The following is a 72,089-nucleotide window of genomic DNA, read 5'->3' on the forward strand; positions in this document are numbered from 1 at the left end:
GTCGTTCGAGGCTCGAATAGCGTGGACAAAAAGACGAAAGCAGTGACGATTGACATCGCCGTACCTTCTGTCACCTCACTGGCATGTCGCATTAAGAACTTCCACGCGAAAATGACCGTCTTCCCTGCGGAGCCGGGCGACGTGTTGCGAGTGCGTGGCGCGAGTTTTCTCCTGTACAGCAAGGCGCCCACCGTTGTCGCCACGTGCGCCAACGTCGCCGTGTTCAAGCGCAGCTCCCTCGCAGCAGGCAAGGACATCGAGGCCTTCTCGCCGGACTCCAACGTGAAATTAGATATACAGGATGAAGAAGAGATCGACGCTGTACTCAAACTCTCTACCTGGGATGAACTGCGCCATCGGGAACTCTGCAAGAAAGAAAAAACTGTCTACCACCCGAAACGGAGGATTGACCTTTGGGAGCCGCGACCGCCACACCGGCTGTCGTCCATAGCCGTGTTGCACACCGTGGACGTCTTTTGTGCCGTAGTTGCGGTTCACCGCGTTACCAATCCACGCAGTCATGTCTGTCTCACCGTCTGCGACGGTACAGTTCCCGCGTTCGTGAGCCCGTCGCAACCATCGACACCACCTGCAGGGTCCCAACTCATCCGTCGAGATGATGAGGCCTATATGCTTTTCGGGTCGAAGCTCGTGTCCGTGAGCGTACTAAGTCATACGTGGTCCCGCGTCGCTGCAGCGCTGCCTCTCGCTGCGCACGTTCGGCTCAACGGGCTGACCGTCCGCAGAGACAAGAGAGAGAACCGTTATTGGATCGTTCTCGACAGCAGGACCTCAAAGCAAGGACTCTATGAACTCTCAAGACCCTGCTCCGAGCTAACGCAGTGCATTGAAGGGCTCAAAGATGACAGTCGCCGGCGCATGGATGTGATCAAGCAAGCCAAAGCGTTCAGTGAGAACAAAGACAGAGCTGCACTCTTGGATAACGTGCTGAAAAAGCAGCAGGATCAGCTCTCTGACATATCTCATTTTGCATGCGAAAGCGAAGATGAACTGTTTTAATCGTGCCAAAGAAATGTCAGTACGATGGAAACGCTATCTAGTGGTTGATTGGCATTACATCATATTGTGACTCATCGTGATTGGCGTTATGCAAAGGCCTTGCTCACTTCTTGACTTTGCATGTTGTGTGGTGTGGCTGTGCCTCCTTAAATGGTGCCTGTTTATTTATGCGTGTGTGACTCGTAGTTTACATTTCATTTGCACAGGTTGGTTATGCACTGTTTAGTTGGAGATGCGGCTGTCGCTACAAAACGACGTCTGTGTCTTATGTGGCATCATTCTTAGTGGACGCTTTCTACAAACACGTTGCACTTTTAGTTGCAACACATTGCTATTTAAATGCCTACAAGCGTGTTGTGTTCTTTACTTGAGCATGTCACCAAAAGTGTCAAGCCGGAAAGAAACATCTTCGTAGCTTAAAAACAGCTTTATTTTATTGAAAAATTCCACACGGTAACATAATGGGTCTAACCACTGTAGACGCAGATGCAGTCGACGATCAGTAAATAGAGACATTGAATTGTTGACATGCAGCATCACTGGCACTAGTAGTTGTCGGGTCACCGACGCCAATGTTCTGTTGGTTATTGCAAACGATGCCATGTGGTCATCATGGTGTAGGGTTTAGTGTAGGGATGCTGCTACTTGCAAAGTGGGACAATGTATCAATGTGAAAGAGGGAGACTCTTTATTTAAAAAATTAGGCAGATCCCACGTGTTGTGGGAATTGGTTTCATGCAAAGCAGTCAGCGAGTACTTCTATGCTGTATTTTATGGCTTTAAGCCAAGCGTTACGAGGTGGATCGACGTGTTTTTGTAAGTGTAGTAGCTATGTACACATCGGGGGCTTACCAGGCACGTCGACAACACTGGCATTTAAAGGGTAACTTATGGTGCGACGTAACATCAGCCCTCACGTGAGAGTACATAGGTAAGTATTATCGATCTAAGTGCACCTTATGGTAAAATTATGTGAATATCATGCGTAACTTTCGTTAATGTATTCCTCCGGGATCGAGCAGTGCTTCAATATAGCTTGCTGAATCATAGGAATACAAATGTAATGTTTATTAGACTGCTGTAAGACCGGAGCCAACACTGGAACCACAGACGTTCATCTGATATGACGCCTGTGTCGGAGGAGTATATATGTAGTGGTTTTGCTTTCTTGTAAAAATAGATAGCCAGCACCGCACCCACAATTGACGTTGCATCGACATTACGCCTGCATAGGCTGTTTTTCCAAACCAGTTTATAGACCTGGCGTGGGTCTGTGGTAGAATACCTGACTGCCACGCAGAATGCTTGGGTTCGATTTCTGCTGGGATCCTAACTTTTATCCGTTCCATTCGTCTGGTCAACGCTGCCAATGTCGGTTTCTCTTAACACTCTCGGATTTGACGTATAAATGTCTGATGTCGCCGTTCCTGGGTAGATACAAACTGTCAATCACCTGCGACGCATGCCCGTACACCGCGGCCCGTGGTAAACGGGTATGTGCCACACGTGTCTGGAGGAAAGGGTTTGACGACGTACGCGACAGGATTTTCACGTTATTCATGTCATGACCCGACAGTCATATTCGTCAAATTCTCTTACCTTCCCATGCCAGTTTTGGTTTACACCAAGTTAAGGGGGCGATCATGAGAGCACCCAGACGTAGGCGGCTAGATAGATATATACGTAGATAGAAACGCTCAAAGTGCCGAAGGTTCGCTAAGAAATGCTTCGCATTTAAAACATGTGTGAACGAGGACAGTGTATGAACGTGAGAGAGACTCTATTGGAAAAACGTGTGGACATGGACAATATGTGAATGTGAACAATGTATGAACGTGGGAGAGACTCTATTGGAAAAAGGTGTGTGAACGTGGAATAATGTATGAACGGTGAAGGTATGCTTCAAACTTGGGAAAATGCTGAGGGAATGCCATAGCACGTTGTGTTCGGTGTGTGGAAACAGTTTTGTGAATCAGTGCATCTCCTTCAGCAACCTGCTACTAACGTTCAATAGAGTGCAAGTTTTTTCTTTCAAATGCGTAGAATGGGGAATGATAAGTAAGGCTTCCTGTCAAATGCATACACATTTTTATGCTGACTTGACGAAAAAACTGTCAGTCCATCTTTCACGTAAGACTATGATTGCTCTAAACAAATTAGTGAATAAAACAAAATAAGTTTTCTTGGTTGCTCTGAGTTTGAATCCAGACCCTTCACTCTGAAGGAAAGTGCTTTAATCACTGGGCTATGCACCCCTGCAAGCAGAATGTGGATATATATAAACCATAAGAGTCTACACAATGTGTGTTGCTAAACTGAAGGTATTATACAGTATTAGCTGCTACGAATACCTTTTACGAGCTAGTCACATAGCAAAAATACAAACCATTTTATTTTGTATAACTGTTATAGTACCCTTTTTTGTTTTACAAAGGTGTCAGTACAGAAGCTTACATCGTCATTCATGTACAGCTCACCCAAGTGTACGCATGTTTGATGGAATGTTAATTCTGACATGCTTCTTGGCTTCTTGGCTGGATTTTTTTTAACCCTTTGTTTAGCCTTCACAGAAGAAAACTGCATGGCATCTGTACTGTGTGTTCACAATTCATAGTTACATGGGTGTCTTAATGAATGCATAAAATTTTTTTTTTTGACGTAGGAAAGATGCCACTTAATTTTCTCATAATTGGTTTTGTCAAAAAAGCATGCATTCTAAGTTGGCCTGACACAGTAACTATATGTTTAACGAAGAAAGTCTGAACGTGAATCCAACAGTGCAAAACTTGAAGCTTGTCATTGAAATTCATAACTGGCTGCAGATGTGCAAAAAGTCAGCACTACTAATGTCCACAGAATGAAAGATTCCAGGCAGCTTCACCCGCTTAACTGAGACAATTTTCACACCCTCAGTAGACAAGCTGACATCCGTGAGTGATGCAACCGCATACTTTTCAATGATCGCAAAGAGAGTTCATAATGGCTTGATAAGCATGCTTGCTTCACGCTTGCCTTCTAGCTAAGTACAAGTGCGACATCAGTCATGGCTGTCTGCCAGGGGCATGATGACGGTCTTGCTCTTTTGCTACAGAGAACCCGACTATTGGACTGCTATTGGCGTAAGTGGGAACGTACATGCGCTGAAAAAAGTAGAGGGCTATGAATGTCCCATTGCAGCTCTTATAAATTCATTTAGTACCTTACTGAAGATGCCAATGATACGTAGCTTTTTTCTACAAACCATAGACTACAGGCATTTTAGTAAGCTGTCTTTTTGTCCAGCTTAATTTATTTGCATTTATGTAATAATTAACAAACTACACTTAAGGGGGTACTGGCACGAAAATTTTCAGTTGTCTTTTTGCGTCAAATGAAAGGCCAAGCCCTCAAGAGCCTAGAAAAGGTACTGGTAAGTACACCGTAAAGAAGTCATTAGTATGTTTTCAAAAGCTAATTTCGGTTCTTACTGTAGCCTGATGTTGCTACACGATGAGTTTCTCGTCGTGCTCGCGCAAGATGTCGTGACGTTTGCATGACAGCTCCGCTCCGCGACTCCATTGGCGACGCACAAGCGGCCATCTTGAATGTTTTGGTACCCGACGTCATCGCAACTAGCCATACTGGTGCGTGAAGTCACCAGAATTGACACTGCAGCATGATGCCACGATAGCGTCGACGTCAGCAGGTGTGCCATGTGCAAATTGAATTTAATGTCGAAATAAAATATCAATGTTTACCGAGCTTGCGCAGAGCTGCCTCTGCATACAGGAGATTTGTGTGGCAGAGTAAACTCGCCTTTGAAAATTGGTGTTGATACCCCTCTAAGGGACTGCAAATAATGTCTATACGTTCCTTGACATTGTTGTTGGTTGGTATCAGACAACAAAGCTAAGGACAAACATAGCGCCTGTATTTGTCGCTCCTTGCTTGTCCTTGTTTTTCGTGCTCTATATTTCGTTCAAGATGGTCTCATTAGGTTACGCTCCGAGAAGTTTTGCAAGCAGGTGCCAATATGCATGCAACTGCACAATGCGAGCATCTGAATTTGTCTTGGTGCATACTACAGAATGGCATCTTCTGTCCTCTCCCTGCAGTGGTTGATGCGTTTGTGCTATTTTACAGCCATGCCAAAAGATAATTTAAGCACAGAGGCTAGCTTGTATAAAAATACGTCAGAGTCATAGCACATAAGCTTGGGAGATGTGTGGCTGTCTGGCTTCTTTCGGTAGGCATGTGCAAGACTTCATCTTTGTCACCACTTACCTTTTCAGCCTCCAAACAGCTCCTTTAGTGACAAGTTCAGGTTTTTGTGCAGTAACACACCAAAATACACAACTTTTTTTAAAGGCAGTAGCCACAAAATACACAAACCTAAATTTACCAAATGTGTCAACAAATGGAGTTTCATGTAGGCATAGAACACTCTCGTACATTTACCCGAAATATTCTAGAGTACATAGCCACTGTTTTTATATGGACGGTAACTTGAAATAATATGTGGATTCAATACAAAATTTGCTCTGTTGTACAAGGACAGAAAGGTTCGTTTTGAAAATTTCTGTTGTGTTCCAGTATTTTCCTTGAGTATAGCAGACTTGTAACACAAAGCTTAAGCTTTAGCCGATCGTGAGACTATAGCCCAAATCCATTAATGCATCTTTGCTTTATGCTGCAATTCTTGAAGCTTGGAGAAAATACGTACATATCAGCGAAATTTCTGCTCCTAGTAGTAGCTGCAATACAGACACCAAGCTGGTGTCTCTTGAGAGCAAGTTATTCAATTATGCCCCAAATAAAAAAAGAATGGCGAACATCTGTACCTTAGCTAATCTTTTCTAATCATTGCAAGTTAGTGACATACTGGTTCTTTGCCCCTAATATGCAACAGCAAGACCAACGACACCACTTGCAATTGTGGAAAAAATGTGTCAGCACATCACAGTCTTATCAGAAAAAGCCACACACTCCATAAAAGTTGTGCAGTTGCATCCAATGTAGTGCACCGTTCATATTCACCTCTACAGCATTACCTTCTTCAGATGCAACCATCATGTGTGAGATACATTCAGATATTGAGGCTCTCTTTTTGCATTAGCTCTCCATTTGAGGTTATTGTAACAAGCCCAAAGATTTTATTCAAACAAATTTCGGATGTTCTAAGCTTACATTTGAAAGACAAAGTTGTAACACGGTAATTTGTAAGAATAATAGGAAATTAGGCATACTGCAATTATGTGAACTAGGCCTACTGCAGCGCTTATATATTATGGCAATATCTAAAGTTGGTTCATAGCTTGCATGAAATGCGATTGAATGTCATGATAGTGGAGTAACATACATAGCAAAATTATCTTCACTACAAGCAGATATCTGTTGCATGCTTATATCCATGAGGAATGTTTCAGATTCACTTCGTTATATCCGGTAATTCATTATATATCTATGTTGTTTGCATCAAGGCTTGACTAGAGTTGCATTCTTTATGGGGTTTTGCAGAATTGCTAATAACAAGCCAGTACAGTTGAGGGTAAAGCATTAAATTCTCCAGTTTGGAAATCCCAATAAATTCAGTTTAGAGAATTACATCAAGAGCGTTTATTGAAGGCCACTGTAAACCTTACCACTCAGTCTTCAGGTTTTTATAATAGGAAACTCAGTAAAGATAAACAAATCCCAATTAACTCCACTGTTCTAACAATAAAGAGATATTAATATTTCATATCAGCATCATATTCTTAGACTTTTTTTTATGCCCAAAGAAAGACATTTGGAAAGTACTTGTGATGTTAGATTGTGCAAAATTAGTTTTTTTGCAACACGGCGGAATCTGCGGGCTACTTAAAGGGGTACTGACACAAAATTTCGCGGCTGAGATAGCCTGCGGGGTCGATTCCCGTGAACGTGCGTATATCATCTGCAAAATATCAACAGCGAATATAGCTTGGAAGGTATTTTAAATGAATTTTGAAGTTTGCGTGAGCGATTGACACCCTCGCTCTATTGACACCCTCACCGGTGACCCTCGGTGACCCCCTACTTCCCTCACGTGACCACGCTGCAGCAAGTTATGATGACGTTGTCATAGCCGCTATCTTTTTTTGCCGCATTCGATCCAGCAGCCTACTTCTCAGCGGCTGCTCGCGAACCGCGTGGTACTGCGTCGCAGTTCTGTGTGCTGACGTGTCGAGCGCTGCACCAGGTGGTGAGAGTTGCACCCGGAGGCTTGTCGCTTTTGAAACCGAAACCGACACTGGTCGGTAATGAGGAGCCTGTAATTAATTATCTGTCACGCGCTGCACCAAACGATGTGCCGTATTATGACTAACAGACCCCCAGCAACATATTGCAACAAAAAAAACGAGAGGCCAAAATTTTTTTGTCAGTACAAAAAGAAAAGATTTCACAGGCTTTTAGTGTGAAGGAACACCCACACATTTGCGCAATGCCTGTATGTTTTGACTTGACGGTGAGCTGTCTTCCACTTTGTGGCGGCCTGCAAGACAGTGAGTACTGCAGAGACGATAACAGTTGCCTGTGCACTTGAACAGGTACAACTGTGTAAAGTTTCTAAGGTTCAATTCTGTGGAAACCTTCGTGTGTGGTGAGTGCGAGTAGAATTTTCAGAGTGATCAGTATTGACTTGCTGACAAGCTTTTGTTGGATGACCATTATTTACGTCCAAAGCTGGCTTTCTCTTGCATAAGCATCCCATTACAGTCTAGAATCTGCTAGAAGAAATTAAAATAAAACTCATTCAGTCTTGGTCATAAGTGGCTAGATGACAGCATTTTAGGTTTACTCTATTTGAAGAGGCAGTAGATGAAGTGGAGCATCCTTTCAAGGTCGCTGTGATAGATAATCAGTACACTTAGGTATTACGCCGACATTCAATCATAAAAACATTCTTTTTAATAGACATCTCAGCAATGTACAAAAGAAAACACCCGACAAGAATTGTTTTTACCTCAAGGTCTGGACAGCATGGCAGCCACCGCTGCCATAGGTGGAAACAATTGGCTCATTCATTTCTGCTACAGCACAGTGTAAACCCCTCGACACTGCTGCATTCCATCTTGAGATTGTAAGTGGCACTCGATGCAGACTTTCCATCAAACCGGCAGAAAACATCTTGAATACGACTACCTCTGTGAGCTGGAGTTCAGGCTAGAGGTACCCACACCTTATATAAGTCACTGTGCTTTTTCCACTGAATGTCTCCTTAAGGCATTCTAGGTTGCCTGTTTAATCCTTTGTATTCTTCATCGGATGATCAATGTTTGGTCCCGTGGCTGATGCTTTTATGGAAGTACATGCATGCCCAATGACAGCGTGAAGGACAAGGCAGGTTTTTTATCAGAGGTGCGTTACAGTTCAATGCCGCTAATACGATGCAGTTCTGACCTTACAATCCTGGCATGAATGTCACCTGCACAAGTTTGAGAAAAGGTGTTTTTTGCCCCCTCTTGCAATTAACACAGAGAATGTAACAACTACACGCACATGCACACTCATACATACACTCGGGGAAAACGCACAAGCTAATTTAGCAAGTCCACATAATGCAGCTTAGCAACGACGTGATGCGTGTGGGTAGTACTTAATATTTCACGTGAAAAACAGGGTGGTCATGGTGCATTCTGCAGGTTGTCGACAGCATCACACACAAACTCACTAATGCGTGCCTGTAATCGTAAACATCAACAGTTGAAAAATGCTCAATGCCACTGACAGTGCTTGACACTAGGAAAAGTGTTTTAAGAATATGTACATGAACAGTTTGTAAAACTTACTGTGTTCAAAATCCTGACATGTTAATGTTTGTTTAATGCACTCCAATACTGACCTGAGTTCAATCTTTCAATGGACTCATGTTATGCACCTCTAAGACTTGGAGCTCCTTTCCAACTTAATGTTCATTTAAAAGTACTGTTTAAAAGGACATTGATTTACAGAAACATACATCATTAGGGTGATGCTGAATGAACGTAATTGTTGAAGACTGGGCAAGTCGGTTATACACTGCGAACATAACACAGAACAGCTAAGAATGGAAAAGATGGCAGAGAAGCCTTGTTTACAAAGGTTGCTCATTAAGTACAGCAATAAAGCAGCATTCTTTAATAAACGAAATTAGCTTTCAAAGCTCCATTTAGAAGTGAAGAGCTAAAAAATGAGTAGGTGGGAGAAGCACAAAGGTGTGTTGCATTACATGCTTTTTGTCGCTACATATCCATGAACAAAACATAAAGCCCAAATGTTCACAAGACTTGTAAAGTAAGTGAAAAATGTTGCTCACTTACCAAGCTTTATAGCTCAACTAGTCAAGCGGAGGCGCGACATGAGGAAATATGGCTGAAGCCCCTTGATGCGCATTACATTTCATGATTGTGCTTTCTATGTATGCAACAGTACACGTCACTTTTTATAGTATTTTAAATCGTCCTGAGCCACTAGGAACTGCTAGCCCAGTAACTGTTGTTATCAATTATAAACATTGCATTTCAGGCTGGTTGTATCGCCATATGTGAAAGGAGACAGTAAAAAATTTCACTGGGGTGATTAAAATTCATTATCTGCATGAAAGCATCTCTGGATGGAAGCTCAAGAAATATAAGAAAGGCAGGTAGCAGAGCTAAAAGAGCTAAAACCGTTGCTTTGCAACACTGTCATTTGTAAATGTATAATAGTATATGTATATATAATATATATGTATATATTATTGCAAAACAACCATAATCGACAGAAATACCTTCAGCGACAAGCAAACGAGACTATATCTCCACGAACGAAGAAGACAGAGGAGACGGGGACACTAATAACGCTGTCGCTCTCTGCATGCAATATATACGTCAGGGCAGCACACAGGGCTCAAAGGAGGACAATTTTTGGGGAACTCCCCGTGAATGACCAGAAGCGCAAACAAACAAAAACACAAGTGGCTCTGTCTTTGCACCGAAGACATCGCAGGACATTAATGACCAGCAATGGCAGACAAACACAAAACAAATGTACACAAAAAAAAAGTGAAACGAAGCACAGCCACTGGAAGCATGTGCAGTCCCTTTCAACATCCGTCGAGAGGACGACGGCACTCGGGTCGTGGAAAACTGCTGCGGGCCTGAAGCGCTGCTGTCGAGCGTGCCGGCAATGAAGTGGGCACAAAAGCAGCGCCCCTTCACAATTCTGACTGTACACACCGTTGTTGCGTGACCGTGAGGGAAGACCGGCCACACTTTGCTGCTGCACCGGCTAGGGTTGAGAGGGAAGTTGTGAATGGGATGCAGCTTCAATGCACTTGCACCATCCGCTTGACTCGACGCTTGCAGTAGTACCACTCTTTGCGTCCACGTGACTCCCACTTACGCCGGAGCGCTATCGATCCAATGGCTTATATGTACAAGGTAAAGAGTCACTAAAGCGAATTTGCTCCGCAAATTGCACACGCACGCTGTACACAGAGGTGTCGTTGAAGAGGAACAGGCTTGCCACTATCATTAACGGACATGTGTGGATGAGGGAAAAAGGCACTCCATGATGTGCACGTCACCTGAGAAAGAAAAAATGAAAGAAAAGTGATCTTGTATTACATTGCTGGTTTGTGGTTCACACAAATACGTATACAGAAATAGAAGATTCGTTAGGACAGTGTATATGAGAAGAAAAAAAAAAACTGCAAGAACACATTAAAGGGGTACTGACACAAAATTTCGTGGCCAAGAGAGCCTGCGGGATCAATTCCCGTGAACATGCATATATCATCTGCAAAATATCAACAGCGAATATAGCTTGCAAGGTATTTTAAATGAATTTTGAAGTTTGCGTAAGTGATCGACACCCTCGCGCTACTGACACCCTCAAAGGTGACCCTTGGCGACCCCACCACTTCCCTCGCGTGACCACACTGCAACAAGTTATGAAGACGTCATAGCCGCCATTTTTATTGCCGCATTCGCTCCAGCAGCCTGCTTCTCGGCGGCTGCTCGTGAACCGCGCGGAAGTGCGTCACAGTTCTGTGTGCTGACGTGTCGAGCGCTGCACCCGCTAGGTGGCGATAGTTGCACCTGGAGGCTTGCCGTTTTTGAAACCGAAACTGACACTGGTCGATAATGAGGAGCTTGTAATTAATTATCTGTCGCACGCTGCAGCAAACAATGTGCTGTGTTATGACTAACAGGCCCCCAGCAACACATTGCAGCAAAAAAAGGCGCGGCCAAAATTTTTGTGTCAGTACCCCTTTATCCAGGTCGGGTATATTGCACGAGATGTGCAGCCTTCCCTGCAGTATTTGAAACGATAATGACTGTGGCAACTTACTGTTGCACTCCTTATCACCAGGCACCAGAGGCTAGAGCTCCATCTCCTCCATTGTGCGTGATAGCCGCACGTTCTCCTGCTTCCGTCGCTGGCTCCTGCGCACAGCGTCTGCTCGACGGTACGGTTCGTTTTTGAGACCTGCACAAGTAAATGTAGCTTGATAAGATGAGATGCTGGGCTGGTTGGAATACTGTACTAGTGCGCATATGTGTATGCAGGTTTATTAATTAGGGGAAAGCAAACTTTCACTGCAGCCCCTATCTTTCATTAGTGTCTGAAGCGTACATAACTAATAACATGCTCCACGCAAGCACATGGTGCCTGGAATTCATCACTGCAAAAAAATCTACTTAAAGGTTATTAGTCGTACAATGGTTTCCAGAGATAACATTATGAGGCAGCAAATGAACCAGCCCCACTGAATGGAATTAGAAAACACTCACCAAGAAGAATGTCTTCAAGAGCTCCATTGTAAACTTCGTCCTGTTTCAGCAAGCGCTTCTCATTCACCATCCGTGTTTTGTTCTTCAGCTCATTTATCACAGCATCCTAGTAGCAGACAGATAAAACAAAGAAAAAAGACACTGTTTTACCCCAGATCATCATCTTTATTCCTTGATGTGAACTTATGTAGACTCAGCCTTAAATTCTATCTAAGAAATCTAAAAGTCAGAATAGGTACAGTGAAAAAAAAATAATAAAGCACAAGAAAAGTCAATGTGTTAAAACTAATTTCAAGTAAGCTCAAAAACTTCGTTAATAGAGTGACCAATTCACACAAAAGCTCGGCTGCTTTTGGTGTTAAAATAAACATATTCAGCAACGTTTTCACACTACTGTAACACAGGTGCAAGACGGTCCAAGTGCTGTTATTTCTACACAAACTCACGTAAACATAGATAGTAAAAGCGTACATGTCAAGAAAAATGTTTCGGTCAATGTGTGGGCCTACTTTTAAGACTGCTACCTTGAATTGAGAAAAAGTGGGAAGGGGGACGAAGTAGTAAGGCACACCAACAAGCACAACAATCAATAAATGACAAGGATATTTGCTTACTTAGAAGCAACTAAGCATAAAAGTTTTATCATGAAATGTTGATAGCACAAGAACAAAAACAAAATGTGCTATGTGGTGACTCTGAAAAGCTACCTCTGCTCAGAAACTAGCATACTAGAAGCATGACACTTGTGCACCAAACATTATAGTACACTGCTCACAAGCATACATATAACTGCAAATAGTGTAATGAGGGTTATGTATAATAGTGTGCAGTCTTTTTTGATAATGTCCAAAAAAAAAGGACACTCAAGTTTACCAGTAGTTGGCTATCAACATAAAGGATGAGTTATATTTAGAGCTTCTCTTTTGGTGGAAAACTAACGTACTCTTCAGAATTTGAGTTGCATGCTAGCTGTCTTCTGTCTTGTAGCAATAAAACCACAATTGTGGCTTTTATTTCAAAAAATTGGTCAGCATGTGTTGAAGGGAAGGTGAAATAAACAGTGTGTGAACAGGATTCAAGCACCCCAGTCTCCTAACTTCACCTTAAATGATTATGATAAATATGATAAAATTGATATATATGGTAAAAATGATAAAATATAATAAATATGATAAAACGAATTATGATAAAAAGCCAATAAATTATGCCTACTGAACTGTTCACTACAGTTAGCAATAAAAATGGATCTTGTTACTACATAAGAGGAGTGATTAAGAAACTGCTCCTGGAATAAAACTTAAATACTGCAGTAGTGTATTGGATAAAGGATTAGAAGAAAAAAAAAAACAGAAAGAGAAGTAAGTGGTTGCTTTATGTAAATGCTATGTATATGCCTTCCTGTATATGCCTGTTTGTGTATCCTGGCATCTTTAGCTCATATTTAACAAGATGATATAACGTTAAACAGCTTTGTGGGAAATGAAAAACATAACACACACACACACGAAAAGTGCTGGCTCCCATAACTTACAATGTAAAATGTAAAATATGCTTTCTCAGTCTCTTGTAGGTAACAGGCATAAACACCACTTCCAGCAGCTGCATTGACCCAAGTATCAAGAACATGTTGCATGCACAAGTCTTTTGTAAATTGGGAACACCTTGCAGTGTAGCTAGATGCTGAATTCTACATCTACTACAGTGACATGGAAGAACGTTAAGAAACTTTGCACGAAGTGGTTAATATTGCCAGATTATAGTTCATGCAACTTGGACAGCCTTGCACAGACTCCTTGTGTGAAGGACAAAATAAACAAAACCCAATCGGTGAGAAAAAAATGAATTTGTTAGTGGAATATGTTACACATTAGGTGGTGCATTAAAACAGACAAGCAAGACGAGGTTCCATGCAAAATCTCACACAACCTACATGTCAAAAGTAGTACCACCACCCCATCTATTGAAATTCATCATGCAGATAATTTTGCAAGTGTGTGTTTAAGATACATTGTCTGCTAGAACCTCGGAGAATGTAAAGAAGAAGACCTGGCTACCCTAGGTATCCAGTCTCACTTGCAACTTGATATAAACAGCCAACGACTGCTACCAAATCCTACCAAGAGCTAACATTGCCAACAAGAAAAATCAATGTCCAGTCCAACTAGTTGTCATTCATTGTGTAGCACTAGCCATAGCGAGAAATACAGGATGTCCCTGACAAAGTACATGCACATGCAACATGGGGGGGAACGGCCAAGCTGCGAGTGCAGCACTTCTTTTCAGCGATTAGTGTAGAATTACTAGCGCTGTTTTATCTTCACTGAAATAGACAAGCACACAGTTAGTGCTACCTGCAGAAATCAGCCACCGTGCATGCTCGACATGAAAAAGGCTTGTGTTAGTTTCGCAGTGAAAGGCAGTAAAAGGTGCGGTAAAGTGAACAAAAGCAGCACCGTCAGAAGAGCTTGCTCCATGGGTGCCACTCGATTACTTCCGGCACCAACTTCACAACACAATAATGAGCACATCACACATGTACGAAGCCGTGCAAATTGTACAGCCGACACATAAGGCAGTGGATGCAAATAAATCTGCAGACACTGAAGAGGGGTTGAAAGAATTCAGCTAGGAACAATAAATAAGCCTCAATTCCACAATTAAGTGTTGTCAGCACATGAAATGACCTTTAGTAAAACAGATTGGTGTGTATGAAATGTCAACAACCACATGTTGCGCTAATCCGAGCTGAACATTTTATTTGAACATATGCACATCATTTCTGCGGAGCAAGAAGGCGGTATTATTATGGGCAATAAACAAGAGGCAGTGCTGACCTATAAAATGCAAAAGGAACAATGCAGTACTGAACGCAGATTAACCTATCTTCAGTCACAACTTGATGAACCTTTACGCATCAGAGTGTGCGTCATGCATTCTGAACCTTGTGCTGATAATGGAGCCCGATATAATGGCTTTCCCATTAATACGAGTGGCTTGCTTGCATCCAAGTCTTGTGCAGAGGTGGCATTTAATGGTGCATTTCGTCGAAAACCTGGATTATTATCATTCTGCTTTTTCAAGTACCGTATAGCCGAGAAGCACCTGCCCACCTGTAGCAATGCTGAACAAAAATACATCTTTTCTTAGTTGCATGGACAATGAGGCCATCTATCCTGTAATCTGTCTCCTTCTGTAAAGATGACAGATTACAGACACGAGTTTCGTTTCTGGCAGTAGACAAACATCTTTCACCCTTCGTCATTGCGCATTACATTGCTCCTAATTTATTCTCTAAGATACAAGCTACTGTCATATCCAGCAATGATAAACAAAATGCACCGTGAAATGTCACCTCCATGGAATATGATGCAGATGCACCGGCAAGTAGAGATGAAGAAGCCATTGATCGCAAGCCCTTTTACCGATGCAGCAATTAGTGGCAGCTGCCTGTCCCTCTTCAGTGTCAATGTGCACACACGGGTTAGTAAAGCTGGACAAGGATGACAATGAAAATGTGGATGTGTACATCAAAAGCTCACTCAACCCACTTATAATTAACATCACAATGCAACCGCTCTACCGCAAATGACAATGGACTGCATAGCAGGGGACTCACCTTCAACGCAATTTTCAATGGGGGAGGGGGCCAATTTGTGTCGGTGAGGAGCTCGCACTTCAGACTTACGCACTTGCGGCTGCATTCTGTGCATTTACCTCAGAGGGCAACAGCTTTAAACTGTAAATTTCGTACTTGGTTCATAGGCGAGCAATGCTTAGTTTGGGTATGACAATCATTTTGCGGGTACAGTTTTGCCAGGTTCAACTTATTGGTAGGTTGTGCAATGTGATAGACAGAAGCTTGACTCAACAGCTCGCTTTGTGATGTCGATCTCTAAAGAGAATGTACACAGTCTATTACCCAGCAGTGTGAGATGTGTGTTAAAATGTAACACTCAATAAAGGGCCAGAAATTAAACTTCAACATAGTACATGCACTTGGATGTTTTGAAACACACCTTTACTTCCTGTAAACCTAAAACTACTGGCTCGTCTTCCTATATCTCTGGGAAAATGCATTTCATTATGTATATATATAAAAAAGTTGCCCAACAGTTATATTTTGAGCATAAGAAAATGTTAAATGCATACAATGAGAGGGTGCTCCTGGTGTCTTCCCAACTTCACTTGAACAGTGGTTGAGTTTAACTACTAAATTACATTTTTCAGATATTTCCACAATTGCATCTGCATTGTATGCCGCACTGGCTGTTCACATGAATGAGAGCATGTTGATTAAGTGCCCTTGTCACATTATGGGCTGTCATTATGAACACTAGAGATTGAATTGTAATGTCAAGTCATTATAAGTGGGTTCTGTTAAGTTAATGGACGCAACCTCATGTATCTTCTTCATGACCTCACATGACAATGCAACTATCCAATGTTGCACTTCTTGCGGATTCGTACCTAAACAAGCCACCTTGGAACAATGCTTGACAGATAAGACACCTCAAGTAAGTATGAGTTACGCAACAAGGAACGAAGATGAACTGAATGCAACTGCGCCTGTTTTGTAATAGTTACAAGTCTAACATATCATTGGCAGTTAGTCTTAGTATAATTTGTATTTGCATAACTACATCATACTGGATGGAGTTAGAAAAAATCTGCTTTATTGTGGGAATCTGGCCATGCAGAGACACAGGTGCAGACACTGCAACCTGCTGGGAACTAAGTGTTAAAGGTAAATGACGGGGGGCTGAATGTGTTTATTCAGGAGCAAAACAATATGTGGTCATGTATCACAGCTCTTGTGTGCCTTCAATCAACTGGTAAGCTGCAAAAGCCCGTGCACTCTACATGTGCAAACACAGCAAGTCAGTCATGCTTGTCAGTGGTGGGAAAGAAGTACAATAAACTTTGTGCACAGCACCATTTGTATAATTTTCTTTTTTTTTGGCCTAGAGTAAGTAAAGACATTCAGTCAAGAAGCATATCGTGCACTTCTTTTTTTCAGGGAACAAACAAGCTTCAAGACATGCCAATAAATAGGAACCTAGATAAAAAAAAAGCAAACATACACTATACCAAATGTACTATTCTTAACTATACACATAATGACCAGACCACGCTACATGTAATACAGCTGCAGAATGTGCAATATATATATAAACGCGGCTCGCTATATGGTGACAACCACCCTGGGTCACTGGGTGGGTGATGTTCTCCACTTCTCAAGCTTGCTGATGGTAACAAGGTGCGTTCTGGTCACGAATAAAATTGCATTCATGAGGCACAATGCAAACCAAATGAAAATATAAAAGATTGCAATGTGTATCAATTCATGAACAACTGGAAACAAACCAAAACTTCATCGCTCTATCATGTGTTCTCTGAAGAATTATTTCTCCTGGAACTGATAGAAAGCACTTTTGCATCTGTGAACAGAAAATCTGTATAACAAAACTTATTTACACTTATGCACATATTGCATCTACATCTATGCATATGCTAAGTTCCTTGCCACGTAAATAAAAAAACATACACAACACCGTTTCAAACGTATCTATGATTACGGGTAAATTCTGCTGCAATGAAAATGTGATTTTAACTAGGGGCTGAACTTTTTATGAACAATATTCAAAACAGTTAATGAAACCAAAGCCAACCTCACGTAAAATAAAACCAGAAAGAAATGCCATGCATTCCATGTGCTTGCTTACAAAGCTGTCAGGTTTGTAATAATTTAACTGCTTTAGTCACGGTAATCAATCTTCAAGCACCACAATTACAAAAAAAAAGGTATCGTTAGATGCAGAAGTACAACAAAAAAATTTGCGCTCACAATGTTCAACAAAAGTATAACATACGTCTTCATTACGCACTAGCCATAACAGAATAACACTAACAGCATATAAAAACTCAACAAAGACAAAAAAAGTTTTTTTTTCATATAACACCACGGGGAAATAGTGATGCTCTAACTTGAGGATTCAATAAAAATATCAGTTGGGGCACATACAGTATTTTTGGCATTTAATTGCAGCAACTGACGTGAAGAGCTTTTACGTATACGTGTATAGTATAATAACTAGGCAGTTCATAACAGCTTGTCTAACATTTAGAAATTAACACAACATCTGACACTTAGCAGAAATGAAACAAAACAAATAAAGAAAGAAAAAAAAGGATAGGAACATGATTGGCTAAGCTGCTTTGTTGAACACAGGAACCTAGGCAAATGCAATGGTCTCTCTAAAGACCTTGGCTTGCCAGTTCCACACCAACGCAACTAAATCACTGTCAGTTTTTAACTAAGCCTAGGAGTGCTGTGAGAGCGCAGTGCCTTCCTAATTGCGTGACACACCACATGTAGAGCTAATTATGCGCACGTCTTGTCGTGAAGTAAACGACGACGAGAAGTTCATCGTGGCATGGCCACAGGACGCATATCAGCGCAGCTTCCAAGGTATGTTCTTGATTACCAAACTTCAATAAATGCTCATCACTACATGGCAAGCAGAAAACAAAGAGCAGTCACGAGTGGTCAAGGCCTCTAGGGCTCGGAGCAAGTGAATGATCTTGGAGGCTGTGTCCTGCAATGACTTCTCTCTTCCTATTTTGTACGTCGGTGCGCGCCACACACGTTGCACAATGGGTGTGGAGGACAACGGCAAGGGTCATGTGCTACACTCAAGTTAACAAAGTGACAGCAATTGAGATGTGCTGGTTCCACCATGAGCGTGGCTTCGTCTTGTACCAGGTGATATGCTGGCCATGAGTTAGCTGTAGCTTATAAAGCACCTTACACTGAAGCAAGTGGCTGAAGCTTACGTACGCATACTTGTGGCCAGAAATGAGAGCTTAGAGGCACGAGGCAAGAGAGTCGCAGTTCAGGGAAAGTGGAAGTATGGCAAAAGACTGTTGGAACGTGGGAGCAGTCGCCTTCGTCGCAGCATAAGCGTTCAGCTGTGGCCTGGAACTCTACATTTGTCGTCAAAGTGAAGGTGGCGACAGAGGAATGCGATGTTTTATGAAAATAACTATATACAGCATGATAAGTGGAATCAGGGTGAACAGGAATATCGCAGGGACTCTTATCCTGTCTATTTTCACAGACTGACCATGCGTTGACAACAGCAAGCGTTTTTTAGAGTGCACCGGCAAACTGGCAGTGTTGATATCACTCTGTGACCGAAAAGTAAATAGTGCCTATCCGAGAATGCAACAGGAAAAAATAAGACCTATGCACCGGACATGAACCGAGAATTTACTCAATTAATAGCTGCCACCTTTGCAGTCTTGTGAGCCACTGTGGCCTAGTAGATACCCAGTGAATTCACATACGTAAGGACTCAGTTGTCAGCTATCATATGCATCCTGTTGTCTATTCCCCTGCGCCTTTCTCTGTTTTTGTATTAGTTACATCGTGAATTCCTAAATTGAGCACTAATCATGGCTCACTTATATTGTAAGGCCCGCTCGGTGCAATAGTGTGACCATGGGTGTCAGCAGGGGGTGCAAAAGGGGTACTAGCTCCCTTCAAGCCACACCAGCAGTTTCCTCTACCTAAGCTACACCAGTGATCCACCCCTCCTCCCCCAGCCGCGATGCAAAACAGGTTTGCACCCGCCAAGACAAAATCCCGTTGAAGCCCATGAGTGTGACCTAAATGTCTGAGAACGACAGAAAGTTGAGCTAATTGGTACAGATCCATGATAAACGGAGATAGGCATGCATACACGGACACAAAGAGAAGAGATCAAGACACTACAGCGTTTGTGTTGTCATGATCTTTTCTCTTGTGTCCAAGTCTGCACGCCTACCTTTAATTATTATAATTGTCTGAGTACGATCTCCTTAACACACTGCATACCTTGATCGTGAAGTCTTTTTTCGCTAGGCATCATTTTAAAGCTGAAACCCCATATGCACGGAAGTCCATGCACGATGTGACAGAGGTCACCGTTGCTCAAGCTGTCACTTGCATAACCAAACCCCATTCACACAATGTCTTTGGCAACAGATATCCAGTGTTGATGACATTATAGCGGCTACTCTGTACCAAAACTGGAGTGATGCTTGCGGTACACAGTGTAAAGCAATATGTTTTGTTGTACAAAGTGACGTAGAATATTTCTGAAGGTCTTGCGTTAAATTTTTTTTTCTGATGTGCTCCATGAACACTCAGTTGTTCATTCGATTGGCGCACGTGATCACTGAGCAAGTACGGGGCGTGACATCACTGATATACATCCTGTTCAGACTTTTTGTTGCTAATCACGCATAGCACTTCCGTGCGATGAGCAACGGATTCTAAAATTCCAGAACCGAGTAATTTCAACCACGCGACGTGTTGCATGAACAACTTGTTTCATTTATCATTGTGTTGTTCATTGCTGGTGCATAGATTTTCGCGCATTCGGGGTTTTACGCTTAACTCCATCATCAGGAAATGGGCATATATATTTCTACATACATTAAACTCTACTAAAGTGCTTAGTTGGGACGGTTCGTACATGTCCATAGGAAACTAGAAGCAGCATAAACCACAGGACAACAGGACAGAGACGGACTAAACGCATAGTCCATCTGTCCTGTTGTTTTGTGGTTCGAGCTGTTCCTCGTTTTCTATGGACACTCAACTCCTTACTTTTCTTCATGCATGTTCACTTACTGAGTGATTGTCTATGTCACATTCTCCAGTTTTCTCTGTGACAGATAAGTTTGTCGGCAGTTGATATTACTGCATAGAAGTATACAATGTTAGTGCTAGGTGAGTAATATGAGGCAAGGATTGTCAGCTCTGCAATGATTTGCCCTGCAATAACTACAGGCTGTCTCTGCATATTGAAAATGTTTGAAGAACAGACATCCAAATAAAAGAATAACTGCTGTATCTTGTAGCAGTCAGATAAAACCAAAAAAGGTCAACAAAAGGCTTTTCATCGAAGTATACAAAGTGATGTGGTTAATGGGAGTAGTACTTTGGCATTGATGCTGAGAGGCATCACTCATGATACAAAATTACATTCTAGCACTCTAGCAGGAAGAAAAAGAAATGAAGGGGGGAAAAAAAGAAAAGAAAACATACAACAAGATTTCATATGAGTGACATTCTGTCACTCAGCTCTGTCAATTATAGTACGATACACCTAAATTGGTGGCGAATCTGCAAATAAATATACCTCATAGAATAACACAAGCTGCAGCCACCAATGTAACAAAAAGATTACCTAAAATGTATGCGAGCTTTCACTTGAAAGGCCCTAGAAATATGACTGAACCACAGTGCGCCTTCCATTTCAAAAGGTTTAAGTGTGACCACGAGGCTTCAAAACAAATGATGATGACAGTCAGCTGCCTGTCACTACAATGAACAAAGGTTGTGGTCTCTCAGAGGAAAAGTGGAGAAAAGTGCCCGACATAAGAATATCCAACATGTAAAGAAATTCGGCCAACAGTGTTCTGCAAAAATCCCTCGCCTTTCAGTGCAGAGTCATGGACAGGCATTTAAAGCACCGAGATTACGGCAACAATGCCATAAATTGCCTCATTTCGTGCACTGCTATGTTTGGTGCAGTGCCACTGTTCCAGTGATCCGTGACACTCTGAAGTTCACTCGTTATAGCTAATTGCAAGCAAGCAGGGCAACAAACAAAAAAAGGACAAACATCACTATAAATAAAGCAAGACGAGAGTGCTTCAGCCCGGCTTCGCACTCTTCAACAGGCACAGCAAGCTCCGCAGAGCAGGGTTGGTGTCGTCAACGTGAAGCCAGTGCACATCAGCGTAAGAAGCAGCACGGACACAGCAGCGATTGTCGATGGCAGGATGGTGGGAAAGATGGGGTCAGACAAGACAAGTGGTGACTCAGCGGCCGGTCTGTGCCCGCCAGAAGCGGTAAACAGCGGGGATGTTAGCCAGCGGCCGGTTGTTTACCTGGGTGCTCTTCTTGGCGTTTAGCAGGTTCTTCTTCTGAATGGACTCCTGGGGTGGCTTCTTGAGCGCTTCCTGGGCCGCAACCTCCATCTTCTTCCTAGTTTCGTTCTCTTGATCGGCCTGCTGCTCGCGTTAAAAGAGCAGACGCAAAACGTTATTGGGGTACATTGTCAGAATCATGCACCACTATTTTCACACTCAAAACAACAGTTGCATTCTCCATTACAGAAGCCACGTGCACTCTCAGTCAAATAGGCCAATGCATACTTGTCCTGCCCATAACTAGGACATGCGAAAAAGTGCATCCGGCATTCCCGGCTCTCTGAAGCTACCGACTGTAAGCACGAGAACTCTTCACTGTCCTTAGCATTCAAGCATTCGGCTTGCAAGGAAAACTTCAATACATAGCCAAAACTTGGTTGTACAGGTGCAGGATATGATTTGTATACTGATAGCCACCTCATAAATGGGAGCCACGCAACTAACCTGTGTCACGAGTTCGCAAGTATAAGTCTGTTGAAGGAATGCAGTAACAATACGAAACGTCTATTCTATTCAAATGCATGCATACGAGTACATGAGAAGTGTGCCACAGTCTTACGCAATAGAATGCTTTGTGAATGACTGACATCAGAGATGTCAAGTATTACCTTGAATGCCTTGATGAAACGAACGAACATGGAGAAAAAGATGTTGGTAGCAACACTCCGTGCACTTTCCCCAAAGTACTCTACACAGCTGGCGTAAGCTTCCTGAAATAACAACAGGGGCACTTTGTCAATGCAAGAGGTACTCAGTGGACAAACTTTTTGTGAGAGGGCACTGTACAGGTGAACATAGATATTATATATGTGAACAGGTACGATAACGCACCACCTACAAAAACAATCAGCCATTTCAGACACGTCAGCCTTCTCACTAACTCTATTGGTAAACAAATCATGTATAGCACAAAATTCTGGCTTCAGAAATGTGCTTTCACACAGGATTGTATGAGGTGTGTTGAACTTGACGAGAATAGCATTCGGACCAAGTTGGTAATTCATTACTTCAGTATGATTGAACAACAACAACAACAACAAAAAAGACATGTACCACAGAGAAAGAAGACACACCCAGAACTGGATGCGTCTTCTTCTCTGTTGTCCGTGCCTTTTTTTGTAGTGCAATTGTACTGTAGGTGTGTTGAAACTCAAACAAGTTGAACTTTTATGTAGATATTTTGACAAAGCATGGTATTTCGTTTGCTTCAAGGTTGTGCTGAGCAATGATGTCGCCATTCGCTAGCCTGCTCCTTGCTTTCTTCATCTCCCTCACTGGTATACATCTGCTCAAACCAAGTAACAAAAGGATAACAGTTGTGAGTACCTGAGCTGTTTTGATGTCCTGCTGCAGCCGACGGAGCTTGTCCTCGGACTGTGCCAGAAACTCCTGCAGCACGGCCGCGTCCTTTGAGTCTCGCCGCAGTGCCAGCTCTCGTTTGCACAGATCCATGCCCTTCTCCAGCTCATGGCTGTCCGTCAGGATGTTTTCGAGCGTCACTGAAACCATTTGAAATATGAAAATTGTGCACTATAGGCACCATTGTACGACACATTTCCATACCTGCCACTCTGTGAACATTAAAATTTGTTCACAGATCAGGGCCAGGAGCAACAACACGTGTTTCATTTCAAAACAGGCTGTGTATGCGTCAACGATGATTTACCTTAATGTGAATATACTATAAGATATATGTGAATATACCATAAGAGGAACATATGGATGAAGCATATTTAGAGTCGTAGAAAAGTTTCATAGGTGTATGGTGTTTGAGTCAAATGTGGCTTGTTCTCCTCATCTGGTTGTAACTTAAGGCGGTGATTACGTATACATTAGGTATATGACAAAAAAAACATGAGCTTTTCGTGATGACTGGTTGAGCTTTAAGCACGCAATTACAAAATTTGCTGCAGAGACTTCAAAGCATAAATTTTGTAATTGCAGTGACTTCAAAGCATAAATTTCGACTTCCTTGCAGTTGTAGTGCAATTAAAGCTTGACTGCTTTAGCTTTTCTTGAGTGGTCACTTGTATCGAAATACCGCTTATAACGAATTTTTTCGCTGTCACGCTGACTTCGTTATAACGAGGGATTACTGTAGAAGCAACTGTAATGATGAGACATGAATGAGATCTTGTTTGGAGTTTTTCCACTGGACAATTGAACTTCCACGAACAAACTGTGAAAAACCGGATAATGCACCTCTGAGTTTGATTTCTAGCAAGTGGACCAGTTTTGAATGACCATGTCGCATCAAACTCAGCGATGTAGTTAATAATAAGTATAGCAGTCTGTGATAAGTGAAGTGCGTGTTTTGGTGAAGTGCGCGAGTGCAACTAGTGTGTCATTTGAAAAGTGCGCGAGTGCACCGGCGCAAGAAAGACGACGACGACCGATTGTGTGGACGCGCGCTTTCGCGGTGTATTCGGCGAAGAAGACGATGGGCAGACGAGGCGCGTGAATTTCCAACCAATGAGAGACCCCCACGCTGATTTGGGAGAAGCCCGATGGAAGAACGGGCAGACGTGGCCGGGACGCGACGGAGGCAAGGAGGCGACCAGGGCGCGGGGGTGGCGGCTGAGTTCCTGAGGCAAGGCCGCTGCGGGCTCCTACCTGGCCGTGTACCCGAGCATCAACCATAGTCTGGCGTTGGCCAGGCTGCTCGTCGTCTGGCGTTGGCCAGGCTTCTCATCGTCTGGCGGTGGCCAGGCTGGTCTTCGTCTGGCGCTGGCCAGGCTCATCCCGTCTCCGGTTCCACGTCCCAACGTTGGAGGAACTCTGAAAGGGCGCCTACCTTGGCTTTCCCGACGCCACCTTCGACCGAGCGACGTCTGGACTTCAGGTCTACATTGACTGCGTCTCGCCTCGTCAACCCTTGCCGTCTCCACGAGTGCCGCTACCGAACGGTGACAGTCGCTTTTCGTCTCGCATACGCTGAACTTGTGCACACTTAGCATGTCGTGATTGTTTGGTTAGTTCAGTTAATTTCTCCTCTCATTTGCATGCTTTGTTTGTTGTTTTCTCCTATTTCTTTCTTTTTATCTAGTTTGTTAAATATATTCAGTTGTTTTTTTTTCTGTGTGCAAACGGTCTCGTGTCCCCTTTCTCGATGTCGGTTTTGACATCGGCTTACATTCACACGAACCTACACGAGAGCTTATTGGTTATTTAACAGCCTCGTGACACAGTCACATTCTTTTTTGCAGTGTTTGAAAATTTCTGGAAAGGGCATATGACTGTGAAGAAAAAAATTAATAAAACGTGTGCTTTTCTGGTAGCCTCAAAGCAATATGTTGGGTGAGTTGGTTTCTAGCTTCCATATTTACAGTGCAAGACGACACCACAGAGAAGAAGGCACACAAGACACACGGAGCGCTGTGTCTGTGTAACACATTACATTAAATGCAACGCTTCGTGTGTCTTGTGTACCTTTCTCTCCGTGGTGTCGTCTTGTGCTGTAAATATGGAAATCCGGTAGCCTGATGCGTTAGGCAAGCATATCTCTAACAGCATACATAGTATACTATTAATAGTAATAGTACAGAAAGTGGTAGCTTTGCATACTTAAAGTATTCCTGGGCCCTTTTTTAATCATGAGTTATTCCTGTTAATTTAAGTGTGAGTGGCCCATAATGCAGTTTTAAAGATTAAATGCTCACGGGCAATGCGCCGGAAAACCTTCACAACAATTGCTCCAGACTGTGAGGCCTTTCCTTCCCAATGAACTGGTGTTCCCTTTTTGCCTTTCTTAAATAAGTGACATGATAGTAAAGTAATAAGGCAGCAGTGAGAACGTGAACTCACCCGTGCATGCACGCTCGACGAACCGCAGTTCCTGATCAAAGCCCATCAGGTCAGGAAACTTGCTGCTGACTGTCTCGACGATGTAGTGCAGGAGAGAGATCTTCCTGTCTGCCGTCTTGGTATCCGCAAGCTGTCGTAAAAGCCAATATTGTGAGAATGAGAAGGAAAAAGGAAAAGCAATAAACTTCGAAGCAGCATACTGTACGTGTTTGATTAGGTGCCCCACTTAACAGAAAGGAGTCAAATCATGCTACTGCAAAATGGTGGGCTTAAGATGTTTCATCTAGCTGATGCTAAATGTAGCCTCGAAGCATGTTTTTATAGCATACTTTTCAGCCCAATACCTGTGAGTTGCAGATGCCAGCAACATGGCAGAAACTACAGAGCAAAGGCTCCATAATACTCTTCTGCCACTGATATACTATAGTTAAATGAAAACAAGTTGGTTAAATAAGTAAAGCTTGTAAGTCCACTAAAATTTTGTGCCCACTTATCAACCTAGCACAAAGCAAGGCCCAAGCGGCTGACTAGTCCCTCTTCAACGATTCCTGCTGTCGCAACACGCAAATACTTAGCTTAGAATCACAGAGCGTAGCTGGATCAAGTAGCTGGGAGTAGTACATTATCTAAAACAGCTATAAAGCGATTTAATGCCTTTTTCTAAGGCAGCACTAACGTGCGAGTTATATCAAGTCAGACAGGCAGATTGTTTTTTCATGGCATTCTCTTAAAATAGCTCGATGGAAAACGTTGCTTCATCATCAAAGGCTCACTTGTTATACCTGCTGCTATTACAACTTTATGGAAGGCAAAAATGTTTTGCAAACATTGTTTACAATGTGTTTTTTGTAGTTCTGCAATTTCGTTTTTTTCCAGGGGAGGGAGGACGGGGAAACATTCTGCAGGCATGCACTATAATGCTTCTACACCAACAAAACAGTGTACTGACCATGTCTAGACTCTGGAGTTTGAAACCATATGCAGGGCCCCTCTTCGAGCTGTTCATGTAGTTCCCAAAAGCGAGAATTACCTGTGGGACATAAAGAACGCAGATGAAACACAATACCATACAAGAGCCACTGAACAATGTAATCTACACTTCCAAGTGGTATTATACTTCATGGTCCAAAAAATTGTCCTCTGCTTTTCATTCACTCTGTGCATCCTGTAGTTTCTTAACACAAGTTTCTTATTACCAGTTGGGCATAACAGAAAACAGAAGAGGGATAAAGAAAAGAAAGCCGGGCTGAATAAAATGAACACCCAGCCAGTTGCAACATATCTTAATAAATACTGCAGGCCGTGTGCTATGCACAAAGTCTTCAAAGCTAATAAAAAATTCAAACATTATGCATCCATAAAAGAAAGTCCCTCCCATGGCCTTCATAAGTTCATAGAATGAGCATTGCTTTCTTTCTGTTTTGAAGCATTGATTGCAGTGAGTAGTGCATCATCATGGGTGTGATTTGATTTGGATGTTTGTGCAGATATGTTCTTTCAAAAGGTTTAATGTTGTTGCACGTTATCATTTGCTCGATCTATATGCGCAGATATTTCTTCTTTCTTTCTCAAAAGCTGTAATTAGGAGTATGGCAGCAGGAGAGGATTATTATATACAACAATAACGCAAGTGGAATGTGTGATTTGCTGAAAAAAATTTTTCAGTGGTTTTCTTTACTGGACTTGCCTTTCGTCAACACAAAATCCATGCTATGCTTCCTTTAACTAATTTTCACACTTCCTGCCTTCTGTACTCTTCCCTCACGTTTTCTCAATGAGTAAAGAAAGGTGGAGGGGCATATTTATAAAGAATGGAAGCATCTTCGTTTCGTGCGCCCTCAGCCATGACATTTTTAATACTGGTGCTGCTCTATGGCAATGCTTAAGTGCACGAATGGGAAGCCTCACAAAGGGTGCCCTCCCATGCCGTTTGCAGGAAGGATGTGGAAATCGAGTTGTCAATAAATAATATTCGGAGGTGTTTACCTCGAGAAGCTTTCGAAGTCGCTTCGAGCTCTTGATCGCTCGGGATGCTGCTGTTATTGCGTGCACTTGCTGCAAGGCAAGTAATGAAGAAAAAAAGTAATGAGATAGTTGCAGTTGCATCAACAAGCCGTGAAAGTGAAGAATAAAAAAAGGGTGTTAAACACTGAGAGCTGCGGGTGAATTCAGCTGCATTACGAGATGCAATATCGCACCTTGACACTAAAATAGGTTATTTCGAATAGCTGTGGCCGTTGACAGTGCTTCTAAGCATGATATAATTAGGTACAGTGCAATTTAAGGTAAAAACAGTTAACAGCTTCACAAAAGGAGTCTTACACAATGTTATGTAGTCCTTCTTGACTAATTTTAACTTGATCAATACTATGTGTTTTACTTATTAGAATATTCCCCTACACATTATTTTGTCAGAAGCTCACTTTCAGAAAGACAAATATTTTTGTAAGAGTCTATGAGCTCAAGATTTACAATGCCTTCCTCTTGCTCTAGCATTTCCTCTTCATGAAGGAAGAAAAAAGATGAAAGCATAAAGTGATCCTTAGAAAAGGATCAGTAAAAAAATACAATGTTTGAATTGGTTCATGAAATTCCTGTAATTTGGTACATCTGTAACTTTTTGTTCCAAAGTGCACCTATTTATGAGTTGGATAACATGATTTTGTCTTCCAGCTACTGAACATATTGAGCAGAATGCTCCATTCCAGGGGAAGAAACACTCTGATAACACTTAATGTTGTATGTACAAATGGATTCCTTACCGGTGTGATGATTTGGATATTTTCTGCAAAGGATGCGATGTAACTCATGATGTTCAACTTCTGTGATAACCTTTCAATTTTCGTCAGCTGCAGGCAAATAATAAGTCGGCTGTGAGCAACCATGGCACACTGGTTTTCTTAAGCATGCAAGCAGACTATAAGTTGGTGACACAGTCTATCAGAATATATTTGTGTTTGACAAGGACGCAACAACAGTTCAGGTAACACATGGCAAAGGGAATGCTGAAGTAGATTCATAGAAAAAATTTAGGATACAATCAAAGCTTCAAGTTTTCCACTTGTATCACTCTTGTTGACCTATATACTATGAAAAGACACAGGCAGTTATAAGGAAAGCAGAATCAAGGTAACGTAACGATTGTTATTCCAATTTCATTCCTTTCACATGTCACAAGTGGTATCTCATCGCGGTAACCAAACGGCTGTCGATAGCGGATTGTGGGGAATAAATCCATACATTACACCAACTTAGAAGACCATCATTGAACACAAGACCTTTCTGAGATAATGACCACATTGAACTGTCACCACTACCTCACGGGGCCGTTGCTCAGACAGATGTGCTCTGACCGATGTCTCCTCACAAACAGAAGTCATTCTAGAATTTTGGCAAGGACTTCTTCCTAAGCAACACGTCAGTACTTCAAGAACTCCTTTCTATCAATTGGCAAATGTGACTCAGAAGATGGGTAAGACGAGCCAACTTTGAGAGAAAGGGTAGGAACCTTTTAAAGATATTCCACGCTTACACGTACTCCAAGGTATGAGAATAGTCATATATTCTGTTTATTCATTTGTTCAGTTCAGTTGCACTCTGATCCGGCATTTGATTAGCGCACATGCACACATAAATTCCTGCCAATGACTTACTTGAAGCAGGAACTTGTCTTCATCTGTGAGAGCATCCACAGGCTTCTTCTCTCGTTCGTACTCTCGGTATGCTTTCGTCTGCAAGAAGTTCACAAAAATGCCAAGTCAGTTCTGTGTAATTCCGCAGGGTGGAGGACGGGTTATGAAAGGACAAGCTGGCATCCTCCCGTTTGTAGCACAATTATCAAAAAATCCATTTTTGTCAACTGAGAAATGCATATGAATTTCCTTGTAGCTTTGTGCTACAAACGAGTGGGTGCCAATTTTGCTGTTCACAGTTCACAGAAGTCACACATTGTTTCATCAAAAATACGTTTCAAACCTGCAGTAATCACCACTCTTGTATAAAAGTGCCGTGATATAAACAAATGTGCGCTGACTAGTTAGCTACATCGTAATGTTGCAAAAGCATAGCCTTAGGCAATTTTCTTTCCAGTACAAGTGCATTATCAAGAGACAGTTTCTCTTGTGATCCCGCTTCACAATTCCCCACATAATCACGGGCACAAGCAAAAACGGAATATGGCTAGTACTGGAACCACAAATTGGGTCATAGCAGAATGACTATGGGGTAAAAGGTGGTGTTAAGATGAGCAAAACAAATATGAAAAGAACATAACCTGCACAAAGCATTTTAGTGTTACCTGTGATATGTTATCAAAACTATCAAGCACTAGCAGGTAAGTGCAGTCTAGTGCCTGTGAACTATTTTTGTACTGCCGTCCAGTGCTTGAAACTGAAATACTAGCATAACCATTGTCATTGTGAACAGGGCTCCCGTAGTGGGACCAAAACGTGTTTGTCTTTGTGTTTGTGTGTTTAACGATTGGTCAGTGCTCGATTTTTCTGCCACAGATGTAAAAAATGATAACTCTCTTCTTCTAACCTGAGTGGACTGTAATGACATGCAACACAAGCCAGACTAAGACATGAGGAAGAAATGACTGAGCATGAGAGACCTCTGCATCGTTGGGCACCATGCGCAGAAGAATGTCGACGCAGTCCTGCGAGATGGTCTTGAGGTCGAGGCTGTTGACAGCCTTGACAACAACATCCGTGGCCAGCTCAATCTTGCGCCTAGAGATGGCCATGTTACGTAACCGGTTGTGCTCCAACAGCGTCACCTTCTCAGGAACCTAAAAAATTTAAGAACAGTGACACTTGAGGACTGTTTAAAATGATACTTAGGAGTTTAGGGAGTACCACACTTTCTGTGTTCATTTGACATGCTGCACAGATGAGGCTGCTTCCTGGGCACTTAGGAAAGTTCCACAAGTGACTTTTGCTAGAAAGAAATACCACGCAACTAACAATCGGTTGCTAACTTCATCGTGCAAGAGCATAGCTCTCAAATCAAGTATCTTTAGATTGTATATACCATGTCTGAACAAATTAATATAATATGCGGGTTGTACATTAGGTGTAAACTGTACACCACATTACAGTAATACCTCGTTAACTCGAAGTAGTAAAAACCAGAAAAAATTTCGAGATAAGCAGATTTTCGAGATAAGCAAAGTTGGGCAAATTCCATTGAGAAGTTCAGTTCTATCTAGAAACGTTATCCCTACTGACCAGTTTCTTAACAGGAGCGCCTAACTGGCTCTTTGTAAAGCTTTTGAAGAAAAATTATGACATACAAGCGCTATTAACCAGCTGTGTTTTTCGGCACTGCCTTTTTATTTAGTGCAGAGTGACCGACTAAGGCTGGTCTGCCTCTCAGTAACACTTGCACCTAGCAAAGCTTTCTCGAGTTCCTTAACATATCGCATGTGCCGATCATCCGCGCCGCTACACTCAAGTTTATTTCGCATCAAGCGAAGCATGTTTCTTGTTTCGGCGGATGTCGTCACCCCTCGAGTAGCTGCGTCGACGCTGCCGCGATCACTGTGCGTGACGCCACGTTGTTTGGCTTAAGAAAATGGTCAAACCAGCCGATGTTGCAGGCTAGATCAGTTTAGCCCACCGCTAAGTCCAGAGAATCGGCCTTATCTGTCGATGTGACTGGAAGGGGCTCCTCTCGCACGATGCCACACATTCAGCGCCGTTTTGACGTCCGGAAACTTCGAGCCTCGAATCCGTTTCTTTGATTAGGGCTACCTTTCTTTGCAGCGTCAGTGACTTGCTTTGCTTTGGTGGCGTTATCCTCACCACATCGCACGGCCGACGAAAAAATCCGCGCGACGTGTCTTGCGTAAATAAAATGCTGAAATCGCATCTCTGACGGTAAACAAAACGTGTACGACCCGAGCTATTTTGCAGGGCCTGCTTATGTGCACGTCTATAGCGTCACATGACGTGACACAGGGTTGCTCGACAAAGTTTGTATGCCGCTAGGTTCCGACTTTATTTTCGGGAACAGTGGCCACTTCGTCGTAAACGCGGCAGCCTCGCGCGAACCTTGTGAAACGTATGACATTTTGCCGCTAGTATTTTGTGAAACGGTTCGGCGGCGAAGTTTTGGTTCCATTCTCAGTCGACATTTCGAGATAACCGAAAGTGGGCACGGAAATACTTCGAGATAAAAGGGGAATAAATACATTGCGCCTATGGGAAATGGTTCGGTACCGCGGAAAACTTCGACTTAGCCGATTTTTCGAGATATGCGAGTTCGAGTTAACGAGGTATTACTGTACGTGGTAGGCACATGCTGTGCAAGGTTTTCCAATAAAAGCTGCCACACTGGCACATCACGCTGCTTTTTGTGTCAATGTGTCTTCTATATTTGTAACAGTAAGGATGAAGCAACATCTGCTGCGTCCTTCAGCCTGAAATATTTGCGAACTATTCCTGGCAGGCTTTTCATTTTAAAAAAAGGCAAAAATGAGCTCAGAAAGAGCAAGTGGACTACCTTAAAACGTTTGCTGTTATTGATGTCATCGCTTCGGTCGGGGAAGGCACCCTGTACGCCCAGCTTGAACTGTTCTTCAAAACGTGCGAAGTCAATAACCTAAAAAAAAAAGACATGCAGGTGAAATATAAATGTAGTGGCAGCTCTACATGACACACATTTTAGGACACAGAGAGAACATAACGCTGATGTGCTGGGCAAACTCAGCAGACAACAAGACAGAGGAGATGGACACACAGCACTTTGCCGTGTCTTCGCGCTTTGTTGCCATGTGTGTTCAGATAGTGCTATGCATCATATAACGTAATACCAACCACACTATCAATCTGTTCTTCCGAACACAACTTGTTTGCAGGAATGGAGGGACTAAAGTGGTTAACAAGAGAATGTAGCATGTATAAGCAATAACCAGTTCCAAACTAAAGATTGTCAGATATTGACATGAAACAAACCCGCTGCAATCCTTGCATGCCGTAATTAAGATCGGCACAGCAGAAAACGCTCTTTTTTTATTTGTATAAAAGTTTGTAAATATCTCTTTATGCAATTGAAACAACAAGACTGATACAGTTTGATGATGTCAAACGGGTTTTGCTGAAGTTGATTTTGTTCAAGAGCACTTGAAGGGAGAGGATGGCATCCACCTGTGCTTACCACGAAGCAACAGAAGATACCCGAATGAATTGCTCAGAAAAAACTTGAACTGAAAGCGTTAAATTTTAAATGTAAGTATAAATTTATCCTGGTCTAGTGAAAAGAGCTAGTAGATCATAATGTGGGATCATAATATTGGTCAAACATTCAGTTACATAATTGAAATTATCCGAAATTTATTAGCACACAACATCAAAGCTCCGTAGGGTATACTTACACTGTACAGTTTGTCCTCATCAAGTTCGCTGAACACGGTTCCCCTGACTTGGTTTGGCTTTAGAGCAATCCAGTTGAGTGTGGGAAGCTTGTACTTGGTCTGGAACTTGCGCTTGATCGTCATCGCTGCATTATATGACAAAATGAAATCAGTCAAAGCAAAAGAATGGGGACAGTGTGGAGAAAGCACCTATCAGAGAAGTCACTCTCTTGAGGAGCAGCAGCTGCTGCATTTCTATGACTCGCGAAAGCACGTATGAAGACTGCTTCTTGCACGCGAAAGCAAGTATGAAAGCTGGGAAACTTGAGATAGTTTGATTTGATATTAAACTTGCTATCTATATTACGGACCTGGCATCAGCTATATTACTGTGATGTAGTCAACCTTTATTTCCTGTCACTCTGTGAGATAAATCTTAGGCTTTGCCTAGCATATGCGGCCACAACACGATTAATAAGAAGTTATGTCCTTGTTATGATGTTTAAGAGTCTGCTGAAAACGACACTTACCATCAGGCGGCGCCTGCATACTGCCAGGAGGTGGTGGAGGTGCGAGAATGCCTCCTTTGAGGGGAGGCACCATGGGAGGTGGCACAGGGATGGCATTGCTTCCAGGTGGCGGCGGCGGAGGTGGTGGAGGTGGCGGCACGCCAAACATGGGTGGTGGCGGAGGTGGGGGCGGAGGAGGCACTCCGGACAAACCATTGCTACTGTGGATCGAGCTGGCTGAGGAACCTACATCGCAAGAAAACAGAGTGGGGAAGTGAAGGTGCAATGCTCAGAATTATGTTGCCAACAACGACGACGACGTCATCGATAACAACATCACAACAATGCTAGCAATACCAACAGTGCTGGTAATGGTAAAAGTGAGGTATTGTTAACTGTAATTATGCAGATGATCTTATAAGGCAGATACAACTTCTTTACCAGGAAGAAATTTCTAACCACAAGGTTTCATCAGAAACGTTATCTGAATAGCACAACAAAACATGGACACAAGAAGAAACAAAGAAAACGAAATTTCTTCTTGTGTCCACCCATGTTTTGTTGTGCTGTTTATAGTCGGATACAGCATAAGAAGTCCAGAGAGGCCCTGCCCTGACAGCTGAAGCGCGGCAGCCGATCGCCTCCGCGGCTAAAGAAATAGTCCCGCTCATGCACTCGGCAATGTTCTCCGAAGGCGGGGTCACCGACAGTCCGGCTCGCGACGTCAGTCTGGAGAGTGTGCTTATTGGTGCTGGCTTGTGCGCCTCCGCCTTTGAGGAGGAAACGCCGCAGACTTCTTAAGTTGTATCCGAAAATAGGTGACATTTTAACTATGACTGACCAGCAAAAACATTTCGCCACCTTCATCGATTTCATTACAAACTGTTGCAACAAGCAGATTTTCAAGAAAGAGCGACATAAAGCACTATGAAGTGAAATTGTTTGCCTGCTTTGGCACAGTGTAATGGCACTGCCAGGAGACCTTTTTTTGGAGTTGGCATGCTTTCAACCCAAAGTGAGGATCGGACAGGTGCTGTTGTTGAGTCATTTCATGTTCATTATCCTAATGAAGACAAACATTTTGAGCGGAGCACATGCACGTTCTCCCGTCCTTTCGTATACTGCATGGTACGAAATGGCGCAAACAAATTCTAGTGAGATTAGGCCTTATTTAAAGTGGCTCTTGCCTCTGGGTAATGTTCCAGTGAGACTCTCGAGCTCCTGTATCTTGCCTTCAAGAAAACTCTCCCGTTGCCGCTTCTCCTCCTCCTTTTCAGACACTGCCTTGCGCAACGTGTTGAGTTCTTCACTCGTCTGTTTTTGCGACTCCTGCAAAGGGTGGCACAGGAAGAATGTCACAGTGCTGACTCATTTCTTTTCATTAGGGCACGAGTGAAGAGAGAAATGACTCCATAAAGCTGCATAAAAAATGACAGAAGGCACAAAATATACGGGAAAAGGAAAATATGTGGGAGAAGCATGGAATGTCTTAGCTAGGTTTGCTAGAGCTCAAATGACAGTTCAGAATTGAGAATGTAACATAATGCACAGTCCTTAGCAAAAGTTTTCAGAGCGCTGCAACACAAGCTGCATCTCATACAAGGAGCAGTGTTTGTCTGGCACTCCTTGCATTGCAAAGCTTGCAATTTAAGGCAATCATTTCTCCATGTTGTACAAAGCTTAAGCTCACTCAAAACGCAGTGCAAGCCTAATTGCATGCACTGCAGTCAACTTCTCAACATCAAGTGCCCAATAGCCTCACAAAATAAAAAGATCTATGCATAACTGCTAAAATAAATATGTACAAAGCACACTGTGACTCTGTAAGAAGCACATAAGGATGCTTATCAGCCTGTCATATAAGCTACCTTACATTCAGTAGCTTACAGAGAACTTCATTTTAGGGGGGCATCTTCAACTTACTTTTAACGTTGGTGAATTTCCACCTAGCTAGTAATCTAGCTAATTGGAAGTTCACACGAAAATAATGCTTAATCACAGCGACAAAAAATTTATCAGTTCTTGTGAAACTGAAGAGTGCAGCCGCTGCCTCTGCTCCAATCACGCTGATATAAGTAGTGGCTATACATAAAACTGTGCAGTAGGGTGATTTTGATCTGTTGCTTCCATCAGAAAAACAAAAATTCTGGCGCAGCGAATGAGACGGGGATGCTAATGCCTTTAGCTTTGTTCAAGGCATTTCTACACCCTGGCAATAAACGCTGCGTGAGACACAGTGTGCTTTGCAGTCAATTAGAACCTCACCAGGTACATGCACATGTCAAGGGCTAATTTTGAACGAGCAGTACTACAGAAATGGGACTACAGGTACTTACTATTAACTCCCGATTTTCTTTGTCAAGAATTTGTAGTTGTGTTTCAAGTTCCACTGTAGGGAAACAAAATAAACAATAAGCATGTAATAAAGCAATCTACTGAAAAAGAAAACCCCTTTATTTTTATGATACAGATAACTTAAATAAAAGAAGAGACAAAAATGCACTCACCTAGCTTTGCCATCATCTCATTTTCGAGCTCATGTGCCTGAAATAACCAAGTGACAACTTAAGCCACACTTTCCAACAGGGACATTGTATGAAAGCGTCTCATTACAAGCAGTTTGTTTCCACAAACTTATGATTCGTTATGATAAGAATTACAGTAACCAAGGTCCAAGCATGGTGCATGGGCTATTACACACAGTGCTCTACAGGGCTCTGCAACTTCCCTGCCATGTTCTATAACATTTTTAGGCACATCATAAATCACTTTTTAATGGTCAGTTCAATTTGAACGTGTACTTTCGCATGCTGCATGACACATGAGGCACGCATATGCAGAGACAGAACTGCAAGGACAGCAAAATAAACAGGCCTCCAACCGTATGGCCTTCCACTAGAGCAAAAAAAAGTCAGGAGGAGTTGGTAAATGACAAAGGTGTTTATCAGCAATGCTTTTATTACATAAGTGATGTCACAGTTTTGGCATTGCCATAGTGACCATCTTGATATTATGACAATCAATAGAGTTTAATTTTTCTAGGCACATTTTTGCGTGACTTAATAGAAGTGCGCTGAAACAGACTCCTGACCATTGGAGAACACCGGATATGTTTGTTAAGAAGCCATGAATTTGCTCCAGCACTGCAAATTTTAAGTACAGCAAGAATGCAGAACTGTTTCAGCCTACATTTTCTTCTGCCTGTACACCTTGATTGCACTGGAAAAAACAACACAAACAAGAAATTCGAGGCAAGAGAATAGTGCTTACTCTCGAAATCTGGGCTTCTAGCTCGGCGACCCGGTCTATGGCAGCACTCTTAGTCTCAGAGTCCTCCATGAGGGCATGCACGTCGAAGACATTGTCGAGATAGGCTGAGATCTGCACTTTAAGTTCTTCACTCTCGGTCGAGCGCAACCTTTCTAGATATTCGTCTAAACCAAGGAAGGTAAATTCATACTGCAGATGAACTCGAAAGTTCATGTCGTCAACTGAGTGAACAACAATGTTGATGAACTGCATACAGGCAACCTGTAAAAGGAGTGAAAAACAAGAATCTTACACTCTGGCTACACCATTAAGAAAATTTGTTTGCATGATGAGTGGTAAGGTTTTCACAAAATTTTTGTTATCACTGGACTGTAATAAGCTATCTGAAAATGAAGGGCATAAAGCCAGTACCATTTGAGTATATCCTCCACGCAATGTGAATACAGAATTGATAAGGAATGGCAACACTGATTTCTTCAATGCACTCTTTGTTCCACTTGAAATCAACCTAGACTAACCGTTTGACTAAACATGTAATAGTTCATGCTAACAGACTTTCTATACCATGAATGTGCACAACAACATAAGTGAAAAATTGTTCTACCATCACGCCTAAAGGTACTGTATTTCTCCAATGCTCTTTTTCAACTTCAGCAAATATTTCATTTCTGGCACTTTCTTATGACAGTGCTATCAAAATGGGTAATTCTGTGCATACCATGAAGTCAATATTAAATGTCTCATAGTCCCGGAAGTCGTCCATGAGCGTTTTGAACCTCCGCGGTTCACAGCATACAGTCTTGAAGTTGTCAAAAGCATTGAGGATGATCTGGTGGCCACCTTTCACGAGGCAGATGGCAGCCAACAGTTCCAGCACCAGCGCTTTTGTTCTGAGCGAATACAAGCCGGGACAGAGACTGATCAGTGCATTATGACAGTTCAAATGAGATTACACACATTACGTAAAAGAAACATCACTTTGACACAGCAAGTATGGCAAAATTTGAGTTTATCAACCAATTTGGCATTCTAAGCAATAGACCATAGGCTCAATTTGCGAGTCCCAACTAACGCCAAAGCAATGCATGAGAACTAAGCAGTTGCACTTTTAGCTGATGTCTTGTTGAACTGATGTTAGAGATCCTTCTTCATTTAGAATGAGTTAGTCAATAGCCTTTGCCATCTGCTACTTCTTCAAATGCTAGCAGTGAATATCAAGCAAATTACTCTGCTCAAAACACAGAAACTATGAGATGTATGCAGAAAACATCATAATGATAACTGGCATAATGCCATACAAATCCACCAGGACTTCTATAATAAAAACCCGGTGGAAGGATAATACAACTTTATATTAGTATACAATAAAGAAAACTGACTCAGCATATGCTCTGAGCTTCACATAAATAATGTGCCGTGGCTTAAAAAGCAGAGCTTAATGGTTCGTGACCACAGCATAATATCATGCATAGAAAAAAAATAACGCCAAGGGTGACAGTTATTCAAGAGGCAAACCTATTAAATCAAGGGAAGTAAGTTCTAATGTGCATACTTACCGTAAGCTCTTGTGATTTAAACTCAGGGCTATGGAGTTTATTGCTTGTGTGTGTTCAATCACCATGTTGAAGCCAAACTGTAATGGAGACATGAAAAGTACAGATGACATACGAGCAAATATATCATGAGAAAGACTATTTCGGTAGGGTAGTTGGGAGCAGTGTGAGAGTTCGCAGCTGTCACAATAACAATGAAGTATGTTAGCTTGACTCCAGCATCGTAAGTTTCATATGCCAGTGCGCTTTGGCAAAATTTAACTGACTTCATTTGCCACACCCTCATTCAAAATAATCACTCAATTGCTAATCACTCAAGCGCTGCCGTTCTGAAGAATTCCAGTAAAAAATGGCATGCATTTTGAAACAAAGTAATCTATACTACATGCTTTCAGCCGTACAATAAGCAGCTCACAAAGAGTTTATGTAACAAATATACACACGAAATCTCGTGTCATCTGTTACTATTAAGTGCACATAAAATTGCAGTTGCATACACAAAGACGGTTCCCCATTTATTTACTGCACAAACCTTGAACTGTCCTTTCATAACGAATAACTTTCATGGTTTTAAAACGGCACACAAATAGCACTTATTAAACACACAAGCTCCGAAATATACAAATAAATAAAGCATACAAATGTACAATTAAATTGGAGAAAGGGAAGGATCGAACGGAGAGCGGAGAAAGACTTGTAAAACGAGGCAACGTTTCAACGCTCCACATGAGAAACCCGTATACCAAGTGCGTCGCCAAAGCGGGCTTCGCCGCATCAAGGGTCAGCTTGCGGTGAAGCCCACCGTTCCGAAACAGGCACGGTGGGCTTCGCCGCCGTGTCCCACCAACGCAGAATTGGCGGACTGAAGAATTCGAAGGTCCACTTAAATTAATTTCAATTTACGTCATAACTACTGTACTACAATTAAAGACTACAATTAATGTATCCTATGCTTTCCTTGGCCTAATTGCCTGTTGGATTTATCTGGCTGTATCTGTTAGACAGCACACGAATTCGGTATATTTTTTTGTAAGGTTATCAGGGTGTCGTTAAATAACGTGAGCGGCACAGTCCAAGGAAGGCATATCCAAAAGAATGCCATCTTCTGCCTGACTGAAGGTAAAGCGCTTGCTTTAGGCAAAAAATCGGGCGCGGTATAGACGCGCATGTATACCTTGTTGTTCATGATGGCGCGCAGGCACATGATGCAGACGTGGATGTCGTCCTCCGCCTCTCCCATGTGCAGCTTGGCCGCGTGCCGCGTGGCGCGCTTCAGGCGTGGTGTATCAACTTCTAGGATGGATTTCCGGCAGTTGACTGGACTCGCCGGGTAGCCGTTCTCGGAGGCCGTGGAAGACATGGCGACCTCGCGGTCGTACCTGCACACACGCACGGCCACAGGTGATCACCGTGCTACGCACGCTAAGGAGGAACTAATAATAATAATAATAATAATAATAATAATAATAATAATAATAATAATAATAATAGTAGTAGTAATAATAATAATAATAATAATAATAATAGTAGTAGTAATAATAATAATAATAATAATAATAATAATAATAATAATAATAATAATAATATAATAATAATAATAATAAAATAAACATCACAGAACAAAAAAGAAACAGAGGGGCCTTTACCAGATATTGAGAGGAACGGTGATAGAGAGCGAGAGAGAGAGAGAGAGCGTCCCGTTCATTAACTCGTCGTAATGGGATTTGCACTTTTCGTTGATCATATGAATGGAAAGTTCATATTATGTTCATATTATGAGCATATTATAATGTTCATAATACGAAGTTCGTATAATGCTGGACGATTAGTTAAGGAGGAGAATTAAACCTCCTCCTTAAGCCATCGGCAAAACTCGTATGTGCGCCGCCGTAAAAGTTGAGTTCGCGAGAAATGGTGACATGCGTGAGCGTGTAATATATTGTTACAGGTAGCTTGTTTAATAACTATTCACAATGCACAGCGCAGGGTGGACAAGATGGCGACAGTCCAGCAACAACCAGCAAGCGACGTCGTCTTCCTCTTTCATACAGCCACGCTGTCTGGTATCAATATAAATGCCCGAATGCGAAAGTATGACCAGGCGTTGGTACGACTCACCTCAGAAATCCGAGCTGGAACGTCAGGTAGTCAATGAGCACTTCCAGTCCTTTGTTTTGTTCGTCGAGAAATTCTCTGACCCACCTACAAAAGAAAAAAGAAGACGAGAAGAAGGTGTCAGAAGAACGACAGAGATAAAAGCGGAGGCTATAGGGTTGAGGCTTGGGCTAGTTGGTTTATGCTTGTAACAGCGTTGTTGTCGTGCCTTCTTCGCCTTGTGTCCTGTCAGAATTTTGCGCTGTTGCTTTCCCTGTTAATAGCGGAAGATAACGCTAGAAATTTACTCAAGTCTCGTTTCGAATTCTGTACGTTGTAATTAGTCTCATACATACGGCAAACGCCGCATCCCCGTATCAATGCGAGGTCCTTGTCCAAGTATACAAGGCCCAACTTTAGCGCAGTGGAAGTTTAAAACTTCTGTGACGTGGTGAATAAGGTTTCAAAACGATGTTGAGACAGCCCTGGTTTCGGCATGCTGAAAGATGTGGCGAACCACAACACGCGAGTCTTTTTTTTTTTTTTTGTCGCACTGTATCTAAATAAATATGTAGAATTTTTCGCCTTTGGATAACTTAGCGCAAAACAAAAAAGGAGAAAAGATTACACCATCTCCCGCTAAAGCGGACCATGAGGCGATGCGAAGGCGGAGCACTTGCACGATCGCGTTCCGTTGGCGTTCGCTGGGCATGCTACCGACCTCGCGTCGTGGAACGCGAAGAGGAACGCTACCCGCGTCGTGTCTTCCCTCTAGCCTGGCCGTTAATTCTCACAGGGCGTGCGGGGAACGCGGTCGACAGGCGCACGCGAGAGAGACAGCGTAGGAGAGGAGAGAGAGGGGGAGGGGACGCGCATGCGCTGGCCCTCATCGCGGCGCTGCGCAGGAGAGAATTTCGGCATGTCGAGTGGTCGAGCCCGCATTTCAGAGGAGCCAAGCGAGGCAAGCGCTGGACTGAACGCGCGCAGCGCTCTACCACTTGAAGGAGAGGAGACTAGAGGAGGACAGTAGCGTACGCGCCGTGAGAGCAGAAGCGAGAACGCAGGAGAAGCGCAAGCAGGTGCTGGTAGAGAAGTGGAGAGAGTAACGCGCAGCTGTTGGAGAGAGGGAAGGAGGAGAGTCGCGCATGCGTAGTGCGAGTGCGGACTACTACGCCACGTGCGGATTACATCGCCGCGTGACATACCCCCGAGCAAGAGATACTTCGCATCTAAAAACGTACCTCACTATATCCAGCCATTTGTTCCTTCGAAACGCAGCGCAGCTCTTTTTTATTTACAAGCGGTAAACCAGGCATGTTCCTTCATTATTATTACTTAACATTTATTTACGGCGTTCAACAGGTACCCTAGCTGTTCGGCGATAAGCAAGCTTTCTGAAACGAAAACAGCCTCCGGCAGCGTAGTCTTAATGTCACATATCGTCCCTTCACATGTGGGATGGTGACAGCAGGATTCTAACAGCATGATTTCTATTCTGAAATATGCTCACGTGCATTGTTTTTCTTTTTTAATAAAAAGGAGCAAAACGAAGAAGAGAACATTCGGCGTAGCACACTTACTCAATGTTGTTTGTCCTCAGCGAGATCTCAAGGTCTCGTAGGACCTGAGTGGATTTTGAGTCTCCCAACATTCGTCTTCTCTGAAAGGCAACAGGGGGCGGCGCCAGGCGACGTCAGTACACGGAGGACGCAGGATCACGCACTTGCACACACATGCCTGCTGGTAGCAAGCTTCGCACGAAGTTAATACACTATTCGGTAGGACGAGTTCGTTTATTGCGAGAATCAAATCTAAAGTCGTTATATTCTAATCGGTCAACTACAGCACTGTAATATTACGGAAAACCTACATGGCTTGTAGTGCTACCAGCTTAGCGCTATTGAAACTATAGAATCCATGATGATGAAAAAAAGAAAAGGTGGGGGAGGCCTCCCTCTTTCCTTAAACTGCAAATGCTTCTCTTTGCGTGTTTTAAAAGACGACGTGCACTACAATAAAATATTAATCCATCAAATGTGTTTTTTTTTTCTTCTAGACATTTTTTTCCCTATCTGAACGCATTTCATTACGTTGCGCCAACAAGACACTTCGCATCAATGCCTCCTAGTGGAAACGACTGGTGCTCGCCTTCCGACAGTGATTCTAGCCGCTGAAGTTCAATACCATAGTCGATCTGCTTTCTTTTTTCTTCACTTTCTCTTGCGGGTGATATCAACATACGAGAAATAAATTTAAGTGACAGAGCATTTCCCTGAAACTTGTAACCAGGCTATCGAACACCTATAAGTGCCCTCAACAGCGCTTTCCACAGAACCAGCTGTCGCCTTAGACACTCCTTAAATATAAAACAACCTCCTAACAAACACTAGAGTTGTACTTGTATACGCCTTGACCACGTGACCATACAGGCATTACACATCAGTAGGCCTTACAAGGAAGGCCTCGTTGACGCAACGTGACAAAAGGTCGCGCGTACGACTCCCTAAAAGACCGGCTGGGAGAACGATCGTTATTATACCGAGCTTGCAGTACACCGATATCACTCTCGCAGACGATATGCAACAGGAAAATGCAAATTCACAAAAACACAGTGCTCACAAAGTGTGTGTATGCATGTGTGACATTATACACAAGCACATGCACAGTGCTTACGTGCATATACGACACTACAAGGATCGTGCAGCCTACATCGACGACAAGATTATGGAGAAATGACATGCGCGTGTGAACGACATTACACCCCCCATTCTGTTATTACTATATGTTATACCAAACCAAAGACGAAGGAGAGAAGAACAGGCTGCAGGCATTTTGCAACAGGCAATAGCTAAACAAGAAATTATTTAGCAGCAGCTCGAATAAGCACTATGCACAACTTTGAACATGGTTCACGCACTGCTATCGCATTTGATGAATACTGTGTATACACGAGAACAGACTATTAACTTTCGGAGGCACGCACTTTAGCACGTGACGGAAATACATGTCGGAAAATGCCACTGAAATTTGAGATAACACTTATATTAGGACTGCGGACTTTGCGATTATCTTTCTTCGCCACAGACGCTTTGGGAACTTGTTAGCTGCCGTGCATAAGTCATTATATGCACGAAAATATGGCTTATAATGCATTAGTCCAGTTTTAATGCGAAATAGGTGGCATTTGTGATAGCTAACCTGAAACCTGTTCCTTCGCTCCTTCTTTTAAGTCAGTGCACATTCTCTCACTATGGAAGCGCTCGCCGCAAGAGGTTAAAAAGGTGTTGGCTAGCTGTTTCAAAGCCCGTTTCTGATCGTTTTGTCGTGCCTTTTCGTGACGCAACTATTTCGAGCAAATGATCGTAACAAAATCGCAAAAGTACGCAACTGAGAACACTGTCGCAACCATATTCACAAGAGATTGACCATTACATCAATGTTTATAATTTCGTCCAGATGCAACTATACCGCAGCTATTCTATTATGAACGCGGCTTCACGTCAGCCTCGTTCACAGCACTATATGTGTGCGATTAAATACTCGACCACTTGCGTCGAGCGCTCGAATCAGTCATCACTACAGCGCACAAACGAAAAACGTTATAAATAACTTGCACGAGAAAAAAAATAGTATTGCATGCATTATGCAACGTCATCTGACGCTGTGAAAAGCGAAGGCACAGGTATTCCCATGACAAAGGCATTAGTTGTTTTATTTAAATTTTATGGCTGTACTATCCCGATGGAAAGAAACGCGAACAGCGGAAAGCGTGGCTTTCGGCCCAGTAGAACAACTCCGATATGCCTTGACTGTCGCTTGGCGAATCTGTGCTTTCAGCCGGCGTCACCGTATAGCGCCATATAGAGCAAGATTATGGCGCTACGGTGACGCCAGCTGAAAGCACAGATTCGCTTAGCGACATTCAAGGCATGGTGTTCAACTAGGCCGACGTACACGCCTGCCGCTGTTCGTGTTTCTTTCCATGGCGATAGTATACATGATGTAGTATCTGAAGCGGCCTCACCAATGCTTTTCAGTAATCCCCTTCCCCTACCCCTTTTTTTTTCATGTCCCTTAGAGGGAATTGTGAAAGGAGAGATTATTTAGGTAGGTTTAGGAGATACATTTTTGGCAGCACAGCCCCAGATTCTGCATTAATTTCAATTCATCATCATTTTATCTGTCTTTATATTTTATATGTGTTTCTTTTTTATTGTTGCGAGCACCTAACTGTCAATAAAGGGTTCTCATGGTGACCGGTGCCTTCGCGCTCGTGAGTAAAACCGCATGCCCCCCTGGCTCACCAAACGAGCTTTGCGAGCCGAATGCACAAACAAAATGGAAACCCATGGATGCATGTGTAGTGGCCCGTCAAAACGAGCCGCATTCACAGAAAACAAACACAGTTCACATCGTCATTAATCTCAAATATTTACCCTCCACCGCTGGCAGTCCAAGGAAGAAGAGCATTCGTGTGGAATGCAGATATGCACAGATGTAGACAGAGAGAGAGAGAGAGAGAGAGAGAAGAGAAAGGCAAGAGGTGCGTTGCGTTACACAGTGCGGGCGGTTAGTTCCTTTCATGGCGTTCCACAAAACCACACGCACGGTACGCGTCTCATTCCAATGACGCGTATGCGTACACTCCAAGAAGACGCCTTCCCCCAAGTTAGTGTCCTTTACCACCACCGCACGCAAAAAACACCCCGCACCCAGTTAGTGAGGTCGATGCATGGAGGCAGAAAAACGCAGGCAGAAGAAGAAATGTATACCTGTATGGGTAACAATAATGTCGAAACGGCATCGTACACCATTTGATTATTTACCTTGGCGCTCCTGGAAGCTCGGGGATCAAGGTAGGTCTTTAATTTACGTAAGTAAAAGGAGGGGGGTTCTTTTGCGATCACTTTTTCCTATGCAGGGTGAAGGTGGGGGTCGAAAAGAAGGGCGAGGAGGGGGCGTGGTCGACAGATATGGCCAATGTACGTGGAGGGAAGGGAACAGGGCAGGTGGGAAACAGGGAGGAGGGAAAGGATGGGAACAGGGGAAAAAAGAAAGAGACAGAAATTGGATTAGTGCAAAACATAAAACGTCTCGTTCAATAAGACGTCACTAAACCACACTCCATTTCCGCATTGAGAGCAAGAAAACACTCGAAGGATAGCCTTTCGACAAGGTGAGACGCCCATTCAATAAATAGTCGCTCGATTACGTTCATCATCGTTCAAAGGGGAAGGTAGGTTAAAAATTTCAGGGGGGCAGCCGGGCCCCCTTTCTTTGGTGCCACGCCTATACAGACAGCGCGGTTAGGCCGCGATGCATTTGAGATATTGCGCGATTTCCACGTACGAAATAGCATTTTGTAGGCATTAGTATATTCGTCTGAGTTATGAAGGCTGGGCTTTCCTATTTATATTTGGAATAAAGTTACACTAAAACCCATCCTATAACTTGACCTAACGAATGAAAATAATTAAAAAAAGTGAGCCTGCAGCATGACAGTATACTGATGCCGAGAGGAAATACCCGGCCGCATACCTTACAACTTTACATATACTATTCGAGCATGCAGCACATGTCTGATCAGAAGTGTTTGAATATGAAAGCGACATATTTTAAGTGTCATTATCTTTAGCAGTGCCTTTTGCATTTTGTGCACTATCTTAGAGTGTGAGTTTACATAGCCTATAAACGGTTTAAGTGGCTTGCACTTGCATGGCACAATGTATATAGGCGATAGTGTCCATATTTCAGAAACCATATTGGTGTTTAAAATTAACCATTAACTAACATTGTTAGCTAAGTTAACTAATGCCATCGGCGCTTCCTCCAAGGCGTGATCTTCGTTGCAGCTTAACAAGATAACATATACGAAGGCAGATCCTTCACACAAACGGGACGGTCGAAATAAACAAAAAAACCACAGACCGTCAAAACTAACAGAGCAAGCTGGCGTTATATGAAAGGTGGCAAATCACACAGGCGCGTTAAGTGCGTAACAATACGTCCACCCGTTTCTGCCGTACTCCGACGTCGAGCCGCACTCTGTTGTGGGCGTGTCCAGCTGAGACCCGCGGCCAATAAGAGTGGAAGAGAAGTCACTTACTTGATCGCAAATCATGTCCCATTTTTTCTCGTCATCGTACTGCTTGAGCAGTTTAGCTTTGTCAGGTGGCAGATCCATAGAATTCTGCGAGAGACGGGGGAAAAAAGGGAGAGAAGGAAGATGAGAACGCACGTTAGTGGTCATACTGGATGACTTGGTAAACTTGGTAACCGCGCATGCTCTAAACCACACAACAAACGGAAACTATACAGTGAGAAGCGCAGGATTGAGAAAAAAACTGTACGCCATAACAGGAATGTGGCATAAAGCATGCGCATGCTTCGTCATGCTTCACAACTCGTTGAAATCCATAGTTAAGGTGGGAGCCCACGGACGGAGACACAATAATATGCTATAGATGTTGTACGAACCAAAAACAAATGCTTCAGACAGGCTGGCCGACGTTTCGATAGGTGTACCTATCTTTGTCATAGACACCCTGTCATCGTTGGCGTGTTAGTATTAAAGGGGCCAAGGATGACAAGGCGCCTGTTACAAATATATATACGTATACACCTATCGAAACATCGGCCAGCTTGTCTGAGTCACCTATTCCTGTTCGTACAACATATACAATTCGATGTTTCTCTTTTCCGGATGTATCACAGAATCTTCCGGAATCATAAAAGAGGAAATACGGGACTAATAAACTACAGCGATTGCTGTCAGTAAACATGCACACGCACACCTCCACGCACGCACACCGTCCATTCCAACGCGCGCATATTCTTTCCGCGTAACTAAATACAAAGGACATTGACAGCGTGGGCGTTCATCCATCCGTGGTGACCCACTTGGAACTTCCATCTTTCCAAGCAGCGCACACCGGGGAGTGCAGCGAACGCACGCGATTTCGCTGTCCGGCAAAGGGGCGCGCGCTCGGGCACGCTATCGGAAAAGCGCGCGGCGCAGCAGCTATGCAGAAAGTGACGCGCAGAGAGGGAACTGTGAAAGATTGGGACACGCGACGACGAGCAATTTTTCCCACCAGCCCGACCGTGCCGCTGCAGGAGTGGACGGGGTCGGAGGCCGCCGACCGACCGACCGACCGACTTTCATTCACCTCCCGATCAGTCAACTTTTCGTGTCGCCGAGGCCAAGCGCACGCGGTCGGCACCGCCCCTCGCGGATTTGCGGAGGACGGCCGCCACAAATCCGCGACCGCAGGTCCGCACGACGAATGGCGTTGGATTACGGAAGCCGTGGGATCACGACGCTCGCCATTGGGCCTGAGCAGGATTGGAACGGAAAAGAGATATCACGGAAAACTAGGTGTGCGTGCGTGCGTGCGTGCGTGCGTGCGTGCATGCGTGCGCGCGTGTGAGTGAGTGTGCGCGCATACTCTCAGTTCAGCCTCGCCACGGAGCAAATGCGCAACAATGCAAAGCTCACGTATCGCGCACAGCATCTTAGTTTGAGTTTACGTTGTAATTGCATCGAACATATCGGCTTAATTGTGGCGTATCGGCGGTATACCGAGGTGCCGAGAGCGCAAGCAATGCAGTTCCAGCGAAAACAATATTCTGCGCCTTTACCACGCTGCGCGGGCAACTCTGGAGGCGTTATTTGTACAGACGAGGCAAACGAGCCAGGGGTGGATACAAAGAGATTGAGCTGATCCTGCAGGCGCCGTAAGGAGAAGTCCTTCAATACGAGGCTCTATCTGTATCGGTTATGGCACAGGAAGAACGACAAACATTTCCGCAATAACGGCAGAACAGGATGGAGAGAGAGAAGGAAGCCGGGGGTGTGTCGCGACATGGCTCGCTGTACCAAGAAGAAGCCCGACACGCACACGGGGCGCAATTTCCGGCTGCAGGACCACCGGAGGTCGCCGCGCCTCTGATATGCGCGCACGCACGCACAAACGCACGCGCCGACATCCCAGCAGGACACGCGATGTCGGACCCGGCATGCATGCGCAGCGGCAACATAAACTATATGAGAATACACAGCTGGAGGAGGCAGGAAGGATTAATACAGTTAATCGTTGTATAGTACGGGCTTACCCTTTACCGTAAAGAATGAGACAGAAAGCGAAATACACCCGGCCAGCGACTCCAGCACTATTCAGGGCGAAAGCTGCGCTTGCTACATTCGCCTGCACCTTCAATTTCAGATGAGCTGTTGTAAATATCAGTGTTTTGTAGTTCCTTTTATAACACTGCATTGGCAATAACGATGAGCTAAGTGCGAGATTGGGCAGATTCCCGCGAGCGTCTTCGTTTGTCCCTCCGTTCTCTGTTCGTTTATAACCTAAACCATGACACTTATAGTTCTACAGAACGTCGTAGTAAACGCCTGCATTGAAGATATACAATACAATGTGGACAACTGCACGTGACGGATAGACTCGTGTTCTGGTGGTGCAAAGCCCTCATTCGAGCAGACTTAAAAGTAACGGCAGCGCCTAACGTGCGCTGTGCGGCTGCGGACAGCAATGCCTGCAGTAGAGATCTGCACGGTGACACCAGCTCGGCCGCAAACAGTAGACGAAGTTCGATAACATAATGTTGAAAGCCGCATGGGCTAGTTCGTGATTGATCATACCGTACAGGTGAAGCGGTGCACTTTGACGAGGACAAAAGGGACAAGAGTGCGAGTGTCGTGTCTTGCTTGTCCCTTTTGTCCTCGTCAAAGTGCGATATACTTCACGCACACGGTACGATGTCCGACGAAGAAAGTATTTTCCTTTCTCTCTTCCAGACGGATAACTTAAATGAGCGATTGTCTGTCGTGAACAAATTTGTTACGCTTATGCTTAAGCGAGAGTTGACCTGCCCTCGTCGACGATGAGAGTGACACACAGCTTGAACCGCCACGAGGGTCGTTCGAGCTGGGAAAGTAAACAACCGGAGCTGAACAAGTCGAGGGAGTTGACACACACACACACACGTATATATATATATATATATATATATATATATATATATATATATATATATATATATATATATATATATATATATATATATATATATATATATATATATATATTGCCATAACGCTTAGCGCACCAGACACCCAACTATATAGCGCCCAAGCACTGGTGGCGCACCCCACCCGGACGTTCATCTTGCGCTATCTTTACGAGCTGCCCGCCGCAGGCACGACGCCGCACGGACAGACACCCTTGGCGCCTCTATGGTGCGCGCCAGGGGCAGGCCAAACAGAACGCACCCTGTCACAGATACAAAGACCAAGCGAGCTCTCTGTAGAGCGTTGGCTGCGTTGGTCCCTCTTCCTCAATTCCCCCCCCCCCCCCTTCATACACACACACGTATACTCGGTCACAAGCGTGTACAAGAGAAAGGGGCGTATTGTTTCCCAGCCATCGAAAGCGGCAGCAAGCGTCGTAGCTTTCTTTACGACGTCGCAGCCGGAGGCAGCGGCACAATGTCTGCGTGATAACAGCGTCAGACGTCCTCTCCACATCGCGCGGTACAACCACGACCCGGAGGAGGGTCTCGCGCAAAACAAAAGCCGTCGGCCGCGCCATTCGGGCATCACTCAAGCGCGGACAGACGTGCGGCGCCTGACGTTTTTACGCGCGAGGCGCCGCGACGAATGCGTGCAGGAATTGCGACGACGCGCGATCGCTTTCCTACGTGCGTGCACCTTCCTGCCTGTATACGCGCATGCGCGCTTGGAACTTGTCTCGTTCTACACCGTTCACAGGGACACCATGCCGGTCGACCCAAGATGCACGGCGTTGCGCCAGGAATGTGCTATGTCACGTACAGACTGCAGTAGTGACTAATATGCACTCTAAGAAAACAATCGAGTATTTGGGAAGTATTTCTGCCACGCCATCTTTCCTTGCGTTAACACCGCGGTCTCGGCGCTTCCCGGTCACGAACGGTGCGCGCGCCATCATCGTGACATTGACAGGAAAGTGGCAAGAGCCGGGTTTTCAAGGAAGAAAACGCGAGCAAGCCAGATTACGATTATAGCTGTGTGGCAGAAATACTCCCCAAATACTAGAGTCTACGTATATTGTTCGGGTTTTACTTCCCAAAACCACGATATGATTATGAGGGACGCCGTAGTGGAGGGCTCCGAAAATTTCGACCAACTGGGGTTCTTTAAGTGCACCTAAATCAAAGTACACGAGCCTCAAGCATTTTCGCCTTCATCGAAAATGCGGCGGCCGCAGCCGGCATCGATCCCGCGACCTTCGAGTCGGCAGTCGAGCACCATGGCGGATTTTAGAGTGTAAGTGACACATTATTAAAGCATCACACACTTTCCAACGCAATACAGCTGTGCAAAAGGAAGAAGCACCTTGCAAACTCTGTGCAACGCGTTGAAGCTTATAGTGACCTTAATTTCTCTGTCTCTCTCTCTCAAACACACATACACACGCACACACACGCGCACATGTATTTCTTCACATTCACAAGACGTTACGCACATATCACTCACAAGACGTTACGCACATATCATTCACAAGACGTATACGCACATATCATCAGCTGCAGTGACGCCGGTCCCAATTGTGATCACTGTCGAGTGCCAGAAACACTTGAGCACATATTGTGTAGCTGCCCAGCACACGCACGCGAACGACAGAACCTTATTTTCTCTACTGAACGATTTCGTGACGGATCATTAACTAATGAGGCTGTGCTGGGCACTTGGCCTGACGTCAACAGTGCAACAACTGTGGCCGTAAGAGCGGTCATAACCTTCCTACAAGCAACTGGACTGGATGTACAGTTATAGCATTTCGCCAACTTGAAGGGGCTGTATATACTCACCTCCCTAACTCACCATCGTTATCAATTGTTCTTTTTCTTCCCCACTCCTCTCCCCCGGTGCAGAGTAGCAGGCTAGAGCACACTATCGCCCAGGCCGACCTCTCTGCCTTTCTGTATAAATAAACCTCTCTCTTAAGGAAATTAAAGACTATTTATATAGAAGTTCAATCAGCACAAGCCCTATGCATACCTTCAAGCCACCATTCACATGTGGATTACCATATCACGACATTATATATGGCTATGTCCAAACACCGCACGAAGAATTACTGGCGATGTTCACTTGTCTAAGCGCTATATATATACCGCTCGACCAAAAGGATATCCGATGGAAAAGCTTTGTTTTAATAGATTCTCGGTGGCAAATTAATCACGCTAGAGGAACGCTACGTCATTTTTCTCCTCTCCATTTGTTATTCTGACGCGTGACCACCCAAGACTGAGACGTTGTAATTGAGTTGCCACGGTTCTTGGAAGACTAGGCGCCCGCAGCGGAGAAATAGCAATTCTCGTGTGTATACTGCCACGCATGGTCGACCGCCTGCGGCCGACGCCAGTCAATTACTTTCGCGCTTGGTGTTATCGACAATCGGGAGCTGCTAAGAAAACTATACATCCATCCGTTTTCTTGTCTTCCTGTTGGTTTATTTGGCCGTTTAATTCAAATCACGTCGTCAAAGCAATTAAACAGTTACCCTAATCAAAGCTCTACCATTCGTATAGAAAACAAGCTTGTGACAATGAAAAAAGATCACGCGGTTGAGCCTCCCGAAGCTGCATACCGGACTATAAAGAAGGGATATTGTTTGGAAGTGGGCTCCGAATTAAATTTCGCCACATGCATGGAGGCTGAGCTCAGAAAACTGTATTCGAGCGCTCTTGTAACGCGTTTTCACCACAATACAGCCGCTACACGGACGGCAATCGAACCCAGGACCTCGTGCTTAACAACACGATGCTACATCCACAGCGAACAAGAATTCTCGGGCTTCCGAAGAGAAGCGCGATAGAAATAGAATTCCGAATGAGCGGCGTGCAAGGGAGCTAGGGCAACTATAGGTACAACTATGCCATTTTCCAAGCTGTCCTTAACCATTTTTAGCGATATTATACATGCTATTGGATCACATCGAACAGAGGTTTATCCTGAATTTTGGTTTCAGGTGGGGAGGGGAGGGGACACGAGAACGCAGGGGTGGAGTATAAATTCCTGACATCCAACCTGCGCGCTTCGGCCTGCTGCGACAGAATTCGGTCAGACTGCTATATTAATCCTCTCGCAAAGGCACCGCATTTTACCCTTTTTATGTAAAAAAAAAAAAGAAAGAAAGGAAAGTCACGAAATAAAACTAAGTGAGCTAGTGCCTCTGTGATTGAGTCTGAAAGTACACGGGAGAGCGCACAGCTTTTGATCAAACGGCGAGTAACATAGGTGCGCCAGGTCAAAGTTCACAGGGCAGGTCTCGAGAAACGCGCTATATAGTTCGAGCCACCCTTCGAATACCACTAATCTGCTGCGGCAACGCATAACTCCTGCGAGGGGTTGGAGCGCGCCGACGGCACCACGCACCACCCCGATATGAGCGTCATGTTCGAAACCGTTTCTTGCTCATGCTTCCTCTTCACGTCCGTGGAGACTGGCTAAAAAGGTATGCGCGCGATAGGTCCTCCGCGGGGGACTGAGGAAGGAGAAGAAGAATGTTCCGGCAGCAGAGAACGCACACTAGTACGCGGGACCGACTGTCAAGTGAAGGGAGCGGCGCACGAGGAAGAGGACCCCTGCGGGCCGCACGCGCGGATTCCACGCCGCCGCGCACAAGCTGGCTCGTCCGCCGCGTCGTGAAGATGCGGCGGCCCCAAGGGAAAGGGATCGGCGAGCTCGCGCGATAAACGGAAAAGACACCCGCCACTGCGGCGACCGTGGTGTCGGCGCACTTGATGCGCATACCGCGGCGGGGGCCGCCGGTGTGCCGCGTTTTCCTGCACGTAAGAGGCGGCGACCCGTGCGGTGAAGGTCCCGCAAACGCAACACAGTAAGGATAGAGTTGGTGATACGATGCAATGATAATAATAATAAAAAAAAAGAGCTCTGCCCTAGGCACAGACGTCTAGGGAATACACACACACGCATTTTCTCAGCAACGATTTACACAATAAGCCGTGACGCGCTACACGACCAGCAACGAACAGCTCAAACTGACGAGTAACACAGGTTTGTCGATCACACTGACCGTTTGGTCTGCTCAGGAAACATGTCAATAAATGTTCTGCAAGGAGCTGTACAGCCCCTCCAGCTGGTGTCTTTTCACATTCACATATCCAAGCTTGTGGTCATCATCGTCATCAGTTTAGTTCTACAAGTTTACGGAATGTTGTTGAAACGTCAACCTGCCTACGGCAGGGTGACGGTTCAGAACTTGACGAAGCAATCGTAAAAGCTCAAGACTAACCCGAATTCGCATTAAATTTACGAAAACTTCGGTCGAGTTGGCAGGCATGAATGGAAGTGTGCGGTTAGAAGGCAAGCAATTAAGCAGCTGGCTTCTTAAAGAAGTACGTGCAAACGCCCATCACTATAGAGTGCGCGCTTACACATACCATATATGTAATTTCCCCTGATTCACAAGCTACCACATTTTTTGTCAGATTGCACAACGACCATCAGTCGCTTTGCCGTCCGGTGCAAATACCAGCATCTATATTAGAAGTCTAATGATAAGGGAGAATGTGTGTGCAAGTGGGGTAGGGATGTGAAAGCCAGTGTCGCAACGACCAATAACGTAATATACTACTGAAATCGAGAGCTCGACGGAAACCCGTCTGGTCGGGATGAAACGTGATCAAGGAAAGGAAGTACACCGACCAAATAAAAGACTAAAAGAAACGACGTTCCGGCTTCCATACGGAAGCATTGTTCACAATGAGGCCAAACGACTAGAAGTGTCTCCCATATATATGTTTCAGCACGTGACGCAAGCACCGTGCTTAGGACGAGGGAAGGTTTCCATCATTGCGATTCATTGTGTGCCTTGTAGATTGTACCTCGAGGGACTCGAGATACAGGAGTGATTTCCATTTTTTTTTTTTTTTCCATACTCGCATTCATCCGGTCAATGGTGTGATACGTCACAGCTGCATGCTCCGCCAGTGTATTAGACGCCACTTTCTTCTATTCCGCATCGTTCTGATGCTGGCGCATGCGCTGTCTGAAGTTGCCGGCCTCCCCGATATAAAGATTTTCGCAATCCGCGAAATATACTACTGTAAGTAATATATACTGCTGTTCGACAATTAAGTCAGCTGTCCAGAACTCAGAAACAAAATATGATTGCCTTGTTCCGTCTCAACGCATTTCCGGCCCCTATAGATGCTGTATTCCTTGGCTCGGGAAACTTGGGACCAACAATCAATCGTGTTACCACACCGTACGCGCCGACGCGCGCTGCATAAAACCGGCAAAGTCGAGCGCATATCCCCTCTATTGGACCGACAGGGACAGGAGTGGCCTCTTCCCCCGCGGCCTGGTCGGAGCCGGCGCCCCTGACGTCGTGATAAGGTGGGGAAACCACTCCACTCGGATCAACGTCCCCCCCGCCTGGGCCACACTCGGCGAAGCTAGAGGAGTGCGCGTGGGCGACTCATCGCCGTTCGCGTGCGACCCCGCCAGTCTGTCGCCTGGTAGACGGTATTCAGGGGGGCTGGGGGGGGGGGGTGCGTTAGGGGGCAAGGAACGCTTGGCCGAGCGCGCGAGACGCCCCGCCGGTTCCGAATACGACGGACGGACGGACGGTGGAAATAACGCGGACGCGAATAAGTAGTGCGAGGAATTCGGAGAGACACGCCAAACAGGCACCCCCCCCCCCTCCCCAAACGAATGCGCAGGAAGAAAACAAACCAGCAGGAGCGGCGAGTGGGCGTGAACATTTCGCTTACAAGCATGACCGGCTCTACACACGCTGGCGTATACCTGAAGAAGTACGGCACCGGGTCACGATTTGTTATTACGAAGGGGCGCGTTTGGGAGCGCCGCCGCGCAGGTCGGAGAGAGCTGGCGCTTTCTTTGTACTACGTATTATACGAGTCCCTTTAAAAAAATGGAGGCATTTAACATCCCGCTGCGTGAAACCGCGATGCGCGGTTCTCGGACGAAGCATTTTGCGGTTGCGAGAGGCACGCCAATTATGGGTTCGTCATTTATGCGGCAAAAAAGCTTATATGCGCGGCGCGGTTTTCCCGCTGTTGGAGAACAAGATTGAAGAAGACTGGAACGAATTTCTTAAGTGGTAGAACCTCTACCACACGCGTCTTGCTCGTTGAAGAATGACAGTTATAAGCATAAACCCAAACAAGTCAGAAGGTCAGGGGAAGATATGGAGGCTGCAGCTGGTGATGAACAGGGGTTTCGCTGGAACCTACGTTTAGAAAAGTGGCCTTGACTGGCTCCAGCGAGACCACCTATTGAAGGATTTTTCAACTAGTTTATAAGTATAGAAGTTAAAACACTCGAGGGACTCTAATATTTTGTTAAGTCTTGGAATTGTGGAAGGAAAGATGGGCACCGTCAACTTTAAGTTTAGCGCACGCCCCCTTAACCGGTCATTAAAGCGGCGCTTGTCTTGTCTACCATGTGGCTTTTTTAGCGTTAAAATGAAGATGTCGTTAAACACAGCCCCGTAGCTTCGGCGACCAAACACTGTGTACGCAACTGCCGTGATTCTGTGGTGTATACCCTGTTTTTCTGGCCTCCTCAGCTACCTCCTCAGTTTCAGGTGTTGGTTCTTCATCGTAACCATACACCGATCACAGTTAACTGCGTCATATAGGATACCGAAACCTGAGGCTGCCGCGATCTGCAGCGTCACCCGCCGAGTTGTTAGCGTGAGCGCTGCGCGAGGCCGTATCAATCGCTTATACTCGGGAGTTGATGACACTTGAAACTCCCTATCTCTCTGCCGCTGCTGCTGCGGTGGCGTTTTCAAGAAAGAAGCGCCGGGTCAAATAAATACCGCCAAGGCAGCATGTGACCTCCGAGAGTTGTTATGGGGGCCGCCTGGCGAGCGACCCCGAAAGATGCGCGAGGACGGCACGGGCCTGTAATTTCTTGCTCTAGCAGATGAGTGTTTGACCTTGAATGCTTATGTGGCTCTCGTTTTCTCCATTTCCTTTCTAATTTTTTAATTGTATCTCGGGTACTTGTTGGCGTTTATTCTCGATGTAAGATCACGTGTCCCAGTCACAAATGCACCTCCAACCGAATTCACTGGTTGTGGCATGAACCTAAGTCATTAGAATCGTTTTTCATTCATAAAACAATCTGAGGTTTGCACAAGCAAAGCGTCCGTTCATTTGCACAATGCAGAAATTGATCTACCGAACTCTGTTATCTGGAGAGCGCCGCGGCCCGTTTCAATTGCTAAGTTTCGTTGCTATCACCTTCACACGAGAAAATGGGGGCGTGGCGACCTACGTGCTTCAGTCTATAGATGGCTTGCACTGACGCCACTGAAAGCGCCGGGTTGGAGCACCAGCATGTGGGGAAGCGACGTTTCCGATGTCACATTCAGGTTATCGAAACATCACACGCAGGTTATTTCATTATTCACGTACATAAAGCGACGTTCCTGCCACGACGTTTTCACACAGACGCAAATTGTTTGTCATCAAAGCCGCCATCGTGGAGTCCCAGTTCCCTTCAGAAGCTGCCTTCATGACGCCACGTGCAAGCCATCTATATACTTCGGAGGGGCGTTGACGGAATAGACAGTTTAGTAGCGCTCGTCCTTGTTTGTTGTGTCTCTTTCTTTGTGTACCTGCAATTTTCTGCGCAGGAATCTTGTAGTAATAATTGGCACGAACGGTACGATAGAAAGATGCACATTCAGCCTCCATAATTCACGTGCAAAGAAGACACGTCATCTTCGTGATATAGTATGGCCGAAATGGTGGAAGGTGGGGAAGAGGAGATGTATGATGTGAGGGAAAAGCGCCATTTCTGCAGCCCTCAAAAGAAGAACGGCTCCGTGTTTGCGTAATGTGCGCGATTCCGTTAGGCGAAGACAGCTAGAAAAAAAAAATGCAATAAACTCGATCGAGTTGGTCGGTTTGTAGGCCTGCTGCCGTGTCAGTTTTGTAAAGCGCGCACGCTGTTCGTGCGCTGTGTATAGTGCAGGCGCTTTGTGAAACACATCGCAAGAGCTGATCACATGCTCACTTCCACCCAACCATATATCGCCGATACAGCTTATTTTTGCATAAAGGTTTCCAGGAATGAGGTCTAGAAGAACAGAAAGTTGGACGAGCTTGTACTGATCCATGAGAGTACTTGGAAGCGCGAAACACACAAAATACACATTTGTGCATTTTGCGCGTTTTGCGCTTTTAGAGGCCATCATAGTTTCCAGGAAGTTAAGACGAAAAAGCCATAACACGGTGCTATCATGTTACAATCGCTACCTACACAGTATTCGTGGTTAATGCATTTGAGGCTTCCAGACAAAAAAGCAGGGACAAGACCACTCGATCAAGTCACGCCCGTGATCGCTGAAGTGACCTTAAGTAGATGCCAACGTTTGCACAGAAGGTTGTGAACGCTTACGGTCACACCGTATATATGTTTCAGTGGCAATGCGTACGCACTCCCCCACCCCCCTCTCTCTCGCGTGTGTGTGTATACATATATATATATATATATATATATATATATATATATATATATATATACACGCGAGAAGTACTGGGATCGATACCCAGCTCCTCCACCACTTATGAGACGACGTCCGTTACGGTAATCGAAAGGTTATATTTCAATGTAGTCGCGTGAGGCCAAAGCGGCGCAGCCCGCGTGTCAAACGATGATGATGATTAGAATGGTTTCTATACAGATGAAGAGGATGAAAGTCAGCGCTCACAATATATATACACCTAACCAATAGCCAAGGTCAGCCAATGGAAATCGGTGCAAAAAGCCCGCACGTTCAACAAAGACGGTGACAGCCAGTGTATAATGGTGCAATGCCACGTCGCAGCATTTCGTATAGTATACCGTTTTAGTGACGTAAAATATCAGTGGGGGCGAGTAACACACTCGGGATCGTATCTGTACATCGAGAAACGGATACCTTGGACACACAAGAATGGTGATTGCGTAAATTAGCTGACGCTATAGATATATGCACACTGCCGACGCTATATATATACTTCCCGCTGTATCGTGCTGCGTAACGCCATCTTGACTCTGGCCTCTAATGTGTAACGCGTGAACGCGCATCGTACACCGTCCTTCAGCTAATTAAGCTCTTCTCCTTTCGCTGTTAATTGCTGATTTGCCTCGATGGCTCTAAGCTTCGCTCAATGCCGCGACTAATTCAATTACTCAATTTCCAAGCTCGCAGGAAACGCTTCTGCGCCTGACCAACGCTTCCGCCTCTTCCTGAAGACCCTTAACAAAGGATAGTTCTCCACACTCCACGCGTGCGTGCATACAGATGCCGAGGCAAGGCCAATAACGCCAGTGTTCTTGACATACGAGTTTCAAAGCGTTGACTCCTCCGCGCTGCAGGCACTAAGCCGAGGTCTCAATGGCGCGCATCCTCCTGCAGCTGTGGTTCGCACGTCGGCGCCTTTCGCTGCGCTCCCATTGCCGCATATCTACTGGAGGACATTCGTCAATAGATCCAGCGCAACTTTCCGGAATAAACTGTTTCTCGCAGGCGCGCACGCTCACGTACAACCCGCGGCCGCTTGCAATGCAAGCGTCGTTGTCAACGAAGTCTTCGACGCGCGCTGTCGGGTGGAGACACGCCAGCGTTTGGCCCTCTTCTGAGAAAACAGCCTCGGCCGTGCGAGCCCACGCGGATAAATCTCTCCGTCTCTCTCTCCCTCTCGTAAGTGAGTGAGAAAGAGAGAGAGAGAGAGAGCGTGCGCGTAGCGCCGTGCAATAGTTAGGCGAACACTTTATAAGCGCTAAAAGGAAGGGGTCATGGAACCGACCAAAATGAGCAAAGTGTCTTATCATTTCGGGAGCCTAGTTCTCAGTGAACAAGGCCGGTGCACTCCCGCACGCGCCAATCTAGGTTTACAAATCGGATATTTGCCCTGTTTAACCTCACCCTGTTTCATTTATTTCATCTATAGATCTCTATTGAAGCCTGCATTTGTTTAACACGCGATAGCTTACTATACACGCATACATATGCTTGTATTTTCAGCTTCCTATAGCCCTATTTTATTTAGTGCTGAAATTCGGTCCTTGTAAACGACATTTTTTTTTCTAGTGCCTAGAGCAGAATAGCTCTTTTGTAGGGCAGTGCTGTGTACAACCATGATTGCCGTGATTACAACCATGATTACAACCATGATTGCCGATGCAAAAATGGCTCATCTATGCATCCTGGAATGAGCTCTCGACACACGGCTTTGTAATAAAAGTTTTCACAATGAGCATGTGTATGTGGGCCGCTTGAAGTATCGATGAATCGCAAGCTATTAATGCGCGCTATCAACTTCGCGCGTTCGAAAGCCGGTTACAGCTTGCTCTGCAGCCACGACTTCCAAAACGCTGAACGGTTTTCGCGCGGCAACAGCGCGCGCGTTACCGACACGAACCACAGCGCGCAGGGTGGTGAGACGCCCACACAAACACACATCTACAGATATACGCTATATCGTATTGTACAGGCGAGTCTTCTTCCGGCCCGTCCCTCCTCTCGAGCCATGCGCTAGCGAGAAACTTCAGTGTGTCCTTGCTGCGGTGGCGAAAAAACTCAATTAGGGACTCGTTCGTTTAACGCGCCCGCCGCCACCGCAAGTCAAGCGAGGCGCGGGCTCGTTCCTCCGCTTAACGAAGTTTACGCGCGCCATCACAAGAAGGCCATCCGCTCCGTTGACTCCGAACGGGGGTGTGCTCTCAAGGAGAGACTTGCAGGGGACAGAATGAAATCAAAGAGAAAAGGCTCGGTGCGGTGAGAAGGCTTCCGCTTCACAGCTCACTCCGGTTTTGTATAGGGCGTACAGGCGCCCAATCGATTGAGGAGAGCCCGCGTACAAGTATTTGAGACATCGAGTAAGTGCGCTTGTTTGAGTGTGTGTGCGAGTGTTAAGTCCTGACGGGAAGTTCGAGAGTCTGGGCGCGCGCTGTGTCTTCGTACGTCGCATGCCTGCGCGCGGCGTGACTGTATTCACTGCGCAAACGTTCGTACGCAAGTACTGCATGCATGCGGGTGCGCGTTTCGGCGCTTCGTGTTAAACGCGGCAGCAAGCCGTCTATCCTCGCCGGCAAGCTGGAAAGCGAATGACTTTTGAGAGAATGGGTGGACGTTCCTCAAAGCTATCGAAATTCGCCTCAGAGATCCTCGCCTTCTTCCATCGCTTCCTCGATTGCATACCCGTGGATGTCAACGTGAGAAGTGTGTGCTTGTTGTCGTGCTTGTATAGATGCAGTCACTAAGCGCTGCTCAAACTTATAGCTGTTGTCCATTCATCGAGGAAAAAACAGTGATAAAAATCTCGCTCGCTCGCTCGCACGCACGCACGCACGCACACACACACACACACACACACACACACACACACACACACACACACACACACACACACACACACACACACACACACACACACACACACACACACACACACACACACACACACACACACACACACACACACACACACACACACACACACACACACACACACACACACACACACACACACACGATGAAGTGGACGCAAAAAATGAACGGAAGACGTAGGTTCGACACCAACCTGCGGCGTTATCTTTTGGACCAGTTTCATTATTTACCTTTAGTTTATTTGAAGACTGCGAACAAACGTAATGTTACCCTATACTTCTCTGGTCTCACTCAGCCGTTTACTTTCTTTGGCTGTAACTCATTCAAAAATTCGAGCTCTTCGGATCCGCTTATTTTCCTTGGCAACCGCTGTAAATTAAGTCACAATAAAGAGCTGCATCACACATAAAATCTCGGTAGCCAAACTGTACGGCGTTAATGAACTACAGGATAAGCCATTTAAACAACAACTACTCTTTCGGAGGCCCTCTACAATTTCCTTTAGAGCATCATCTATTTATGGCGTGTAAGTGTACTGTTGTGTTGCGTCTACACGGACATCGAGGCAATCTTGTAAAATCAGGAGCCGAGAAGAAGAGGGCGGACTGACGCGCATGCGCGGCTGGAATAAGGCTATGAGCTCAGAGGTGGCGATCAGAAAAAAAAAAAAAAATAATAATCCACGAGCCCATGAGCAAGGGTTCCGATTGTTCACACCTAAGCGGCACAAGCACAGGCTATACAGTGAATCGTCTAAAGAACACGATATCTGAGTAGAAGTACAAGTTGGGCTTATTGCTGTTCATTCATCTTTAAGTTCACTAAGTGAACACAGACACAGCACAGAGCGAAAAAATACAAGACACACGACGTAGAACGCAAGAGATCGTAGTTCGCGTCCTGCATTTTTTTTTTTTTCGTTCTGTGCAGTGTACGTGTTCACTAAGCGCACCTTTAAAGATGAACTGTACACTTACCGCCCCCACGATTCTTTGCTATTATTCGTATTATTCTCATCTTTGCCGGTCCATATACGGCTTCCCTCGATGTCGTAATCGCGTACTCACGCCAGGAAAGTTCTTACGCACGCCGTGCCAGGAAACGAAGACCAAGGACGCAAAGTGTGTGGTATCTGTCAGAAATCCACTTACCTGCGAAGGAAAAGAAGAAAAAAATGTGTTAGGACAACACATATACGGATTTCAGCGAAAATTTGTCAATTCGTAACTTTCACACAGACTGCCAATTACACCGGTCCACTGCTCCAATACCTTAACGTTTCACTCATAACAGAGTTCCGTTTCTCCGCATCGCACCCTTGTCTTACAGTGAAGACGCGACGGTTCGTGCGCTGTAGCGTATGACTGCGCAAATAAATATGCCGCAATAACGGTCTTTTTTTTTTCACATCAGAGTGGTGGCCACACGGCATAATAGGACGCAATAAAAGGCGTTAATGCGTTAACCGATAACTTGCGGAGCGATTGATGAATCGGATGTGCCAACGTTGCACTGGCATATCGCCTTGTGGGGAAGCTGGCTTTAACAATCTGAAATGTCACAGAACAGTGTTGGCTATTCAGACAAAAAGTCGGCAAACTTCGACAGTGTTTAGTCACTTTGATTAAAATGATCTTTAGGAATGTTAGGAACTATAAGCGATCTTTCAAGTGGTTTAAGTGGTAATATCTTGTCCTCGTAAAATTTCGCAAGGGATTTCAACAAAGTTCAATGCATCGACCGCTTTTTTATCCCAAGGGAAAGTATATGAGGGCGACAGTCAAGAGAGGCACACAACATAAAAACTGTGTTACAGAGGCGACGGTTCTATCTGGTCGTCCCGCTTACGCTTAACGAGACGCACTCAAACAGCGCAGTCGTCGTGCTAATGTGCTTAGTTTACTTCTTTCACCTCTCGGTTGTAGATACATAGAGTATCTTTCACACATAAAGATACAAAGTAATAAACAAAAGAAATGGACAAAAAGGATGCTTTTGAAGATTCCATCAGCGACGTTATCTGTCGTGACACTTCTTGTGCGATCAGTTGAAGTGTATAATTAATGAGTCTTAGCTATAATGACAAACTTTTCGCGCAGCTGTCTAATTAAGAGTATGTGTAGCGAGAGAAACATCTTAACCACCTCGACAGCCAAACGCACTTCCATCCAGTCGACTCCATACAAGAAAGAGCAATCGCCTCAAGGAACGTCCAATTAATTTGGACTTCGCGAGCCTTGGCTCTTCTAATGTTCACTAAAAATACCAATGCGTGTCAACATTCTTTTTCCTTATCTGTTTTAAATATACTCTCTCGCCGCCGCGAGACGCAAGCCCACCAAAGTATAATGAAGTGACTGCATGGACACGTTCCTTCGAAGAAACCATCACAACGGAAAGATTCAAAAAAGGTTTTCACGTTCCGAAATAACGGTGTGATTATGAGAAAAACGCTGTGTAGTGAGGGGACTCCTGATTGACTTTGACCAGTATTTGTTCTTTAACGTGTACCCTAACCTAAGTACACGGGTGGCCTTTGCATTCCGCTCCGTTCGAAACGCACCCGCTATTGCCGCAGAAATCGAACCCGCGCCTTCTTGGACATAGAGTAGCGCAACGCCATAGCCGCCAAGTCACCACCGCGGTGGGTAAGCTGCAACATTCGCTGCACCCACTATAACATTCAGTGTATATACGACATATATAGCTAAGACGCATTAAATATACACGTCAGCTGGCCGCACCATTAAGTTGTGAAGGAGGCGACAAGACGTGATACGCGAGTGAGAGAAGAGAGAAGCATTAGCCCGCTGAAGACGCCTTGTCGACAAGAATATGCATATACATATACACACACACGCACGCTCACACGCCCAAGCTGCGCGATTCTGCGCCTCTCGACCGCGTTCTCCGTTTACATACAATAGGCGCCGTTAGGCTCTCCGTTTCCCTAAACAAAACACGTCGTCTATACGCTAGCTCATCCCTCTGGTCTCCTAAAGAGCGCCGTTTCCTTCGCAGCCTTATGGCAGCACTACTTTCGCGTCCCATGCTTCGTTGTCTTGGAGGTCGATGACCTATAGCGAGTATTAAACGCGTGAAGTGTATGATGGACGGCTAAGATGCGCCGTATAGCCGTACCGCGCGCACCGCGTCGGAGCACGTTTACTTTACGCATGTACACAGCTGCCTGCTGCAGCCAAGAAGTCGAGTACGGACGAAATCTCGAGCCAGGAGTGGCGACTCATGCGTCAACTAGATTAGCTATACTTCTTCCGTAGACCTTTCGATTTCGACGCTCCTCCATAGGGGAGGGCGCCACATCACTGAAAGCGGTATACACAACGTAGATGGCCAGCTGCACATGAGAGAGAGAGAGACCCCCCCGTAAAATAGTCTATTCGGTGCATTCAGTTGTAATCATGACGACTATACCAGTACCGTCTGTAAACGTATCATATTCACAATGTGCGAGTTTAAAAGTTTAAAAAGATATACGACTACCGGCCCGTTCATTGAGGCGGTGCATTGTCGTTACGCAAGTCGTCCGCGATTTCTTTCGGATGTAACGTGTTTGCCTAAAAGGTTGATCGACCGCAACGCAATACCACTTTGGCCGAAGCCCGAACACCGCGGAAAGTCGAACCGGTCGCCTTTGCTCGCGTCAACCAAATGGGACAACAACCTGTCTCCGCGTGGCAGTGTAGCATTAATATCACTCTCAATAGGCGCGTGCACCATGGCATGTTTCCAGGTGTATATATAAGCGTCATCAGAAATTATGCGAGAGTTCTTGGAGAGGCAGCGATGAAGATATCGTAAACGAATTTCACCTCACTGCAGAAAAAACCTCGCCGCGGCTTGCCGTGACAATTCGCTAAAAGTTTTAAGCACTTGCGGTAAGTGTTCGCGTGTATACGACGAAACGTTACCACGATACAGCACCACGATACGGCCCTCAACCTATACCGAGTCAACTAGGACGAAGGGGGCTCTGCACGAAACCGACGAGCCGTTTCACACGCGAGCAATGAGATCTCCAGCCACGGCCTCTCAGCATTTCCTTTCCTTCAATTTTTCTTATGTCCGTATACGTGCACCATGTCCGCGGTTAAAGCGTGTTTGCTGTTCTCTAGCGAGATGACGGGGGGAGGCCGGCGGCGAAGCAGATGTACGTGACCGCGAATACCCCAGCCAGGCAATGAGATCGGGGTGAATGTACACGTGAATACACACGATACACATATGCACCATTTCAACGGGAGAGAGAAAGGACTTTATTATTCAGCGTTTGGGTTGAAGGTTTGAGGCACGGTATAGTTTGGAAAATGCATGCACGAGCGAACCGCGCACTCGAGCAATTGACGGGCGCTCGAGCATGTTTGGTCCGAAGTCTGTGCACCTCAGGTCGGCGAGTGCATACGAAACAGCGCGTATATATAATCACATTTCATCGTACCCGGTGCACAGTATGTACGTTACGTGCGGTACAGATCGCAGGCGCCGTAACTGCGTTAAGAGATTGTGAAAATTATAGTTAAAGCGACAATATGCATGCGTTAAGGCTTGACGTGAGGACTGCTGATGCTTATCTAAAACGTGCGCAGACGCGACAATCCAACTAAGTTCAAAAGAGAAGCAACGCATACGCTCCTGAATACGCATCGCTAAGTTGGCACTTGCTAGACTCCCGAACTGATACAGCGGCCGCTTCGATCAACATAAAGAGGGAAATCTACACGCAGCGTTCTTCCCTTTTTTTCTTAGTTTACTTAAGTCCCATTTTTTTCTCATTATCTATTCCTTTCCTTATCTTTCTATCTTGATGTCAGATATATCAAATGTACATGAGGCGAGGCGCACGCCTAATGAGGCTGTAGAGAACCCGTAACTCGAGCACTTCCTAACTATGCACTGCATAGGCCTATCTTTCTTTAGCATTAGGCTACTCGTATACTATACCATGGGATTGCAGCATATATACAGCATGCATGGCGCAACTGCGGTGGCGGTGAAATCGGCGGTCTAAAACTTTCGCTTGCAACGCGATAATGGGCGGCCATTCAGGTCGCCATCCCTACGCATGTCGATGGAGTCTTACTCACACGGCGAAGCTATACTTGACGCTTTCCACGCAATCTCGCTCTCATGCAAACACGACGGCATGCTGGCGTTCTCGTGGCACCCGACGACAAAGTGGAGCGCTGTCATCGCAGCGGTGAGCGACGACGCCCTGCGGCGCCGGACCGGCACCGCATCGCATTTCGCGCCAGACACGGAGATAAAAGGCAGACAGAAGGAAATAACGAACAATGAAGCACAGGGAAAAAAATTCTTCAGTTTCTTGTTGTATACTGCCGGTGCTTGGTCAATGAACAAACGACGATACACTCGGCGGAAGGAAACCTCTGAGCGCATATTGTTTCAATGCGGGCCTGAACGCATCAGCTTCCAAGTTTAGCTTCGTTATTTTTTCGGCGGCACATTGAAATTCGAATTCCCTCCTTGCTAACGTGTATTTGCTATAGGTGATACCGTTGCTGAAAAAGGGGCGCCACTGGTGTCGGAAGCGACATATTTCGAGATATTGTTTTGTTGGCGTCGATTACGGCCAGTTTCTTTAAATTTTTGTCGTTTACAGTTGCAATTTTCGCATAATGTGCAACCTTCATTACAAATAAGCCGCTGCAGTGGCTGAGGGCACTCTAAGGCAAACGAGCGAGACAGAGAGAGAAAGAGATTCACTTTGATGTTATCCAAGGGCTCGCATTCACATGCATGCCGAGTCTTTGGAATCCGGCCGGAGAGGAAAATGAACGATGTGCCCAACTCGAACGTTCAAGTATAGAGAGCAGTATACAGCAAGAGACAAAGAGCCGTTCCGATGTAAAGAAAAAATACTGGCAGAACAGCGACTTCCGTGCATGTGGGTGGCCTGGTATCTTCTTCTTTGCCATCTTCAGTCATCACCAGACGTTTAGAGGTCAACTAAAATAACCAATGAGCCGTCTACGCGGAAGGGAGGGTGTGCTGGCTTCTCCGCAACAGAGCCTGCGCACTGAGCTAGAGGCGGCAGTAATTAAAGCAGCCCACGTTCCATGAGGCCAGCGCAGTCTCCTGCGTGCAGTCTTGGTGGCTCGCAAGAGCACGCCCGTCGCTTCGCATCACGATATTATCATAGCACACAGCGCGAGCACACAGGGTCGCGCAGCATTCGGGGTGGTCCGGAGCCACGTCTCCAACAGGAACAGCCCTATATTTCGTTGTTTTCTTTCCCTCACATAGAAGCAAACGTATAAACCGAAAGCTGTAGACAAAGTGCTTTTCATGCGAGGTTTGTCAAGTTTAAACAATTCAAGAGTAGTCGCAGCACCTCCTTCCCGAATGCCCAGTGTCCACGCGGAAACACCATACCATTCACTCGGTCGAGTGGCGAGCCTAAACGTTGGAGTTTAGATTAACAGACAGCTTAGCTATAGTTGGTAAGTGTTCATTCTAAACGACTGGGCGTGCAAACACGGACACAAGAGATAAGTCAAGACACTACAAACACCGACTAACCAAGTCGATTAGTCGGTATAGTCGGCGTTTGTGGTGTCTTGACTTCTCTCTTGGGTCCATGTTTGCACGTCATTTCTTGTCTGCATATCTCGCAAGGCTAGAAACGCCTGTAACCTACAACATCCTCCTCCCCCTTCTTCGATTCATTCACGTCTGCTTGGATTACACTCCTCTCCGTTTCGGCTGCTCGAAACAAGCAGCGGAATACGAAGCTTTCAGCAACTTTGAAAGCTCACGGCTCCGTGCTAACAGGCACGCATTTGTTTCATAGTGGAATGACCGATAGAATAACCAGCGACCCGTTCGACTTATACCGGTGTGACACGGTGCACTGCTGACAGCGATTGGGCCCGAGTGGGATAAAATTTGCGAACTGCTGATTAGCTCCCTTCTGCAGCTTGCGTAATGGAGCCAATCACGATCGAGAAATTCGATCCGGATCAGGCCCGATCCCGATCAAAGGTGACCGTGTGACACCGCGGTATTAGACGGGAGCCGATTCGCACATCTCTGTATTTGCTTACACTATAATACAGTGCGCAGATGCAAGCTCCCTTAAATCACTTGACAGGCCACACCGCGATCCAGGGTCAGAACAGGAGTTTCGGAGTAAATGCTGCATATAAAGGGCGTCAGCGTGCAAAAAGCTATTGAATGGCTACTCCCGTTCCCGAGATTTACACCACAAGCGTAACAGAGGGGCTTAACCCCCCCCCCCTTCCCCGAAATATTTTACATTTTATGTATATATATACATGCGCATGCGTATAAACACACTCGCACACACATATCAATGAGTTAGTCAAAAAACAGCCAAGTTGTATCTAGTGCAACAGAAAATTATATCAAACGCCGCATAGTGAAGCAGGAGGAAAACTTTCCGACTATTTATCACTTAGAGCTATCGAGAAAAAAAAAATTTACAGCTGCAATATATAGTTCAGGCCAAAAGAGAATTGAAGTAACCACACTGTTACACGCACAAAATTCCGCAAAAAAAAAAAAAAAAAGAAGTGACACGAACTTTGGAGCTGTCGAAACCGCTGTCTCCAGGATCACTGCAGCCGCTTATATCGTTTCCTCCGAGAAAGCCCGGGTTTTTATTTGGCAATGCTGCTTTTGGCAGTTATGTCTCCCACTTTATTTTTTATCTTTCTTTTTGTTCTTGTTTTTTTTCCCATATACTGTCTTGTGCATCTCGGTCGGTTGAGGACAGCGGCCATACATCCTCGGCTGCATAATTTATCGGCTTTGACGTCGCCCGCTGTCGAGAAAAAACGAAAAGTAATGCTTCTCTGCGGGGCTCCTTTATGCGGAGCGCGTGCCAAGCAGCGGGACGCCAACAATATCAGTCAGCGCCGACGGGACCCCCCCCCTCCACGTGCCACAGCGATGCCACCCGGGAAACACGCACACACTTTTCGTATACTCGTTTCTTCTCACAGTTCCTGCACGCCTCAGCAACATGTCTTCGAAAAAAGGCCCCGTCACCGAGCCGTCGGTGCCCGCATAGTGAATGAGCAGTCGATCTTGTTGAAAAGTGGCATATATCCACGTGACAAGCTATACGTGTGCCATGATGCCCCTCTTTATATTTTGCGTGGTATGCCATACTCCCAAATTCATCAATAGAAAAAAAAAAAAAGAAAAGAAACAAGAAAAGAACACCTCATAGGGTCACCTAAGACGAAGGCGAAATCTTTTTTTTTCTTCTCAGCCGACGTATTGATCTCTCCCCCCCCCCCCTACCCCCTTTCGAAAGCTAACTGCACCTAACGTGCCCCCAGGATACGAAGCGTTGCAAGCTCTCTGCACATCACGTGATTTTGCACTGCCTCCGGGAACGGCCCACTTTGAACACGCGACGATTTCGTGTGATGACGTCATCATGTGACGTCATGACATCACATGTTTTGACAGTACGTGACATCACCATGACGTCATACCCTGACGCCATCAAGCCGTAATATCTGATCACGTGACTTTTTGCATAGTTCGTGTTGACGCCGACGGTCACTTTTCGTGTTTGACAAGACATATAAGTAGAGTGATTGCAAATCTCACTGCGATATGACAGAACATAACGGCCGAAGTTGACGAAAAAAAGAAAGAAGATGAGGAGGACCATTTAATTGAAGATGTATGTGAAGGTAGAAGAAACGCTTGTGAAGCTACAGTTGTCAGCCCTCTGAACAACACAAACGAGAGTGCAGTATAAATAAAGACGCTGTGAGCAAACAATTTCACAGCTTAAGAGGCACCAGTCCGCCCAATCTCCTCGGAGATCACACAGATGAGGACACCGTAAATTGCTCCGCCGAAGAAGGGGCAAATAAGACTCGAACAGAGAAGTGCCGGAGACAGCAATAAAAGCAGGCGGTGTGCACGGTGAGAGCAAGGGGTGAAATCGAGGGGCCGGCAATCAGGCACCGCGAGATCTCGACGGTGAAGAGCTGGACGGTCACGTACCACTCGCCCACACACAGAGGGGACGGGATGGAGAAAAAGAACCTTCAGCCATCTTTCGGAACCCGAACAAAAAAAAAGCCCCGTTCTGCAGGAGACGGTGTAGCAGTACAACAAATCGCAGACCAGATGTATACGTCCCAGTCGGAAGAAAATAAACCGACGGAAGTATCGGAGACGGCTTTCTTGGGGAGTAAAACAATGAGCGTGTGCCACGCAATCACATAACCGGATGGAATTGGCAGCGTATAAGAAAAGGAAGAAAAAAAAATGAAGGATGCGTATCGAGCATGGTCGTATATACAGACACAGACGTTTGTACGTTTCGTCGCCGTCGTCACGCCATCTGTTGCAGCACCGCCGGGCTGCCCTGTCATGCCCGGGCCACGCGGGTGGCAAAGATGGAGCCAGAAAATGGAAAGAGCGAAAGAATCAAGCGCACCGCAGGACAGCGGCAACACGGAGCAGGCGCGGGTACACTACAGCGAGCCAGGAGGAGACAGCCATCGGGACGCAGCTGTCACGGATGAGGAAGAGGAGGCAGATGCGGCAGCACGGGTGGAGGTCGGCGAAAGCAGCGTCACGGTCGACCAGCCAGAGCGCAATCGAAGAGAGGGGGGAGAGAGAGAAAGGGATGATCTAGGCGGCGCCAGCTGATGATGCTCTCTCGTGCCAGCGGTGAGCTACTGCTGCTGCAAGGGACGTTCGGGTGTGTCTGTTTGTGTACTTTGTGAGTGGACTCGCGCGTTCCGGTTGTATGACGGCACGTGCTGGTTCACGCACGAGAGAGAGAGAGAGAGAGAAAGAAAACGAAGTTATGAGACCATATAATGGTGTGGGATACACGTTTCCTTTTAGGCCATTGCTCGTCATTACGCGGCGGTTCGTCACGGTCGGTTCGCGACTGCCGCTCTTTCACCGAGTTTGCTCGTTTGCAAAATTTCATTTTCCAGAATAAAACAGGCCTTCTTCGTCCTCTTACACAAACGTAGACTCCGCCCACAGTGGTATAACACGTATAACGTGCGTGAAGCCCGCGTCTGCAGCACACACACGCGCCATCTGAAATATTCGGCTTCGCACAGCGCTCGGTGGTAATCTAATTGGGGCGACCGCAGTTTAATTTGACCGCCATCTCTCCTCCTTCACTTGAAGGCCGCAGTCACGGCGCTCGCAGGAAGGAAGGCATACGTTCGAATCGAATTATATTGGATTACTTGCGGCGCCTTTGAAAGACTCAAAGTGCCAGACAAACAATGATAAGTATATACCGCATAAGCATATACATAACACAGAGAAAGAAAGCACCCGTCGGCGCAATACAGGCTACACTGAAGCGTATGCGACAGAGATAGAAAGACCTCATGAGACCGTGAAGTGAATAAGACCGCACAAGTGGATCGGAGCACGAACGACCAGGAATGATACCGCGCCGCGGCCACTTCGCAGTCAGTGAAGTATCTCCTCTAGAACGAGGTTTGCTCGCGGAAAAAGGAACAAGATAGAGATACAAAAGTAAATCAAAACAGCGATAAGACAGAGAAGAGACGAGAAGGACACGCAGCGTCAGAGTGGCCGGCTCGAGCCTCGCCAACGTGGGCAAACTGGGCCCTTTCCACTCTCGAGCCTCCCAAAGCGAGCACTCCATCTCAATGTCAACCGGGGTATGTATCCACGGTGGGAACAACGGGATCCTCGAGCTCTTTCGCGACAGCGGACGAATGAAAAAAAAAAAAAGAACAAAGGAAGAGAGGCGCGAGCTACAGGATAAGGAGCGACGCCGTACAAATGGGGCCATTCGGATGCGACGCGCGAGAGGCCGCGGCGAGCGAAGACTCGTGCACCTTCTCACCGCCGATAGGACTCGCACAAAGGTATATACGCGCGAACACAAAATCACACGAAGAGACCACCAACAGCACCGTATGCTTCATAGACACAAAAGTAAAAACGAGGCGGAGGACACGCGAAAGCAGAGTCGAGGAGACAGAAAAAAAGGAAGGTCCCGTCGTCCCAAAGGGCTGCTGCCGCCGTGGGCAGCGAGTCCGAGCACTTGGCGTATATCAATATATATACGCGACTGGCCTCGTAATGGCCGGGACTCACTATTGCGAGAGCCCGGCGCAGCATACGAGGAACCCTCGCTTCGGATCTCGAAGTGAAACCGATATACTACGCTGCTACTGACCGGCGCTATACACATTGAAGCTCTTTTCGGTGCAGTAGACCGAATGCGCCAGCGGTCAAGACCGACTTGGGGACTTGGGCCTCAACTAGCA

The 72,089-nt window shown here is 45.2% G+C and overlaps 1 protein-coding gene across 2 annotated transcripts; it reads right to left on the bottom strand.

Annotated features, from left to right (window-relative positions):
* Positions 1 to 7,906: 7,906 nt before the first annotated feature.
* On the bottom strand, positions 7,907 to 46,609 carry LOC119387794 (formin-like protein). 2 transcript variants are annotated; one of them, XM_037655306.2, is made up of 26 exons: positions 46,452 to 46,609; positions 45,118 to 45,258; positions 41,926 to 42,005; positions 40,370 to 40,453; positions 39,426 to 39,630; positions 38,255 to 38,331; positions 37,417 to 37,588; positions 36,699 to 36,959; positions 35,936 to 35,972; positions 35,765 to 35,817; positions 34,616 to 34,757; positions 33,450 to 33,674; positions 32,941 to 33,065; positions 32,070 to 32,168; positions 30,178 to 30,354; positions 29,219 to 29,296; positions 28,328 to 28,414; positions 27,552 to 27,620; positions 26,515 to 26,595; positions 25,566 to 25,695; positions 23,088 to 23,260; positions 22,370 to 22,471; positions 21,720 to 21,842; positions 11,778 to 11,883; positions 11,335 to 11,472; positions 7,907 to 10,567 (listed from the first exon to the last, which is right to left on the bottom strand). In XM_037655306.2, exons 1-25 carry the CDS (start codon positions 46,593 to 46,595, stop codon positions 11,366 to 11,368), a joined length of 3,078 nt encoding a protein of 1,025 aa, XP_037511234.2. In that variant the 5' UTR covers positions 46,596 to 46,609; the 3' UTR covers positions 7,907 to 10,567; positions 11,335 to 11,365. The 2 variants fall into 2 exon arrangements, with proteins under 2 accessions (XP_037511234.2, XP_037511235.1); XM_037655307.2 differs by having other exon boundaries at positions 45,172 to 45,258; positions 46,452 to 46,561.
* Between the last annotated feature and the right edge of the window lie 25,480 nt (positions 46,610 to 72,089).

This window comes from Rhipicephalus sanguineus, chromosome 3 (assembly GCF_013339695.2).
Source record: "Rhipicephalus sanguineus isolate Rsan-2018 chromosome 3, BIME_Rsan_1.4, whole genome shotgun sequence".
NCBI classification, from domain to species: Eukaryota; Metazoa; Arthropoda; class Arachnida; order Ixodida; family Ixodidae; genus Rhipicephalus; species Rhipicephalus sanguineus.

Coding starts and splice junctions, on each gene's coding strand:
- LOC119387794 (XM_037655306.2), bottom strand. CDS start 46,595: ATGACCACTAACGTGCGTTCTCATCTTCCTTCTCTCCCTTTTTTCCCC. Junction 38,332..39,425: donor GCGCCATCATGAACAACAAG/GTATACATGCGC, acceptor TCTCCATTACAG/TTTGGCTTCAACATGGTGAT. Junction 26,596..27,551: donor GACTTCGAAAGCTTCTCGAG/GTAAACACCTCC, acceptor TATGTCCCACAG/GTAATTCTCGCTTTTGGGAA.